This window comes from Oncorhynchus clarkii, chromosome 7 (assembly GCF_045791955.1).
Source record: "Oncorhynchus clarkii lewisi isolate Uvic-CL-2024 chromosome 7, UVic_Ocla_1.0, whole genome shotgun sequence".
Classification (NCBI taxonomy): domain Eukaryota; kingdom Metazoa; phylum Chordata; class Actinopteri; order Salmoniformes; family Salmonidae; genus Oncorhynchus; species Oncorhynchus clarkii.
This window is the reverse complement of record NC_092153.1, coordinates 60,374,227-60,446,315: the sequence shown is the minus strand read 5'-3', so window position 1 is coordinate 60,446,315 and position 72,089 is coordinate 60,374,227. Positions and strand designations below refer to the sequence as shown.

The 72,089-nt window shown below is 43.1% G+C and overlaps 1 protein-coding gene and 1 long non-coding RNA gene across 4 annotated transcripts; one reads left to right on the top strand and one right to left on the bottom strand.

The window, feature by feature from the left end:
* The first annotated feature begins 42,424 nt into the window (after positions 1-42,424).
* LOC139413577 (leucine-rich repeat neuronal protein 1-like) lies at positions 42,425-62,456 on the top strand. 3 transcript variants are annotated; one of them, XM_071161097.1, is made up of 2 exons: positions 42,425-42,882; positions 59,239-62,456. In XM_071161097.1, the coding sequence occupies exon 2, from the start codon at positions 59,516-59,518 to the stop codon at positions 61,661-61,663; it is 2,148 nt and encodes a 715-aa protein (XP_071017198.1). In that variant the 5' UTR covers positions 42,425-42,882; positions 59,239-59,515; the 3' UTR covers positions 61,664-62,456. The 3 variants fall into 3 exon arrangements, with proteins under 3 accessions (XP_071017198.1, XP_071017200.1, XP_071017199.1); XM_071161099.1 differs by having other exon boundaries at positions 42,452-42,882; positions 59,093-62,452; XM_071161098.1 differs by having other exon boundaries at positions 42,452-42,731; positions 59,239-62,402.
* On the bottom strand, positions 62,426-68,665 carry LOC139413578 (uncharacterized). The gene is made up of 3 exons (XR_011634814.1): positions 68,335-68,665; positions 65,251-65,328; positions 62,426-64,609 (listed from the first exon to the last, which is right to left on the bottom strand). It is a non-coding gene; the product is annotated as an uncharacterized lncRNA (long non-coding RNA).
* Positions 68,666-72,089: the final 3,424 nt, after the last annotated feature.

The following is a 72,089-nucleotide window of genomic DNA, read 5'->3' as shown; positions in this document are numbered from 1 at the left end:
AGACTCGAGGCTGTAATCACTGCCAAAGGTGCTTCACAAAAGTACTGAGTAAAGGGTCTAAATACATGTGTAAATGTGATATTTCTGTTGTTTGTTATATAAATTTGCTAATATTTCTAAAAACCTGTTTTTGCTTTGTCATTATGGGGTATTGTGTGTAGCTTGATGAGGGGGAAAACCTATTTAATCCATTTCTGAATAAGGCTGTAATGTAACAAAATGTGGAAAAAGTTAAGGGGTTTGAATAGTTTCCATATGCACTGTACGTATTTGAGGCATGAGAAAATTATATGCACTTTGACCTAGTTTCTGAATACATAAAAATAATTAATATAGCTAATCCATCTGGATCTGTATTTGTCCCCTGCAGGGTTCGGTAGGTTACTTTATATGTAATCTGTTAGTTACTGGTTACCTGTCCAAAATTGTAATCAGTAATGTAACTTTTGCATTACCCAAACTGAGTTACATAATTTGATTACTTTAAGTTACCTTTAGATTACTTTCCCTTAAGAGGCACAGGTTAGAAACTGGCACAGCCACAAAGTCATAAAATCTGTTTTTTAAACCTAACTTTAATCCTAACCTTAAATTCAGACCAAAAAGCACATTTGTGTTTTCCTAAACTGTTACAATACAGTCATTTTTGCCTTTGCAGCTGGCCCACCTGCAATACATAACCAAAAAGGGTTCTTCGGCTGTCCCCATAGAAGAACCTTTTTAAGAACTCTTTTTGGTTCCAGATAGAACCATTTTGGGTTCCATGTAAAAACCCTTTCCACATGGAACCCAAAAGGGTTCTGTCACGCCCTGACCTTAGTTCCTTTTTTTATGTCTCTATTTGGGTTTGGTTGCGTGAGTTGGGGTGGTCATTCTATGTTGCTTTTCTATGTTTTCTTTTCTATGCGTTTGGCCCGGTATGGTTCCCAATCAGGGGCAGCTGTCTATCGTTGTCTCTGATTGAGAACCATACTTAGGTAGCCTTTTCCCATCTGGTGTTTGTGGGTAGTTGTTTTCTGTTTTGTGTTCTGTCACCGTTCAGGACTGTTTCAATTGTCATTGTTTCACTTTGTTATTTTGTATATTGTTATTTTGTATATGTTATATTAAATTTAACATGGACTCTTACCACGCTGCGTTTTGGTCCGATCCTTCCTACTCCTCATCCAATGAGGACGAAGATCGTTACAGGTTTTACCTGGAACCAAAAAGGCTTCTCCTATGGGGACAGCCAAAGAACCCTTTTTTCTAAGAGTGTTGTAGAAAATGACTCTGTCTCAAGGACAAGACTCATCCCAATAAATGTCAACCTGCTTAAGAGGCATTAGAAGAAGACAAAACTGAATATTACCAATTGAATAACATCTATTGCAGGATAAATCTGTTAGTTTCCATAGCTGACCATAAATTGATTTACATTTTACTTTATGGGTTGGTTATGTAGGCTTCTTCTAATACATTGCTTTCTACTACAAATAATACTATTATTAGGTGATATCTTTACATAAACTGTCTGTCAGATTTCCAGTCATTGCAATTCATTGAATAGTATTTGATCTTCAAGAATAAGACTTGGAAATATAGATTAGCATTTGATTTACCTGAGCATAACCCTAAACTAATTAGCCTAATCTGATAAATGTTGCTCTTGGAATAAATGTTGCTCTTGGAATGGCATGCTTTGAGCACTACTGAAAAGTGCCATTTGCATGTGAAAAACAAAATTAAAAGCTCCACTCGTGGTCTTCTTAAATTAAACTTATATTTGACCATATGGAGCACAATACCACGAGGGAGTTTATTATATAGGCTGGGATCTGCACTATGCAGCTGTTGCAAGAGCACATTTTTTACTGGCTGTCCACTGGGGTGTATTCATTACTCCGATTCTGTTGCAAAACGTTTCTTAAACAGATACAGAACGGAAGGAAACGAGGCGGGACTTACCTGACTTTGTCTAATATAAACTCTAATTTTTCCCTGTTTGCTTCCGTTTGGTTCTCAAACGGTTAACTGTTTCTGTAATGAATACACTTCTGGTCGCAAAAACAATGACTGATGGGCAGCATAAACTTCTTCAATTCAATCATTATTGGTTTAAAATACACATATACACTACTGTTCAAAAGTTTGGGGTCACTTAGAAATGTTCTTGTTTTTGAAAGAAAAGCACATTTTTTGCGAATTAAAATAACATCAAATTGATCAGTAATACAGTGTAGACATTGTTAATGTTGTAAATGACTATTGTAGCTGGAAACGGAAGATTTTTTAATGGATTATCTACATAGGCGTACAGAGGCCCATTCTCAGCAACCATCACTCCTGTGTTCCAATGGCACGTTGTGTTAGCCAATCCAAGTTTATCATTTTAAAAGGCTAATTGATCATTAGAAAACCCTTTTGCAATTATGTTAGCACAGCCGAAAACTATTGTTCTGATTAAAGAAGCAATAAAACTGGCCTTCTTTAGACTAGTTGAGTATCTGGAGCATCAGCATTTGTGAGTTTGATTACAGGCTCAAAATGGCCAGAAACAAAGAATTTTCTTCTGAAACTCGTCAGTCAATTCTTGTTCTGAGAAACTAAGGCTATTCCATGCGAGAAATTGCAGACGAAACTGAAGATCTCGTACAACGCTGTGTACTACTCCCTTCACAGAACAGTGCAAACTGTCTCTAACCAGAATAGAAAGAGGAGTGGGAGGCCCCGGTGCACAATTGAGCAAGAGGACAAGTACATTAGAGTGTCTAGTTTGAGAAACAGACACCTCACAAGTCCTCAACTGGCAGCTTCATTAAATAGTACCCGCAAAACACCAGTCTCAACGTCAACAGTGAAGAGGCAACTCCGGGATGCTGGCCTTGTAGGCAGAGTTGCAAAAGAAAAAGCCATATCTCAGACTGGCTAATAAAAATAAAAGATTAAGATGGGCAAAAGAACACAGACACTGGACAGAGGAACTCTGCCTAGAAGGCCAGAATCCCAGACTTGCCTTTTCACTGTTGACGTTGAGACTGGTGTTTTGTTTTTTATAAGTCATCCTAGAAGTAATCATCTAGTTTTTCAAAAGTATCTGTAAAAAGATTACAATATTTTTCTGGTAATATAATGTATTACAGTTACAGTTTTCTTTTGTAATCTGTTACATGTAACGTTACGCGGATATGAACACGGCCGGCCGCTGTTAAGGACTAGTGGTGGAATACACCCCAGATACCATCAGTAATAAAGAGTCCATCCACCCAGGTTTCTGCTGCTGCTGCTTAAGTACAAACAGACATTACTGCCATCCAATACAATAGTCCTTACTGTAGTCATACCATTTATATACCATGTAGTCTAGTAACCACACTATGTAGTATAGCCACAGGGGCTCACGAGTGGCACAGCGGTCTAAGGCACTGCATCTCAGTGCTAGAGGCGTCTCTACAGACCCTGATTTTTTAAAACGTATATCCCCAATGACAGTTTAATGCCTATTCATAATGCTCTGTGGCCTAATCAGTCTGTACCACTCAGAAACCCTAAGATGAAGTTTTTGTGGCTCCCTTGTTCAGGCAGATGGCCCTGTGTCCACTCAATCTCAAATCAAATCAAATCAAATCAAATTTTATTTGTCACATACACATGGTTAGCAGATGTTAATGCGAGTGTAGCGAAATGCTTGTGCTTCTAGTTCCGACAATGCAGTAATAACCAACAAGTAATCTAACTAACAATTCCAAAACTACTGTCTTATACACAGTGTAAGGGGATAAAGAATATGTACATAAGGATATATGAATGAGTGATGGTACAGAGGCAAGATACAGTAGATGGTATCGAGTACAGTATATACATATGAGATGAGTATGTAAACAAAGTGGCATAGTTAAAGTGGCTAGTGATACATGTATTACATAAGGATGCAGTCGATGATATAGAGTACAGTATATACGTATGCATATGAGATTAATAATGTAGGGTAAGTAACATTATATAAGGTAGCATTGTTTAAAGTGGCTAGTGATATATTTACATCATTTCCCATCAATTCCCATTATTAAAGTGGCTGGAGTTGAGTCAGTGTCAGTGTCAGTGTGTTGGCAGCACACACAATCTCTTCACTCTGATAGCGCGTGGCTCTTATGTTGGATGATTTCTGGGATCTTTTATTTCTGCTCATGAAACATGGGACCAACACTTTACATATTGCGTTTATATTTTTGTTCAGTGTAGTTCCACAACCCTAACCCTAGCTTTATGTCAACATCCCGGTTCAACCCTAACCCACAACCACAACCCTAACCCTACCTTCATGTCCACATCCCGATTCAACCCTAACCAGGTGTTTTAGGGGCTTCCGAGTGGCACAGCGGTCTAAGGCACTGCAGTGCTAGAGGCGTCTCTACAGACCCTGATTAGATTCCAGGCTGTGTCACAACCGGCCGTGATTGGGAGTCCCATAGGGAGGTGCATAATTGGCCCAGGGTCGCCTGGGTTAGGGTTTGGTAGGCCTACATTTCATTGTCAATAAGAATTTGTTCTTAACTGACTTGGCTCGTTAAATAAAGGTTAAATAAAAAAATGTCATAAAAAAATACAAAATGCCTGCCCCCTTTCATTGAAGTCACGGAAGTTCAAGGCCGACAGCGGTACTGTAGGCATTGTTAGCAGAAAGCAGGATCCCCATTATAGTGAATGGAAGAATGGCAATCTTCGTGGTCAATCTTTCTTTGAATTTGAAGACAATCATGGTACCAATAATTGCTTCTAATAAACCAGATAGATGTATGTCCTTGAGGGATAATTTAGTTGCTAATGGCAGCCTGCAGTACCCCGGCCGGCCTTCAAATTGAGTTAGTCAATGAGAGGGGGCAGCACTGAGCTAGCCTGCAATGTCTCTTCCTGGAATAGCTCAAACTGAACATGTTATGTCTCCATGAGACACCATCTTAAACTACTTAATTTGGCTTCAATGCACTTTTAAGTCTTCACATAGGAATGAATAGTGTCATGTGTCCATTCCTATCATTTCCAGTCATTAACCTTAGCCTCAACCCATACCCATACCCTAACGCAAGCTTCATGTCCACATCCCAGCTTCACCCTTAGGTTATGTAAGGGTTAAGTTTCAGTTATATTTTGAAGCAAATAATGGCCCAAACCTACAGAACAGTAAAACGTTCCATATACTTTTAATATTTTTTTTCCACAAAGGTGGGTAAACTGTCGTGCAAAAAAAAGGTGCTCCGCTACACCGCTGAATGTGTGGTGGTACTGCGTAGGCATAGGGGCTGGTTGGAGGCCATTGTTTTAGCAGAAAAAGCGAAAAAGCTCTCCTAGAACATTCCCATCAGCTTTGTTTGCTCACCTAAACATCCTACACAGAGTTCACAGTTCATGTCACACTCTGCTGCAGTGTTGTCATGGTCTGACATCATTAGTCTGTTCCCTTGCATTTGTCTTTGTACCCTGCAACCCATCTACCCCCTCCCCCCTTTCCCTCTGTCTAAGTCCTCTATAGAACCTCTCTGGTTAGGGCAGATGTTCACCTCCAGAGGCCCCACAGCCGAGCCTGGGAACCCCAGTAAAGGCATGCCGAGGCGGGGCTTACCCAGTCGTTCACACAGCCTCTCAGATGCCTTCAGTCTGGAGAGGTCAAGCAGTCTGTCGTGGGATTCGAGGGTGGGGGTCGTTGCACTACCACAGACCCAACCCATATCTATTGACACCCTAAAGAGCCCAGGGTCAGAGGTGACCCCTTCAGAGATCATGGGGTCAAACCCTGCTTCATGAATAGGGCCAAGGTTAGCTCTCAAGGGACCATCCGGTCTGCTCTGTCCCAGAGACCGAACAAATAAGCACTTGCACACACACTATAGTGAAACACAAACACTGAGGAGGTGTTGTGTTGGTATGGTTGGTGTTACTGAGATTTCCTATAGATACAAGCTTAGACTTCGGGGCTGTCCATTCACTGTGAAGGTTCCTCTATTAACTAGCAGCCCCAATTCTTCCGGGGACAAAGCCAATGTGTCCTTTGTGGGAATTCTGACTATAGTTGTGTTCTCATGAATAGAGGCCTTGGACCAGGCTACTATATTGTCTGCCATGTGTAGCTGTTGCCATTGCCTCATGTTTCAGGCTTCTAGACAAGGATGGTGACTAAGACAGTTGCCATATAAGAACTAGACAGGCCATTTAGCTTGGTGAGTGGAAGGATTGAACTGTCTTTGGAATGGGGTGAGTGTGTATCAGGGTTAATATCAGACCCGTTATATTAACCTATATAGTTATTGATACAGTAGTGAGCATGCATTAATACATCACACCACTGTCACTCACTGTACAAACAAGCCCATATATTCCAAAATACTGTCAATATCTACTGCGAGCGCACACTGGTGGCTTATCTGGGCATCTCACACGGTGAGTTTGGAGTTGAGAGCCAAAGGGTGGAGGGTGTCTTTCTTCCGTTGTTTTGTTGGTGACATTTTAAAAATAAAGAAAATGTATGCTCACCACGCTGCCCTTTGGTCTCCTTCCAACAACGGCCGTGACAGGTATGGATATAAATAGAAGTGATAATGGTTAGCTGTTGTTGGAATGATACAATGGTGCTCTATACAGAGGTTGGGAAAATCACAGTGTAGAGCCATAACTACATGGAATTCTATGCCGCCCCAGGTAACTCAAGCAAGCAATAAAAACCTGTTTAAAAAAAGAGATTAAAGAACACCTTACTGCACAAAGGGGACTGTGAAGAGACACCGCCATTTTATATATATTATTGTAATTTGCACTGTACTATGTATTAGACCTAGATATTGTGTGTATGTACTGATATGTAGGCTGTGTGTGATGTTTGAAATGTATGTATTTCAGTCCTTGACTAATAATGTTCTGTACTATGTATGATGTCATGTTTCATGTGGACCTCAGGAAGAGTAGCTGATGCTTTTGCAGCGGCTTACGGGGATCCTAATAAATACTAAATACCAAAAATATACAAAAAGAAAGTCCTTTTATCTGTCTTCAGCTGAGACGTACTAGACAGTCTGAGGTGCTTGTGAGAAAATATCAGCATCAGACGTGATACAGAAAGCAATGAGAATGCAGAGCTATGATTGTACAGTGTGAAGGTGTGAGAGAAGGTGTGAGAGAAGCAATGTCTGTATGGTGACCTTGATAAGGATCTCTAGCTGTTTGTCGCATTGGGGGGTGGGTATTTTATTTTTGTGTGTGTTGGCTTTTGCCGGAGGCGAATCGCGGGTAAACCTCTGTGAAATCGTGCCCTCCATCTCTCCCCACATCAGCAGTTCTCTCAGGGGAGCTAAATGAACACACTGCACCCCTCCCCTCTGAAAAGAAGAGAGAGAATCAAAGCAGCCACCTGAAACTCTAAAACAAAAGATCAGAGAGAGGTAGAATTGTCTGTATATCTCTTTCAGAGTAGTGTGTGTGCCTGTGTGTACCTGTGTGTGTGTGCCTGTGTGTGTGCCTGTATGTTCCTGTGTGTGAGTGCCTGTATGTTCCTGTGTGTGTGTGTGCCTGTGTGTGTGCCTTTGTGTGTGCCTGTATGTTCCTGTGTGTGAGTGCCTGTATGTTCCTGTGTGTGTGTGCCTGTGTGTGATCTTTTGGAACCTTTCGGTAGAATTTGAATGCACAAAACAAAGGCTCTATTCTCCCCCATTGTTCATTAATGCAGGTGACTCTGAGTTTGCTCACTGTAATCTACTGTGCTGGAGAGATGGATGATTTCAAAGGGAGAGAGGAGGCTGCATGCTGCACCAACTCGAGAGTCGACTCTTGTACCTGAGAGTGCTGTCTGAAAGCATGTGAGGTGAGCAGCACCAGTGACTGAACACAAGAGGCTGGCGTTTAGAAATAAATACATACAGGTATTATATGGTATTCAACTAGCAACAGGAGAATATGATCACAGTGGTCATATAAGATTGTCTTCAGGGGGCAATGTAAATATTATATAGATTAGTAGATGGAGTGAATCAATATTCAAGGGTAGTAGCTTTTTCCATTTGCAGCTAAATCCAAACCGGTTGGGAGTCTAGGTTGGATGTTCCTTTTGAGACACTGAGCTCCCTCTTCCATCCTTCTGGTTGTGAGGGGTTAGCCCTGGAAAGAGTTAGAGTCATCCGTAATTTGTAGGGCCAGGAGTTGTTCCTCGTCACGTAACATGGTCAGGAAAAAGTCTGGGACCTAGTTTATATACACAGCATATTATCCAGTGTTAAACCAACACTGACAGTGTTAAATTTAACACTGGTCCAGTGTCTTTACGAGTCCAGTGTCTTTACGACTTTTTAGGGTTAAATTAACACACTGCTTAGTGTAAAGCCTTGTTTGCATACTTCCCAGTGTCTTGCCTTTCAAGTGAACTGTAGAGTCACCACCTATTATTTTATTTGTTAGTGACAGAGACATCCATTCATCCATTTTTAGCACTGTGGCCTTCCCCAAGTGAGATTCTAAGAAAATATGTTATCATACATTTTATATTATAGAACACAATACAAAAACTAGTTAACAAGGCCCTATTTTGAGGGCCTAGTTTTACCCTAATACAATGGCCTGAAACTCATTGTCACGCCCTGACCTTAGAGACGTTTTTCTATTTGGTTAGGTCAGGGTGTGATTTCGGGTGGGCATTCTATGTTGTCTATTTCGTTGTTTTTGGCAGAGTATGGTTCCCAATCAGAGGCAGCTGTCTATCGTTGTCTCTGATTGGGGATCATACTTAGGCAGCCCTTTTCCTCACTTTCTGTTGTGGTGATCTTGTTTTGTTAGTTGCTGGTTTAGCGCTACTATACTTTTCGTGTAGTTTATCTTTCTTGTTTTTTTTGGTGTTAATTTAATAAATTCAAAATGTACGCCTACCACGCTGCACCTTGGTCTCATTCAGTCGACAACCGTAACACTCATGGTTTTCAGGCCTGCAAGTCACATTATGAAGGCTTGCAAAGTGATATGTAATTCCTACTGGAATCCAGACGGATTGGGGATATCCAACATTTGGAATTTTTGTTCACCTGAAACCTGCAATAAGAATGACTTTCCAGGTTGGGAAGACTAAGATATGAGACTGATAGATATGAGCATTTCAGTATTGGATACAATAAGTCCAAGTAACATGTTGGATTAGTTTAGAAAAATGTACATTATTTATATTTATTTATTAATCAATGTAAAAAACTATTCTAAAAATCAACCTGCAATAGAGCATACTGGGATAAATATGATAATGATGGGCATGGTTTTTCTTTAACACTGGTTATTAACACCAAAACTGGGGTTATTTTACACCAGTGAGTGTTCATTTAACACCTGAATCAACACTAGAAATGTTACACTGAAAAATCAACACGAGGTAACACTGGCCAGTTTGCTATGTAGCATATGCTAAACTCGAGACTGTTTTCTCTACATCAGCTACATATATAAACTTCCTTCTTCTAATGTCTCAACTCTAAAGCTGATGTCTCCAGATCTGCGGCTTGGCTAGACTCAAGACAGCTGGATTATTTTATCAAGTTGCTTTCAGTGGGGAGATAGACTTGAGCTTGTCTGATGGGCTCTTGTTTTGTGGCCCACATTTTTGTGAATAAGGAGGAGGGGTCAAATGAATGGTTTGAGACAGAAAAGCAAAAGAGTGAATGACAAAGAGAAAGAGCAAATGAGTGAGAAAGCAAGAGAGAGACAGAAAAGTATAGTGAATGAGTGAGAGAGAGAGGGAGCGAAAGAGAAGTGAGGGAGAGGAGGGAGGGATCTGTAATAGCTCTAGCGTGCAGTACAGATGAGAAGTAGGACTGTTGACAGGAGTGCCACTCCACATTAGAGCTCAGTGGAGATCTGTTTATGGGGCACGATGCCTCCTTCCTCCCTCTCTTTGAGGAGACCGATATTTAGTGTATGTGGGCATTTGTGTGTGTGTTTGTGTGCTTACAGTATAATGTTCATGTGAATGCGCTTGTGTGTCTTGTTGACTGTGGGTGGGTGGGATGGGGGACTATAATACAATTTACAATTTATTTAAATGCACTTGCATGTACTTGTTTGTCTCTAACACTGTCCATAGTGCTGAATCACCTGGAGGGTCCCATCTTGGTACAGCACTTAGAGTCATGTCTCATGTTGTATGATAGTGTATTCTGCTATACCCATATCACATTTTATTTGTCACATTCGCCAAATACAACAGGTGTAGACCTTACAGTGATTCTTACTTACAAGTCCTTAACCAACAATACAGATATAAGAAAAATAAGTTAAGATTTAATAAATAAACTAAAGTAAAGTAAAAAATAAAAGAACAACAAAATAACAAGAACTAGGCTATAATACAAGGGGAACTGGTACCGAGTCAATATGCGGGGTACAGGTTAGTCGAGGTAATTGAGGTAAATGTACATGTAGGTAGGTTGTACACTATGGATAGATAATAGATAAAAAACAGCGAGTAGCAGCAGTGTAAAAAAGGGGGGGCAGGGTCAATGCAAATAGTCTGGGTAGCCATTTGATTAGCTCTTGGCTTGGGGTTAAGGAGCCTTTTGGACCTAGACTTGGCGCTCTGGTACCGCTTGCGTGAGGTAGCAGAGAGAACAGTCTGACTAGGATGGCAGGAGTCTTTGACAATGTTTAGGGCCTTCCTCTGACACCAACTGGTATAGAGGTTCTGGATGGCAGGAAGCTTGGACCCAGTGATGTACTGGGCCGTTCGCATTATCCTCTGTAGCACCTTGCAGTCCGAGGCCGAGCAGTTGCCAAACCAGGAGGTGATGCAACCAGTTAGGATGCTCTCGATGGTGCAGCTGTACAACTCTTTGAGGATTTGAGGACCCATGCCAGATATTTTCAGTCCCCTGAGTGGGAGTAGGCGTTATCGTGCCCTCTTTGGACCATTATGGTTTGTTGTGGACACCAAGGAACTTGAAGCTCTCAACCTTCTCCACTATAACCCCATCGATGAAAATGGAGGCGTGCTCGGCCCTCCTTTTCATGCAGTCCATGATCATCTCCTTAGTCTTGATCAGATTCAGGGAGAGGTTGTTGTCCTGGCACCACACTTCCAGGTCTCTGACCTCCTTCCTAAAGGCTGTCTCATCGTTGTCGTTGATCAGGTCTACAACCGCTGTGTCGTCTGCAAACTTAATGATGGTGTTGGAGTCATGCTTGGTCATGCAGTCATGGGTGAACAGGGAGTACAGGAGGGGTCTAAGCACACACCCCTGAGTGGCCCCTGTGTTGAGGATCAACGTGGCAGATGTATTGTTGCCTACCCTTATCACCTGGGGGCAGCCCGTCAGGAAGTCCAGGATCCAGTTTCAGAGGGAGGAGTTTAGTCCCATGGTCCTTAGCTTACTGATGAACTTTGAGGGCACTATGGTGTTGAACGCTGAGCTGTAGTCAATGAACAGCTTTCTCACATAGGTGTTCCTTTTGTCCAGGTGGGAAAGGGCAGTATGGAGTGCGATTGCATCATCAGTGGATCAGTTAGGGCGGGATGCAAATTGGAGTGGGTCTAGGGTTGCTGGGAGGATGGTGTTGATGTGAGCCATGACCAGCCTTTCAAAGCACTTCATGGGTAGATACGTGAGTGCTATGGGTTGGTAGTCCTTTAGGTAGGTTACATTGGTGTTCTTGGGCTCAGGGACTATGGTCGTCTACTTGAAACATGTAGGTATTACAGACTCAGTCAGGGACAGGTTGAAAATGTCAGTGAAGACACTTGCCAGTTGTTCAGTGCATGCTCGGAGTACACGTCTTGGTAATCCGTCTGGCCCTGTGGCCTTGTGAATGTTGACCTGTTTAAAGGTCTTACTCACATTGGTTACGGCGAGCGTGATTACACAGCTGGTGCTCTCATGCATGCTTCAGTGTTGCTTGCCTCGAAGTGTGCATAGAAGTCATTTAGCTCATCTGGTAGACTTGTGTCACTGGGCAGCTCGCAACTGGGCTTCTCTTTGTAGTTCGTAATATTTTGCAAGCCCTGCCACATCCGCCAAGTGTCGGAGCCGTTGTAGTAGGTGTCAGCGTATGTGCTACTGGTGTTGAAGTCAGGTGCAGGAGAGCAGAGAGTTGTGATCAGGCGCACTCTTTATTAGGGCAGAAGCACAACAAACGGACGCAACTGCGTCAAACCTCCAGCCGAAATGCAAAAGAAGAAATGCGCAATATATAGTCACAAAACTAACGTTAATAATCCAACCTCCTATGGGTTAAACAAGAATACCCAGGGGGGAAATAACCAGCCTGGCGCGTCACACTGAACATGAAACATAACAATTCCACACAAGGACATGGGGGGAACAGAGGAATATATATATATATATATATATATATATATATATATATATATATACAGTATATACAATGTGATTAGGGAATGTAAACCAGGTGTGCTGGGAACAAGACAAAACAAATGGAACAATGAAAAATGGAGTTGCGATGGCTAGAAGGCCGGCGACGTCGACAGCCGAACGCCGCCCGAACAAGGAGAGGCGCCAACTTTGGGGGATGTCGTGACAATAGGATTCAATCTTAGTCCTGCATTTACACTTTGCCTGTTTGATGGTTCGTCTGATGTGCATAGCGGGATTTCTTATACGTGTCCGGGTTAGAGTCCCACTCCTTGAATAGAGCAGCAATAAGTCAGTGCAGATGTGCCTGTAATCCATGGCTTCTGGTTGCGGTATGTACGTACGGTCACTGTGGGGACAACGTCATCGATGCACTTATTGATGAAGCCAGTGACTGATGTGATGTACTTCTCAATGCCATCAGATGAGTCCCGGAACATTTTCCAGTCTGTGCTATCAAAACAGTCCTGTAGCTTAGCATCTGCGTCATATGACCACTTGCGTATTGAGCGAGTCACTGGTACTTCCTGCTTTAGTTTTTGCATGGATGCAGGAATCAGGAGGAAAGAATTATGGTCATTATGGTATGAGTTTTTTTCCCCTCTGGTTGCACGGTTAACATGCTGATAGAAATTTGGTCAAACGGATTTATGTTTCCCTGCATTAAAGTCCCCGGCTACTAGGAGCGCTGCCTATGGTGAGCTTTTTCTTGTTTGCTTATGGCTTTATACAGCTCATTGAGTGTGGCCTTAATGCCAGCATTGGTTTGTGTTGGTAAATAGACAGCTATGAAAAATATAAATGACAACTCTCTTGGTGAAAAGTGTGGTCTACAGCTTATCATGAGATACTCTACCTCAGGCGAGCAAAACCTTGAGACTTCCTTAATATTTGATTCTGTGCACCAGCTGTTATTGACAAATAGACACAGACCGCCACCTCTTGTCTTACCGGAGGTAGCTGTTCTGTCCTGCCGATGCATGTAAAAACCATCCAACTGTATATTATCCATGTCGTCTCGGTGAAACATAAGACTCAATGAAACATAAGATATTACAGTTTTTAATGTCCCGTTGGTAGGACAGTCTTGAACGGAGCTCATGCAGTTTATTCTCCAATGACTGCACAGTGGCCAATAGGACAGATGATAGAAGTGGGTTACACACTCACTGATGAATTCTCACAAGGCACCCGGACATACGTCCCCTCTATCTGAGTCTTCCCTTCACACAAATGACAGGGATTTGGTCCTTGCCGGGTATCTGGAGTAAATCCTTCGCGTCTGACTCGTTAAAGAAGAAATCTTCGTCCAGTACGAGGTGAGTAATCACTGTTCTGATTTCCATAAGTTATTTTTCAATCATAAGAGACAGTGGGAAAAACATTATGTATAAAATAATTACAAATATAGCACAAGTGGTTAGGAGCCAGTAAAACGGCAGCCATCTCCTCCAGTGCAATTATTCTGGCCATAAAGTGCACACTAAGGTAACAACATAAATCTTCAGATTCCCTTCAGTGGCTGTGGAGTTGGTATGATGGAGTGGGACAGTAAGGGGGAGGGTGGGAGAGTTTATTTGGTAAGGGGGAGGAGGACAGAAAAGCAGACAGCCGTCCTGAGTGGCACTAAATACATAGACCATGAATAAATCACCACAGTTTGACCCATTTAAATACCAAATGGAACCACATCCCATCTGCTGGGAAGGAGACTCACACTGCACAACGCACAAGCTAATTTCCATGATATAATCACGGAGCTAAAGCTGAGAGGCTTTATAGTGGGACCCCAGGCTAGCCACGGTACCACCAGGCAGACAGAGACACTCTGTGAGGAGGAAGAGTATAAGGTGACAGTGTTTACAAAGCGCTGCCTGTTGCCAGGCGGGATTTGTGACTGCATTACCTTTGGCTCTGGATTAAATGAATTGAGACGCATGTCTCCTTGGGCTGGGTCCCTGTTATGTAATAAAGTGTTGTGTGTACAAGGTTGAAGGTTGTTCCAACTGGCCTATGAATAGACTGGGAAGTATGGTCACCAAAACAACCTTTTTTTGAACCCAAACATTTGTCTTTCACTCTAATGTCTGTCTGTCTCTCTCTCTCCTGCTCTCTCTCAATTCAACTCAATTTGAGGGGCTTTGTTGGCATGGGAAACATATGTTTACATTTCCAAAGCAAGTGAAATGGATAAACAAAAGTGAAATAAACAATAAAAAGTGAACAGTAAATATTACAGTCACACAAGTTCCAAAATAATAAAGACATTTTAAATGTGTGTGTGTCTCTCTCTCTCTCTCTCTCCCTGTCCTCTCTCTCTCTCTCTCTCTCTCTCTCTCTCTTTGTCTCCTTTTGTGGTTTCATTTAGCTCTGCGGGTACCCCTGCTCTTTGCTGTGTACTGATCCTGTCAGCAGTAGCAGACCGATGCCCACTGCTGATATCAGGGACAGCTTCATGCTGGCTCACTGGTCCACACTCCGCTTGTCTCCTAGCTCCTCTCCTTTCCTCCCCCCTCTGCTCCCCTCCTTTTTTCTCTCCTCCTCTCCTCAGAGGGTAGTCATTGCTAGCAGGCTTGCTCAGCCACAGCTTTATCCATTGACACAACAGTGTTCACTGACTTTAAAACCCCCCTTGTGTTTTAAAAATCCATCCAAGCCTTCACTCCAACTGCCTGCAGAGTGTGTGGGAGAATGAGATAGAAAGTAAAACAAAAGACTAAATTGTGTCTCCCATGTGTGATGGAGGAGGAGAGAGGAGACGTTGCCTGGAGCACTGGTCTAAGATCAGCTGCAGCTGTGCTGCTGTCCTGGAGTGTATGCCGTTTCCAGGCAGAAAGATGGTTAATATTTAAACTTCATGTTCTTCTGGATGTGCTTAGTGATGGAAACCACTGTACTCTCAGTCAAGGGTAAAGGGAGGGGGAGGGAGGAAAAATGGGGAAGAGGGAGCACTGAGTGATTCTTGGGGGGGGGGGGGGGGGGGGGGGGATTTGTGGGGGTGGTTAAATCTGTGTTCTTCAATACCCCCTCTGAGACAGAAGTGTGCCACTGCAAAGTAAGGCACCGTCGTATTCCAAAACATCAAGAATAAATTGCAGTACATGAAACAGTTGCCTCGTTCAGAGTCAATAGCACATGCTGTACTGTATAGTACTATCATTATAGGGCTTTGGTTGTGTAATTTTAGCTTGAAACATCTATGGCTAGGTAGAGCACATAAATGCACATCAGTATTCAGCATGTGTGCCTTTGTGGTCAGAGTAGGCCCCATGTCAGCTGTTTATGGAAAATAATATTAAATAATTATGCAAATGGTGCCCAGCTCAGAGGAGTTCCGACACTGGCATCAGTGGGGAGTTTCTCTTTGAAGACCGGTTATTATTGATTTACCCTGATAAAGCTACAAAATAATGCATTCCAATCACTAAACTGTACTCTGGATCCACTATTAGGCTCAAGGCTCAGGGACTGGTTGTGTCCTAAATGGCCCCCTATTCCCTATATAGTGCACTACTTTTGATCAGGGACCACACTGGTCAAAAGTAGTGCATGAAACCCGGAACTGTTTGTGTCAGAATACAATATGAAGTTGCACTGTAAGCTTGGATCAAGCTATAGAAGTGTTATTCAGCAGTGATGATCCCATAGGGAGAGCACATACAGTGCATTTTAAAAGTATTCAGACCCCTTGACTTTTTACACATTTTGTTATGTTACTGCCTTATTCTAAAATGGATAAAACATCAATCAACACACAATACCCCAAAATGAGAAATTGAAAACAGGTTTTTAGAAATGTTTGCATATTTATTACAAATAAAAAAACAGACCCTTTGCTATGAGACTCAAAATTGAGCTTTTGCCAGTTCACATCACAAGCCATAGACCAGTGCACCGCGGCTCAGGTTATTAGAACTCCTTCACTGGTATCCTATAACTATAAAGAGGCACACCATTCTCACAGAATGAGCTGCAGACTAGAGCTAAATGCAAATCCTAGACATAATTGATGCAAATGTGGAGGACCATGGCACAATGCTGTAATATTTGAAATGGTAGGAGGAGGCCAATAACATTACACACTACACACTCCTATAAATACTGTACATACAGTATACTTGAATACAGCAGTGTATAAAACCCATCTCCCATAGGAGATTTCATAATCAATCTACACACAATAACCCATAATGACAACGCTAAAACAGTTTTTTATACATTTTTGCAAATGTATTAATAAGACTCGAAATCGAGCTCAGGTGCATCCTGTTTCCATTGATCAACCTTGAGATGTTTCTACAACTTGACTGGAGTACACTTGTGGTAAATTGAATTTTATTGGACAGGCACACACCTGTCCCACAGTTGTCAGTGCATGTCAAAGCAAAAACCAAGCCGAGCTCCGAGACATGATTGTGTCAAAGCACAAATCTGTGGAAGGGTACCAAAAAATGTATGAAGTATTGGAGGTCCCGAAGAATACATTGGCCTCCATCATTCTTAAATGGAAGAAGTTTGGAACCACCAAGAATCTTCCTAGAGCTGGCCCCCCTGCAAAACTGAGCAATCGGTGGAGAAGGGTCTTGATCAGGGAGGTGACCAAAAACTTGATGGTCACTCTGACAGAGCTCCAGAGTTCTTCCGTGGAGATGGGAGAACCTTCCAGAAGGACAACCATCTCAGCAGCACTCCACCAATCAGGCCTTAATAATAGAGTGGCCAGACGGAAGCCACTCCTCAGTAAAAGGCACATGATAGCCCGCTTGGAGTTTGCCAAAAGGCACCAAACGGACTCTCAAACCTTGAGAAACAAAATTCTCTGGTCTGATGAAACCCAAGCATCACATCTGGAGGAAACCTGGCACCATCCCTACGCTGAAACATGGTGGTGGCAGCATCATGTTGTGGGGATGTTTTTCAGCAGGATGGACTGGGAGACTAGTCAGGATCGAGGGAAAGATGAACAGAGCAAAGTACAGGAAGATCCTTGATGAAAACCTGTTCCCGAGCGCTAGTACCTGACTGGGGCGAAGGTTCACCTAACAGGACAACGACCATAAGCACACAGCCAAGACAACACAGGAGTGTCTTCGGGACAAGTCTCTGAATGTCCTTGAGTGGCCCAGTCAGAGCCCTGACCTGAACCTGATTGAATATCTCTGGAGAGACCTGAAAATATCCGTGCAGCGACGCTCCCCATCCAACCTGACAGAGCTTGATAGAATCTGCAGAGAAGAATGGGAGAAACTCCCCAAATATTGCTGTGCCAAGCCTGTAGAGACATACCCAAGAAGACGCAAGGCTGTAGTCATTGCCAAAGGTGCTTCAAGTACTGACTAAATGGTTTGAATACTTATGTAAATGTGATGTCAGTTGTTTTTAAATATATATTTGCAAACATTTCTAAAAAGCTGATTTTGCTTTGTCATTAAGGGGTATTTTGTGTAGATTAAATAGGGGAAAAAACAATTGAATCCATTTTAGAATAATGCTGTAACGTAACAAAATGTGGAAAAAGTCAAGGGGTCCGAATACATTCCAAAAGTCCTGTAAGGCTCATAGTTATGGTTGAGAACAGACAAAATTTGCTTCATTAGCAACAACAGCTCACCCTGGCGTCCAGGCTATGACAGGGCTGAATATAGATTTGGTTAGATCTACCAGCAGATCTACCACCCGGTATGATCTAATCAATTCTAACCTAACTCAGTCTTCAACTGGATGCCACTCGTCTGTTTCTGCAGACAGCTTGGATGTTGAGAGAGAGAGCGAAAGAGAGAGAGAGAGAGAGGGAGATGGAAAAGGAGAGAGAGAGAGAGAGAGAGAGAGAGAGAGAGAGAGAGAGAGCGAGAGAGAGAGAGAGAGAGAGAGAGACGATCATTTTGACAGATGGAACTGTTTCAGATAAGGTTGCAGGAGAGTGTCTATGTCTTTCCCTTTCTGTCTAACTTGCTCTCTATCTCTTTATCTCTATATCTTTCTCTCTCTCCCACTCCCTCCATCGCTCTGGAATCAGTGTGTTTCATAATGGCGAATGGCAGCCCACACTCTTTACACTCTAACCCTCCATCACGCTCTATTGATATTGGCCAGCCAGGAAATGGAGCTAAATTATCTCATTCACCGGCTGACTTTAAAGACTCCGTAAAATGTATCCTCTGAAGGAGACTGCTCCAAGGTATACACACACACACACACAAAGACATGCACAAAAATCAGATGTGATCATAATGCATAATACATGCATAATGATGCATAGATATAATGCATAGACATGCATAATACATGTTTTCTCCAGTATGTTGCCATGTTCCTTTTCATTGTTCAACATGAACAATATATCTGTTTTAGCTTAATAAAGAAAGATTGCCATACATTTTCCATGAGGTGAGGAAGAGAGAAAGGTAGGTCATTTTGTCACCAAAACGGAGATAGGCAAAGCAGCCCCCCCCCCCCCCCTCACCCCTCAAATACCCCCAGAGAATAGACTAACTAAACCAAAACACCAATCCCCCATTCTAAATCAAATATGCCCAGCAACGTATACGAAGGGAGACCGAGAGAGAATTCACTTGCTTTGGCTACCACCCGGTTACTCAACCCTGCAGCTTAGAGGCTGCTGCTTTATGTACGGTGCATTCGGAAAGTATTCAGACCCCTTCCCTTTTTCCACATTTTCTTACGTTACATCCTTATTTTAAAATGTATTGAATAAATGTTTTTACTCATCAATCTACACACAATACCCTGTAATGACAAAGTGAAAACAGGTTTTAAGATTTTTTGCAAATGCATTAAAAATTAAAAATAGAAATACCTATTATTCAGACCCTTACCTTTTAGCTATGAGACTCGAAATTGAGCTCAGGTGCGTCCTGTTTCCAATGATCATCCTTGAGATGTTTCTACAACATGATTGGAGTCCACCCGTGGTAAATTAAATTGATTGAACATTATTTGGAAGGCACACACCTGTCTATCTATATAAGGTCCCACAGTTGACAGTGCATGTCAAAGCAAAATCCAAGCCATGAGGTCAAAGGAATTGTCCGTAGAGCTCCAAGACATGATTGTGTCAAGGCATAGATCTGGGGAAGGTCCCCAAGCATTGAAAGTCTCCAAGAACACAGTGGCCTCCATCATTCTTCAGTGGAATATGTTTGGAACCACCAAAGCGCTTGGTAGAGCTGGCCACCTGTCAAACTGAGCAATCGGGGACAATGGCCTTGGTCAGGGAGCTGACCAAGAACCCAATGGTCACTCTGACAGAGATACTCTGTGGAGATGGGAGAACCTTCCATCTCTGCAACACTCCACCAATCAGGCATTTATGGTAGAGTGACCAGATGGAAGCCACTCCTCAGTAAAAGGCACATGACAGCCAGCTTGGAGTTTGCCAAAAAGCACCTAAAGGACTCTCAGACCATGAAAAATAAGATTCTCTGGTCTGATGAAACCAAGATTGAACTCTTTGGCCTGAATGCCAAGTGCTACATCTCGAGGAAATCTGGCACCATCCCTACGGTGAAACATGGTGGTGGCAGCATCATGCTGTGGGAATGGTTTTCAGCGGGATGGACTGGGAGACTAGTCAGGATCAAGGGGAAGATGAACAGAGAAAAGTACAGAGAGATCCTTGATGAAAACCTGCTCCATAGCACTCAGGACCTGACTAGGGGCGACGTTTCACCTTCTATCAGGACAACGACCCTAAGCTCACAGCCAAGACAACGCAGGAGTGGCTTCGGGACAAGTCTCTGAAATTCCTTGAGTGGCCCAGCCAGAGACCGGACTTGAACCAGATCGAACAACAAATACAGGTGTGTCAAGCTTGTAGCGTCATACCCAAGAAGGCTCGAGGCTGTAATCACTGTCAAAGGTGCTTCAACAAAGCACTGAGTAATCTGTCTGAATACCTTTTAAAGTTTATTTTTTTGTTGCAAAAAAATTAAAACCTCTTTTTGCTTTGACATTATGTGGTATTATGTGTACATTGAAAAAAACAACAATTTAATCAATTTTAAAAGAAGGCTTTAATGTAACAACATTTATAAAAAGTCAAGGGGTCTGAATACTTTCCAAATGCACTGTATATAGACGTGGAATCACTGGCCACTTTAATAATGTTTACATACTGTTTTACTCATTTCATATCCATATACTGTATTCTAGTCAATGCCATCTTATTCAACTACAGCCTTCGCTGTGTTTTTGCTGGTGACCAGGCTTTGCTGGCTTGCACAGTGATGTTTAGTTCCTATTGGAATCCTCCCAGAGTGGATCTGCATTCAGAATGACTGCCAGGGTTAGAAAGAGTGTTCATCAAATGGTGCTGCTGTGGCAAGAATTTATACAAAAAAAAGCATTTTGGGGAAATTATGACATCACCCAAAAGGGCACTTTGGAGACTAGAGTGTCAAAGCAGCATGTGCTCTGCACAGGCAAAGAGCTGTGCACATGCCTGCTGCTATGGAATGAAAGTCCTGCTTCAGTACTACTCCGTATTGAACTACAGCCAGAAGATGGGGACAATACAGCGTATTGTTGTTCTGCTGTTCTCAATTGTTGTTCATATTCGTAAGTACGTACAGTTTAAGTCGGAAGTTTACATACACTAAGGTTGGAGTCATTAAATCTCGTTTTTCATCCACTCCACAAATTTCTTGTTAACAAACTATAGTTTTAGCAAGTCGGTTAGGACATCTACTTTGTGCATGACACAATACATTTTTCCAACAATTGTTTACAGACAGATTATTTCACTTATAATTCACTGTGTCACAATACTAGTGGGTCAGAAGTTTACATACACTAAATTGACTGTGCCTTTAAACAGCATGGAAAATTCTAGAAAATTATGGCATGGCTTTAGAAGCTTCTGATAGGCTAATTGACATCATTTGAGTCAATTGGAGATGTACCTGTGGATGTATTTCAAGGCCTACTTTCAAACTCAGTGCCTCTTTGCTTGACATCATGGGAAAATCAAAAGAAATCAGCCAAGACCTCAGAAAAATATTGTAGACCTCCACAAGTCTGGTTCATCCTTGGGAGCAATTTCCAAAAGCCTGAAGGTACCACGTTCATCTGTACAAACAATAGTACGCAAGTATAAACACCATGGGACCACGCAGCCGTCATACCGCTCAGGAAGGAGACGCGTTCTGTCTCCTAGAGATGAACGGATTTTGGTGCGATAAGTACAAATCAATCCCAGAACAACAGCAAAGGACCTTGTGAAGATGCTGGAGGAAACAGGTACAAAAGTATCTAAATCCACAGTTAAACAAGTCCTATATCGACATAACCTGAAAGGCCGCTCAACAAGGAAGAAGCCACTGATCCAAAACCGCCATAAAAAAGCCAAACTACGGTTTGCAACTGCAAATGGGTACAAAGATCGACATAACCTGAAAGGCCGCTCAACAAGGAAGAAGCCACTGATCCAAAACCGCCATAAAAAAGTCAAACTATGGTTTGCAACTGCAAATGGTACAAAGATCGTATTTTTTGGAGAAATGTCCTCTGGTTTGATGAAACAAAAATAGAACTGTTTGGCCATAATGATCATTGTTATGTTTGGAGGGATAAGGGGGAGGCTTGCAAGCCGAAGAACACCATCCCAACTGTGAAGTACGGGGGTGGCAGCATCATGTTGCTTTGCTGCAGGAGGGACTGGTGCACTTCACAAAATAGATGGCATCATGAGGATGGAAAATTATGTGGATATATTGAAGCAACATCTCAAGACATCAGTCAGGAAGTTAAAGCTTGGTCGCAAATGGGTCTTCCAAATGGACAATGACCCCAAGCATACTTCCAAAGGTGACAAAACGGCTTAAGGACAACAAAGTCAAAGTATTGGAGTGGCCATCACAAAGCCCTGACCTCAATCCTATAGAGAATTTGTGGGCAGAACTGAAAAAGCTTGTGCGAGCATGGAGGCCTACAAACCTGACTCAGTTACATCAATTCACCCAACTTATTGTGGGAAGTTTGTGGAAGGCTACCCGAAACGTTTGACCCAAGTAAAACAATTTAAAGGCGATGCTACCAAATATTAATTGAGTGTATGGAAACTTCTGACCCACTGGAAATGTGACGAAAGAAATTAAAGCTGAAATTAATAATTCTCTACTATTATTCTGACATTTCACATTCTTAAAATAAAGTGGTGATCCTAACTGACCTAAGACAGGGAATTTTCTACCAGGATTAAATGTCAGGAATTGTGAAAAACTGAGTTGAAATGTATTTGGCTAAGGTGTATGTAAATTTTCCGACTTCAACCGCATTTGTTGTATGAGAAATGTAAGGAAAGCTATTACTGCTGCCAGTACAGACATTGTGGAAAACACAAGGCTCGTTGTGAATGAATTGCGTGGTATCTGTTGGCAGTTTCTGATGTGCGCAAATCTAGTGATCTATTTCCTAGGCTTTATTTATCTCTCCCCACCACTAGTTGCTCCGTTTGAGTCCCACTCCCCCACCGAGGGACAAATCAGGGGACGGGCTAAAGGGGGTATAAGCTTTGAGCCTAGAAGTATTTCAAGTTCAGTCCTTGAAGATCACGATCTGTAATCCTCAAGATCTCTCTATCTGAGACTACAAACCAGTCAACACAAACAAGGACAAATAAACTCAATTTTCTTTATCATTCAACATCTACAACAAGGGCATTTTAGGTTCAATATGTTTACCACCTGCCTTCAGTAGACCGCTAGGCCAAGGGCAGACAGAGCTGGATCAGACCTGCTCAGCATTACAGAGTACTGTAGTGCTGTTTTATGATTAACATGGCCCCTTTTCTGCATGGCTAAAAGTTCTCTGGAGAAAATAGTACAACATGTCTCTACTATAACGACACAGGGCGAGACTCAGATGCAGACACAGGAGGCAGATGGTTAGAGTCTCTGATATTTATTCAACAACAAGGGGCAGACAAAAGGCAGGTTGAGGACAGGCAAAAGTTCATTAACCAGGTTAGAGTTACAAATGGTACAGGGAGGCAGGCTGAATGGTCAGGCAGGCGGGCTCAGTGTCAGGGCAGGCAAAAAGGTCCAAACCAGGTGGACTAGAATAACAGAGACAAGGAAAAAGCAGGAGCATGGAAATGTCAGTTTGCACACTCAAGAAAACTGTTTTAAAAAAGGGGTTAATGGATGTAATTCTAGTAATTATGCAGTCACAGACAGTTTGTTTCCCCTCCTTCGCAAATATTCAGCATTCAAGAAAGCTTCTGTTCCCACTCAATTGAATATTTATGCTCTGTTTATTGAGGATACATTTTTACAAATATTTTCCCTGTTTGTTTGAAAAAAGTTTGTCTGTTTGTCTGAAAGACATCCACTTAGCTTGGATAAATATTGGGAATGGGGTAATTTGCAAATGCCTGCTATTAACCAGATTCCTTAACTCCCACTTTTAAGGTCATTTAATCAATTTATTGTGCATCAAGCAAACAGCCACAGACAGCCAATTCGGCTTAATACACTTGTACATGTGACTTTTAGAAAACAGTTTAAATTTGTTTTTGGACCAAAACAAATTAACCGAGGCACATGTTTGACAAACGCAAATGAAAATCAAACCCCAAGAGTCCTTGGTAAATAGCTTTCCTCAGGAGCAATTATAAAGGGATCTGTTGATTTTCTTGTTAAGTGGCTTTGATTGGTTGGAGACGGGAAAGGTCTAATGTGAAGACTAATGAGTAGTGACTGGTGAAACGGCAAAGGAAACCTCATCACCGAAACAGTTATTAACCAATACCACTGGGACAGCTCACATTGATGCTCAGCCTGAGACTGTGGCATACAACACAGGATCGACACAAACACACACACAGGCAGGCATACACACACATCAATACCAATAAAATATCTCCTTATGACACAGTTCTCACACAGTGGTGATACACAGGGACAGCTTACACTGACAACATTCAGACAGAGACTATGCACTGTCACACTAAGACCTCAGCAGGAGGAAGAGGAACTCCAATTGCCTGTTGTTGTTTATCCCTGTAACCTTTTCAGAGAGAGACTCTCATCTCCTCTCCTGGCTATAGGTGTCAGGTGAGATCTCACCTCCCTGTGTCACAACATGCCCATCACCCAGAGACAGCACCTTGCCCAATCACGCCAGGGGCGGGTATAACTAAGGCAAATCCCCAGCTCATCCTTAGACCTCGGAGACCACTTTGTCTAGGTGATTTCTGATCGTCAGTGGTGTAAAGTACATAAGTAAAAATACTTTAAAGTACTACTTAAGTAGTTTTTTGGAGTATCTGTACTTCGCTTTACTATTTATATTTTTTGACAACTTTTACTTTTACTTCACTACATTCCTAAAGAAAATATTGTACTTTTTACTCCATACATTTTCCCTGACAACCCAAAGTACTCCTTACATTTTGAATGCTTAGCAGAACAGGAAAATTGTAAAATTCATGCACTTATCAAGAGAACACGTGGTCATCCCTACTGCCTATGTTCTGGCGGACTCACTAAACACAAATGCATCTTTTGTAAATAATGTCTGAGTGTTGGAGTGTGCCCCTGGCTATCCGTACATTTTAAAAACAAGAACATGGTGCCGTCCGCTTTGCTTAATATAAGGAATTTTAAATGATTTACTTTTACTTTGACACTTAAGTATATTTTAGCAATTAAATGTACTTTTGATACTTAAGTATATTTAAAACCAAATACTTTTAGACTTTTAGACTTTTGGAAATGGCACGTGGGTATCTGCTTCTATAAACCAATGATTTTGCTCCTTTGCACCCCATTATTTTTATTTCTACTTTGCACATTCTTCCATTGCAAAACTACCATTCCAGTGTTTTACTTGCTATATTGTATTTACCTTGCCACCATGGCCTTTTTTGCCTTTACCTCCCTTCTCACCTCATTTGCTCACATTGTATATAGACTTGTTTATACTGTATTATTGACTGTATGTTTGTTTTACTCCATGTGTAACTCTGTGTCGTTGTATCTGTCGAACTGCTTTGCTTTATCTTGGCCAGGTCGCAATTGTAAATGAGAACTTGTTCTCAACTTGCCTACCTGGTTAAATAAAGGTGAAATGAAATAAATAAATAAAAGGAGATGGGAGAGGCAGTGTGAGTACAATAATTGAATAACATGTATGTTTACATTTATTTTGCGACGCGAGCGGTGTGGTCAGCATGTTAAGGTATCTATACTTTTACTCAAGTATGACAATTGGGTACCTTTTCCACCACTGCTGATCGTCTAGCCGGATCTGAGACAAAGCCAGGACAGGATATACTTGTACAGTACTTACAGTATCTTGTAGGTTTCCTTACCACATTCAACAACAGGTAAAAATGATCTGTGAGCTGATCTCACTGCATCTTACGCTGATGACAGACACAAACACATCTCTCACAGTGTTTGGCAGAGGTGTGTGTGTGTGTGTGTGTGTGTGTGTGTGTGTGTGTGTGTGTGTGTGTGTGTGTGTGTGTGTGTGTGTGTGTGTGTGTGTGTGTGTGTGTGTGTGTGTGTGTGTGTGTGTGTGTGTGTGAGTTTGCAGTGACATCTGTCACTTGTCGTCAGCTGTTTTAGCTGGCGTCTGGATGTGGCGTGGGTGATTGACAGTGTGGCATGGGTATGTGACAGTGTGGCGTGGGTGTGTGATAGTGTGTCGTGGGTATGTGACAGTGTGGCATGGTGTGTGACAGTGTGGTGTGGGTGTGTGACAGTGTGGCATGGGTATGTGACAGTGTGGCGTGGGTATGTGACAGTGTGGCGTGGGTGTGTGACAGTGTGGCGTGGGTGTGTGACAGTGTGGCGTGGGTATGTGACAGTGTGGCGTGGGTGTGTGACAGTGTGGCGTGGGTGTGTGACAGTGTGGCGTGGTGTGTGACAGTGTGGCGTGGGTATGTGACAGTGTGGCGTGGGTGTGTGACAGTGTGGCGTGGGTGTGTGACAGTGTGGCGTGGTGTGTGACAGTGTGGCGTGGGTGTGTGACAGTGTGGCGTGGGTGTGTGACAGCTTGGCGTGGGTATGTGACAGCTTGGCGTGGGTATGTGACAGTGTGGCGTGGGTGTGTGACAGTGTGGCGTGGGTGTGTGACAGTGTGGCGTGGGTGTGTGACAGTGTGGTGTGGGTATGTGACAGTGTGGCGTGGGTGTGTGACAGTGTGGCGTGGGTATGTGACAGCTTGGCGTGGATATGTGACAGTGTGTCACAACAAGGTGGCAATGTGCTAAACATATGGGTGGGAGGAGGCAACTGCAACAGTTGCCACTGACAACACCACCAAGCTGTTTCACATTAGCAGCTAATTAGATCAGATAACATAAGGAGCACAATCAAAAAACTTAAGTTAAACAATTGAAATTTAAATAATTGAAACAATAACAAAGCGGTCACTCCACCTCTGTTTTGGTAAAAAGCTGAGGGATGGGCCTGGAGAAATGTAACCACTCCCAAATGTTTAGACAGAGCTATGGATGCAAGGCCTGATCAGCCATGATATCAAAACTGTAGTTTTTAAACATGTTTTGAGGCTATACAGTGTTTATTTACACTTACATTGGTTACAAACATTAGAGTAAAACAAGCTTCTATTTTGGGTTCTGATGGGGTACGACATTTGAACTTAGCTCATGAGGCATTTATAAGTTATATTCCTCAAGAATCAATGGGTATATATCACTAAGCTAAAAGTCCAAACATGGATGTAGTAATTATGGATTCCAGCTTTAAAGCCAAAAACCATGCATTGTGTGTATGCAGGTTACGACACTGATTTATGTTTCTCAGAATCACATTTCCAAATCTCCATTAGAGGTGGAGTAATGCTGTTGCATTTTATGATGAGAAATTAGAATATTTTCAGATCTTACAATTCCAAATTATTGTACCTGAAGATAAAACTAATGATAAACCTAACCACACTGAACTTTACAAGCAGACTGTGCTTGGTAGGTTGGGCATACCCTATTATAGTGTTCAAACACATGTGTTTGTGTCTGTAGCACAGGAGGTTGGTGGCACCATAATTGGGGTCTCGTGGTAATGGCTGGAGCGGAATCAGTGGAATGGCATCAAATACATCAAACACATGGTTTCCATGTATTTGATGCCATTCCATTTTCTCTGTTCCATCCATTATTATGAGCTGTCCTCCCCTCAGCAGCCTCTACTGGTCTGTAGCCTTATCTGACTTGATGGCATGACCCAATAAGACTGATTAAATGAATGATCTTATCCAGGGCCATCTAAGTACCCTCTGCCCGCAGTGTCCCTATAGCACCCGCTCCATATCGGCTGCATACAGGCTCTTATTGAATCATCCACTTATAATAGCCTTAATATACATCCGTAATATACACTGCTCAAAAAAATAAAGGGAACACTTAAATAACACAATGTAACTCCAAGTCAATCACACTTCTGTGTAATCAAACTGTCCACTTAGAAAGCAACACTGATTGACAATAAATTTAACATGCTGTTGTGCAAATGGAATAGACAACAGGTGGAAATTATAGGCAATTAGCAAGACACCCCCAATAAAGGAGTGGTTCTGCAGGTGGTGACCACAGACCACTTCTCAGTTCCTATGCTTCCTGGCTGATGTTTTGGTCACTTTTGAATGCTGGCGGTGCTTTCACTCTAGTGGTAGCATGAGACAGAGTCTACAACCCACACAAGTGGCTCAGGTAGTGCAGCTTATCCAGGATGGCACATCAATGCGAGCTGTGGCAAGAAGGTTTGCTGTGTCTGTCAGCGTAGTGTCCAGAGCATGGAGGCGCTACCAGGAGACAGGCCAGTACATCAGGAGACGTGGAGGAGGCCGTAGGAGGGCAACAACCCAGCAGCAGGACCGCTACCTCCGCCTTTGTGCAAGGAGGAGCAGGAAGAGCACTGCCAGAGCCCTGCAAAATGACCTCCAGCAGGCCACAAATGTGCATGTGTCTTCTAAAAAAAAAACAGACTCCATGAGGGTGGTATGAGGGCCCGACGTCCACAGGTGGGGGTTGTGCTTACAGCCCAACACCGTGCAGGACGTTTGGCATTTGCCAGAGAACACCAAGATTTGCAAATTTGCCACTGGCGCCCTGTGCTCTTCACAGATGAAAGCAGGTTCACACTGAGCACATGTGACAGACGTGACAGAGTCTGGAGACGCCGTGGAGAACGTTCTGCTGCCTGCAACATCCTCCAGCATGACCGGTTTGGCGGTGGGTCAGTCATGGTGTGGGGTGGCATTTCTTTGGGGAGCCGCACAGCCCTCCATGTGCTCGCCAGAGGTAGCCTGACTGCCATTAGGTACCGAGATGAGATCCTCAGACCCCTTGTGAAACCATATGCTGGTGCGGTTGGTCCTGGGTTCCTCCTAATGCAAGACAATGCTAGACCTCATGTGGCTGGAGTGTGTCAGCAGTTCCTGCAAGATGAAGGCATTGATGCTATGGACTGGCCCGCTCTTTCCCCAGACCTGAATCCAATTGAGCACATCTGGGACATCATGTCTCGCTCCATCCACCAACGCCACATTGCACCACAGACTGTCCAGGAGTTGGCGGATGCTTTAGTCCAGGTCTGGGAGGAGATCCCTCAGGAGACCATCCGCCACCTCATCAGGTGCATGCCCAGGCATTGTAGGGAGGTCATACAGGCACGTGGAGGCCACACACACTACTGAGCCTCATTTTGACTTGTTTTAAGGACATGACATCAAAGTTGGATCAGCCTGTAGTGTGGTTTTCCACTTTAATTTTGAGTGTGACTCCAAATCCAGACCTCCATGGGTTGATACATTTGTTTTCCATTGATAATTTTTGTGTGATTTTGTTGTCAGCACATTCAACTATGTAAAGAAAAAAGTGTTTAATAAGAATATTTCATTCATTCAGATCTAGGATGTTATTTTAGTGTTCCCTTTATTTTTTTGAGCAGTGTATAATTTATACATTTAAACTAGGAAAATAGACCCTTAATCTTAGACTTGGGACCACACAGCCACTCCACTGAAAATCATGCTAATGATTGCTTTGCAATGCTTGCAGTTAGCCACTGATTGTTGAATTTGCGATTTCCAACTTGTTGTGTAATGTTTATGTCCAATGGCCGATGAGCACCGATACGTTTTATCAATAATTTCGCTTCATTATTTCTCTTAACCTTTTCATACGTGAGTTCCAAATATCTCTAATGGTCGCCATAGCGCGAGTTTATTTATGCACGTGATGTTAGAACGTTCTCTCCATTCCAGAATGTGATTGTTACGCAACAGTACATTTAATCCGCGCTGCCCTCAAACCAAGGCACTTAGCCAGTTTTTATTTTTAGGCTGTTTTCAATTTGTCAATTTCAAATGATTTTGGAACAAATGTGTATTTTTTAAGAACAGTTTGAATTGAGGTGTGTTCCGCCTCCTCATTCATTCACATAAAAGTAGTCATTTTACTTATGTGGACAATACAATTTTTTTACATTTCTGACCTGGACAAAATTCCTCAAGCACTTCCCAATTATTTGTGCAGACATTTGCGCATCTCCCGGCAGAACAGCATCTGCACACGGTGTTCACATTTTCCGTCTGTTGCCAGCATCGCAGTCATTGTTGTTTTAATTACTAATAATAACTTGGCAAAGGTGTGCGTTTCTATCAAAGTACGTGCCTTATTACGTTAGAATACTGTTGTATAGAAGTTTACAGCCGGATTTGGATACAAAAAGATTTCCCAAGCTTTAAACATCCCAAGGAGCACTGTGCAAGCGATAATATTGAAATGGAAGGAGTATCAGACCACTGCAAATCTACCAAGACCTGGCCGTCCCTCTAAACTTTCAGCTCATACAAGGAGAAGACTGATCAGAGATGCAGCCAAGAGGCCCATGATCACTCTGGATGAACTGCAGAGATCTACAGCTGAGGTGGGAGACTCTGTCCATAGGACAACAATCAGTCGTATATTGCACAAATCTGGCCTTTATGGAAGAGTGGCAAGAAGAAAGCCATTTCTTAAAGATATCCATAAAAAGTGTTGTTTAAAGTTTGCCACAAGCCACCTGGGAGACACACCAAACATGTGGAAGAAGGTGCTCTGGTCAGATGAAACCAAAATTGAACTTTTTGGCAACAATGCAAAACGTTATGTTTGGCGTAAAAGCAACACACCATCCCCACTGTCAAACATGGTGGTGGCAGCATCATGGTTTGGGCCTGCTTTTCTTCAGCAGGGACAGGGAAGATGGTTAAAATTGATGGGAAGATGGATGGAGCCAAATACAGGACCATTCTGGAAGAAAACCTGATGGAGTCTGCAAACATATCCAGGTGTTAGAATGGCCAAGTCAAAGTCCGGACCTGAATCCAATCGAGAATCTGTGGAAAGAACTGAAAACTGCTGTTCACAAATGCTCTCCATCCAACCTCACTGAGCTCGAGCTGTTTTGCAAGGAGGAATGGGAAAAAATGTCAGTCTCTCGATGTGCAAAACTGATAGAGACATACCCCAAGCGACTTACAGCTGTAATCGCAACAAAAGGTGGCGCTACAAAGTATTAACTTAAGGGGGCTGAATAATTTTGCAAGCCCAATTTTTCTGTTTTTGATTTGTTAAAAAAGTTTGAAATATCCAATAAATGTCGTTCCACTTCATGATTGTGTCCCACTTGTTGTTGATTTTTCACAAAAAAATAAAGTTTTATTTTTTTATGTGTGAAGCCTGAAATGTGGCAAAAGGTCGCAAAGTTCAAGGGGGCCGAATACTTTCGCAAGGCACTGTAAGTATTAGCTTCTGTTGTATTTTGAAGCTACCCTGGCTTTATGACTCCCAAGTGGCGCAACGGTCTAAGGCACAGCATTTCAGAGCTAGAGGTGTCACTACAGACACCCTGGTTCAAAACCAAGTTGCGTTTCTATCAAAATAAGTACCTTATTACGTTATAATAGTTTCTGTATGTGAACTGTATGTCCAATTACAAAAAAATACTTTGTTCAGTAATCACCCCACCTGTTAGTTGGTGGTGACCATTGATGGCAGCAGTGTTGATCAGATGGAAAAAATCTTCTAATACCACTGGGTTGTTTTCCGAATGCATTCCACAAAGCTGTTTATCATGTCATGCCCCCATTTTGAGGTTATAGTCAAGCACACAGTCTGGTTTGATGTTTCTCTGTCTGTTTGTTTCTCTCTCCCGTCAGGTGGTCCACCTTCCCTGTGGCCGACATGGTTGCTGTATGGACAGTGGAGAGGACATGTACGTCTTGTTTGTCATGCCACTTTACTGCCAGCTGTTGACCGTTCTCCTTGAACTCCACCTCCCCTCTCTGCATCTTGCTGCATCTGAAGGCCGGCATTCCCTTCCTGTTCGAACTGTGCCACAGGCCCCTGTGCTGTTGAAGAGCAGATGCTGGAAGAGTGTGGGACTGCTGTAACAATTGGCCACATACAAAGTGTGTCCCTTGCCGAGATGAGGAGCCAGCATGGACATCACCACAGACCTGGACACCCCAAGCCACTCATAATGTTGGATGTCAGTGGTGGACCCTGTGTAAACTATTATGTCCTGGACAAATCCTGTCTATATGTTGCACATGACAAAGAACTTTACCCCAAACCTGTGCCTATGGGTCCTTGTATGGCACAAATGCTGATGTCAGGCTGGTAAGAACATTTCTTACTTTGTGTCATTTAGGATGGCTGTAGCATTGTTGACGAAATACAGGCATCGCAGCAGAACTAGGAAGCAGTCTTGGGAAAAGAGGGTGCCAAAGAAGGGAGTTGCAAACATAGGATCTGTGCTCCAGTATTATCTTAGGGAGTTATTCTTTACTATCCCCATAAGAAGGACTGTCACCAGGAAGGTATACATTTCACTAATTGTGGTTGTCACCCATTTAGTGAGTTTCCCCCTCACTCCTGGCGATTGGTCTCCTCTACCATGTCTCCCAACAGCTCCTCTGTCAGAAACAACTTGAAGCACTCTGCCTCAGATGGAAATGGCAAGGGGCGTTGCACTCCAGACTGGGACTCATCAAAGCAAACAGCAGGGCCAGGAGGGGTGAAATGACTGGCGCCTTCCAGCTACCACAGAACTCCTGTACTTCATCCACTGTCGGTCTGCCTCCATCACCACCAGCATCTTCAAAGGGAACTGGGACTTCGTCAGTGGACAAGGATTTGATTTGAGGATTCAGGGTTCTCAATGGCTACAAGGTTGGGGGCCAGCTCCTCACTGTCACTGTCAGAATCTTATTCCTGACTTTCAGACTCATTGTCAGAATTTAAAAAAATCTCCAGAATTTATACATTTGTGAGATGTCTCCTTTTGAAAGACATTGCTAATGCTACAGCGTAGCTCACTAGCTACATACATAAACAACAACACTGAATGGCTTGGAGTGGGAGTGAGAGGTTACGTGATTGACTGCCGGCACGTGCCACTTGTATCAATAAATCACTTCCAGAAAATGTTTTGTGTGGTAATTATTTATATATTTACTGTTTTATTCACATGTTTTCAAGTACTATTGACAAATTATGCATTCTTGCATAGATTGTAATGGGCACATATTATGTGTGTAAAATACTTTTTTGAAGATTGTACTGATTATATATGAGCTAAGCTAATTCCAGCTATGTGTGGAGCCATGTTTGTTCACATACAATGCATTCTGGGTGTCACGTAATCGTCTGTCGAACCAAAGATGTTATAAAAAATGACGTGAGTAAGGGTTCACTCATTTTTTGAGAACTCCCGGAAGTGAATGGTGGGATGTGAACAATGGTAGACGACACACCCCCTTCAACATGCATACTATAAACAGACCAAACTCATCTTGTCTTCTCTTTTTATCTTTGGTTTCTGTGAGAAACAAAAGCGTGGCAGCTTGCAGAAACTACCCATCGTCTGATTATTTCTATCAATGGTGAGTTCCCCGTGATGTGATTAATTATAATAGTAATTGCTATTAGCTAATTCATATTGTAGTTTATGTCAGCCGAGAGTTATAAAAATATGACCGCTTGCGTTACGTCAATCTTTCCTCAGTTAGCTCTAGGACAAATGTAGTCTACATTTTTGGGGGGTTTGGATGATTGCATTATGCCGTAGATACTTCTGTGAATGTCTGAACATTGCATCCAAAAATAAAGTACTCACATTCTGGACATAACTTTGTAAGGCCTGTGTTTGTGCAAAAGGTTTTTGAAAAAACTGTGGCAAGCTCAAATGCTGATTGTTGCGTCATTCGAAATTGTCCGTTCTAGATAAGTGTTCAAAAAAAGTGTTTGAAATAAGCGTTCTAATCACACCGGTTTGATCGTAGCTACAGGGACCACTGTAGAATAATCACACGCGTGTGTTGGTACGTGTGAAAAGGTTAATATCACAAGGATTAAAAAGGATTTACCAGTAGATTGTTGACTGATTCATGATGATGACTGCTAGCTAAGATTTTGAAAGTATGACGTTGACATGATCAGTCCAATCAAAGCTCCTGTAGATATGTGATTTGACAACATTTTATCAGTGGCCAATGACCATGAGCCTTCTTGGATGGTCATTTCTAATGTAACTCTGGCAGCACCCAAGGGGCTTGAATTTTCTAGCTCTACCCTTAGACTTGGTGGTGACGTAGTGTCCGCATGAGTGACAGAACACTGAGGCAATCACGGCACAACTCTCCATATTTTCTGCTGGCTTGTCCCACCACCACAGAAAGCACTGAGCTAGGCTGAAACACCTGCATTTTGGATCTACCTTACTCAAGAAAACGAAAAAGAGACCATGTTTGTATGCAGCTTGATTAACTCAGTGATTTATATTTTAACATTGTTTGCAAACTGATATGTAACATTTATTATTGCAAAAATATAATGCATTTAAAAAAAAAATCTAAACATGTGGGGCTCAAAATAGGTCGGACTCTTGCTACTGAATGTGCTGTATAAATAAAGCTTGATTTGATTTGGCAGTCTGCTTCCTGGCGTCTTTCTGGACCTTCTTCATTCATTTAAACAGTCATCTAATTATCCCTTTTTCATCTTTTGTTCATCCTCCACTGAAAACAGGCGCCACTGACTCTGCTAATTACATGCTGTCTCTCCCTTCAACAGAATTAATTGAGATGGAGAAATGGTTAAAGAGGGAAAAGAGGAGAATGAGGGGCACATGTTTATCTGTGCATGGTGTTCCCAGATGGACATGTTTATCTGTGCATGGTGTTCCCAGATGGACATGTTTATCTGTGCATGGTGTTCCCAGATAGACATGTTTATCTGTGCATGGTGTTCCCAGATGGACATGTTTATCTGTGCAAGGTGATCCTAGAGGGACATGTTTATCTGTGCATGGTGATCCTAGAGGGACATGTTTATCTGTGCATGGTGTTCCCAGATGGACATGTGTATCTGTGCATGGTGTTCCCAGATGGACATGTTTATCTGTGCATGGTGTTCCCAGATGGACATGTTTATCTGTGCATGGTGTTCCTAGAGGGACATGTTTATCTGTGCATGGTGTTCCCAGATGGACATGTTTATCTGTGCATGGTTATCCTAGAGGGACATGTTTATCTGTGCATGGTGTTCCCAGAGGGACATGTTTATCTGTGCATGGTGTTCCCAGAGGGACATGTTTATCTGTGCATGGTGTTCCCAGAGGGACATGTTTATCTGTGCATGGTGTTCCCAGAGGGACATGTTTATCTGTGCATGGTGTTCCCAGAGGGACATGTTTATCTGTGCATGGTGTTCCCAGGTGGACATGTTTATCTGTGCATGGTGTTCCCAGGTGGACATGTTTATCTGTGCATGGTGTTCCCAGGTGGACATGTTTATCTGTGCATGGTGTTCCTAGAGGGACATGTTTATCTGTGCATGGTGTTCCCAGGTGGACATGTTTATCTGTGCATGGTGTTCCCAGATGGACATGTTTATCTGTGCATGGTGTTCCCAGGTGGATATGTTTATCTGTGCATGGTGTTCCCAGGTGGACATGTTTATCTGTGCATGGTGTTCCCAGGTGGACATGTTTATCTGTGCATGGTGTTCCTAGAGGGACATGTTTATCTGTGCATGGTGTTCCCAGGTGGACATGTTTATCTGTGCATGGTGTTCCCAGAGGGACATGTTTATCTGTGCATGGTGTTCCCAGGTGGACATGTTTATCTGTGCATGGTGTTCCCAGGTGGACATGTTTATCTGTGCATGATGTTCCCAGGTGGACATGTTTATCTGTGCATGGTGTTCCTAGGTGGACATGTTTATCTGTGCATGGTGTTCCCAGAGGGACATGTTTATCTGTGCATGGTGTTCCCAGACATGTTTATCTGTGCATGGTGTTCCCAGAGGGACATGTTTATCTGTGCATGGTGTTCCCAGAGGGACATGTTTATCTGTGCATGGTGTTCCCAGGTGGACATGTTTATCTGTGCATGGTGTTCCCAGGTGGACATGTTTATCTGTGCATGGTGTTCCCAGGTGGACATGTTTATCTGTGCATGGTGTTCCCAGGTGGACATGTTTATCTGTGCATGGTGTTCCCAGGTAGACATGTTTATCTGTGCATGGTGTTCCTAGGTGGACATGTTTATCTGTGCATGGTGTTCCTAGAGGGACATGCGGAGCCTGCAGCTCTGAGATCTAATAACCACAGGAAACGCCACAAAGCCTTTCTCTCGGAGAGTGCTGTTGCCATGGCTACCATAACACACACACACACACACACACACACACACATACACACATACACACACAGCGCAGGTTAATGGGTGGAGAGGTCAGCAATCACAGAATGACCATTGAATCCACTCAGAACACTCTTGATTTTTACCAAACTAAGAGAAATAGATTTAATCTGCCAAATGGAAAGACTGGGAGTGAATGGTATGTTTAGATTTCAGTCAATATGTCCTTCATCGGGCGTGCATTAGTCAACTAGGGCCAGCACAATATGTGGTCAATTCTACTGACTCCATCATAACAACAACATTGCTATAATAAATTCAAGAAAGACATCAGAGTTATTTGAATTGGTTAGTAAAAAAACGATTTAACACTTTGCATCTTAGAAATTGTACCCACAAAATGTACAGTGGCAAGAAAATGTATGTGAACCCTTTGGAATTACCTGGATTTCTGCATAAATTGGTCATCAAATTTGATCAGATCTTCATCTAAGTCACAACATTAGACAAACACAGTGTGCTTAAACTAATAACACACAAACTATTGTATTTTTCTTGTCTATATTGAATACATCATTTAAACATTCACAGTGTAGGTTCGAAAAAGTATGTGAACCCCTAGGCTAATGACTTCTCCAAAAGCTAATTGGTGTCAGGAGTCAACTAACCTGGAGTCCAATCAATGAGATCAGATTGGAGATGTTGGTTAGAGCTGCCTTGCCCTATAAAAAACACACATTTTGAGTTTGCTATTCACAAGAAGCATTACCTGATGTGAACCATGCCTCGAACAAAAGAGATCTCAGAAGACCTAAGATTAAGATTTGTTGACATGCATAAAGCTGGAAAGGCTTACAAAAGTATCTCTAAAATCCCTGATGTTCATCAGTCCACGGTAAGACAAATTGTCTATAAATGGAGAAAGTTCAGCACTGTTGTTACTCTCCCTAGAAGTGGCCATCTTGCAAATATGACTGCAAGAACACAGTGCAGAGTGCTCAATGCGCAGAATGCTCAATAAGAATCCTAGAGTGTCAGCTAAAGACTTACAGAAATCTCTGGAATATGCCAACATCTCTGACGAGTCTAGAATACATAACACACTAAACAAGAAGGGTGTTCGTGGGAGGACACCATGGAAGAAGCCACTGCTGAAGTTTGCAAAAGTGCACCTGGATGTTCCACAGCGCTACTGGCAAAATATTTTGTGTATAGAGGAAACTACAGTTGAGTTGTTTGGAAGGAACACACAACACTGTGTGGAGAGAAAAAAAGGCACAGCACACCAACATCAAAACCTCATCCTAACTGTAAAGTATGGTGGAGAGAGCATCATGGTTTGGGGATGCTTTGCTGCCCCAGGGCCTGGACAGCTTGCTATCATCAACGGAAAAATGAATTCCCAAGTTTATCAAGACATTTTGCAGGAGAATGTTAGGCTGTCTGCCAATTGAAGCTAAACAGAAGTTGGGTGATGCAATAGGACAGCGACCCAAAACACAGGCGTAAATCAACAACAGAAGAAAATACGCCTTCTGGAGTGTCCCAGTCAGAGTTGACCTCAACCCGATTGAGACGCTGTGGCATGACCTCGAGAGCAGTTCACACCAGACAGCCCAAGAATATTCCTGAACTGAAACAGTTTTGTAAAGAGGAATGATCCAAAATTCCTCCTGACCGTTGTGCAGGTCTGATCCGCAACTACAGAAAACGTTTGGTTGAGGTTGTTTTTGCGAAAGGAGAATCAACCAGTTTTTAAATCCAAGGGTTGACATACTTTTTCCACCCTGCATTGTGAATGTTTACACTGTGTGTTCAATAAAGATATAAAAATAACATATCATTGTTTGTGTTATTAGTCTTAACAGACTGTTTGCCTATTGTTGTGACCTAGATGAAGATCAGCTCACATTTTATGACCAATTTGTGCAGCAATCCAGATATTTACAAAGGGTTCACATACTTTTTCTAACCACTGTATTGTAAATAATTTACACATTGGACTCCAGTGGGTATCAGGTGACAGCTTTAAATTGGGATGTGAAAACCACTGCTGTTGCTCTTCCTTTCTAAGGTTTCGTATGGATCTGTTTGTCACTCATAAATTGATCTAAGATGACGTTCAATGTGAATAAAAGATAGTAAAAGGGCTCAAGGAATTTGGATCAATGACCGCTGCGCCACCTTCCTGTTCAAGTGAGCACAGCACAAGGTGAGCACAAAAATGTATTGTATGCTGCTGTATAAATGATGTAATTTGCCAGGGAGAAATGTATACTGTAGCTAAGAAAGTAATACTAAGTGTGGTGTGTTAGTAGGCTTCCTGTTAGTAGGCCATGTGCATATTTAACCTATAGCCTGTTTTAGAGAAATGTAATCATTGAATACTGTAAGAGCTTTCATTGTCTGCTTATATTCCCCCCCAGTTCTGACTTGGTGTACAGGGAGAATACTGTAGCTGTACATTTCAAATGTGCTGAACAAATAGTTATATTGCCTATGTCCGTCCTAGCTCGCTCATGAATATCTTAATCAAAATTATGGATTGTCCCCTTATGCCATAGTTTGTACATCTCAATTGTCAGTAGAAACCACATTTGTTTAACCAAGTCAGCCATATCAGCTATGTTTTTTAAAAATGCAGAAATGAGGCTGAATGAACTGTTTCACTGCAAGTCAAGGCTCCGCTGATAGCCAAGTGGTCAGTGGTAAGGATTCACTCCATGGTGCTGAAAAGAAAGCTCTAACAGTTATTTAACAGTTTGTGGGCAACGTGTTTCACCGTTATAGTAAAATTAATGTATTGTTTATTGTTGTATTGTGTACTGGCTTTGCTGGCATGCATCAAAAAATATTCTGCTAGATGAGCCAGCTGCAAAGTCAAACAAAAGTGCTTTTTGGTCTTAATTTAAGGTTCAGGTTAGGCATTAGGGTTAACAGTGTGGTTAGGGTTCAAATCTGATTTTATGACGGTCTGTGCCAGTGCCTCTTAAGGGGAAAGTAATCAGATTATGTTACATAGTTTGGCTAATCCAAAAGATACATTACTGATTACAATTTTGGACAGGTAACTACTAGCTAACGGATTACATTTAGAAAGGAAATCCCCAACCCTGGCCCCCTGGTACTCAACCCAGCACCCAGTCTGCTGCCTTATGTACAGAGTCTGTCACATCCTGATCTGGTTCACCTGTCCTTGTGATTGTCTCCACCCCCTCCAGGTGTCGCTTATTATCCCTGGTGTATTTATTCATGTTTTCTGCCTCGCTCTGCCAATTTGTCTTGTTTGCCAAGTCAATCAGCTGTTTCCTTGCTCCTATTTTTCCCAGTCTCTGTTTGTTCCTAATCCTCCTGGTTTTGACCCTTGCCTGTTTTAACTCTGAACTAGCCTGCCTATCCCCTTGTACTGTTTTGGACTTGGATCTGGTTTCTGACCCCTGCCTGGCCTGACCTCGAGATTGCCTGGTACTGTTTGGACTCTGACCTGGTTTATGAACTCTCGCCTGTCCCCGGCCTACTCCCTTTGTTTTAATAAATATCGCCGCTCAACCATCTGCCTCCTGTGTCTGTATTTTGGGTCTCGCCTTGTGCTCTTATATAGTCATTGAAGACTGGTCACTTTAATAATGTTTACATATGGTTTTACCCACTTCATATGTGTTTTTTATATACTCCATTCTAGTCAAGGCTAAATTTACATAGCAGCTGCTGTACACACATTTTCTATTAATGTAGCCTACTGCCCATACTGTCTTAATATCCTACCATATACAGTACCAGTCAAAAGTTTGGGCACCTGCACGTTCAAGGGTTTTTCTTTATTTTTACTATTTTCTGCATTGTAGAATAATAGTGAAGACATCAAAACTATGAAATGACACATGGAATCATTTAGTAACCAAAAAAGTGAAAAATAAAAATATATTTTAGATTCTTCAAAGTAGCCTCCCTTTGCCTTGATGACAGCTTTGCACAGCTTCACCTGGAATGCTTTTATAACAGTCTTGAAGGAGTTCCCACATATGCTGAGCACTTGTTGGCTGCTTTTCTTTCACTTTGCAGTCCAACTCATCCAAAACCATTGTGATTGTGGAGGCCAGGTCATCTGATGCAGCACTCCATCACTCTACTTCTTGAGGTGTGTTGGGTCATTGTCCTGTTGAAAAACAAGTGATAGTCTCACTAAGTGCCAAACAGATGGGATGGCGTCTCACTGCAGAATGCTGTGATAGCCATGCTGTTTAAGTGTGCCTTGAATTCTAAATAAATCACTGACAGTGTCACTAGCAAAGCATTCCACGCCATCACACCACCACCTCCATGCTTCACGGTGGGAACTACACACGCAGAGATCATCCGTTCAACAACCACCCGAGCCACTGCCTGTTCACCCCGCTATCATCCAGAAGGCGAGGTCAGTACAGGTGCATCAAAGCTGGGACCGAGAGACTGAAAAACAGCTTCTATCTCAAGGCCATCAGACTGTTAAACAGCCACCACTAACATTGAGTGGCTGCTGCCAACACACTGACTCAATTCCAGCCACTTTAATAATGGGAATTGATGGGAAATTATGTAAAATATATCACTAGCCACTTCAAACAATGCTACCTAATATAATGTTTACATACCCTACATTATTCATCTCATATGTATACGTATATACTGTACTCTATATCATCTACTGCATCTTTATGTAATACATGTATCACTAGCCACTTTAACTATGCCACTGTTTACATACTCATCTCATATGTATATACTGTACTCAATACCATCTACTGTATCTTGCCTATGCCGCTCTGTACCATCACTCATTCATATATCTTTATGTACATATTCTTTATCCCCTTACACTTGTGTCTTATAAGGTAGTAGTTTTGGAATTGTTAGCTAGATTACTTGTTGGTTATTACTGCATTGTCGGAACTAGAAGCACAAGCATTTCGCTACACTCGCATTAACATCTGCTAACCATGTGTATGTGACTCATTTCACCTACTCTGCTTCTTACAAAGAGACGGCGGTTGGAACCAACAATCTCAAATTTGGACTCATTAGACCAAAGGACAGATGTCCACCAGTCTAATGTCCATTGCTTGTATTTCTTGTCCCAAGCAAGTCTCTTCTTGTTGGTGTCATTTAGTAGTGGTTTCTTTGCAGCAATTCGACCATAAAGGCCTGATTCACGCAGTCTTCTCTGAACAGCTGATGTTGAGATATGTCTGTTACTTGAACTCTGTGAAGCATTTTGGGCTGCAATCTGAGGTGCAGTTTGGATAATGAACTTATCCTCTACAGCAGAGGTAACTCTGGGTCTTCCTTTCCTGTGGCGGTCCTCATGAGAGCCAGTTTCATCATAGCGCTTGATGGTTTTTGTGATTGCACTTGAAGAAATGTAAAAAGTTCTTGATATTTTCTGGTTTGACTGACCTTCATGTTTTAAAGTAATGATGGACTGTCGTTTCTCTTTGCTTATTTATAAATCTTCTGTATACCACCCCTACCTTGTCACAACACAACTGATTGTCTCAAACGCATTAAGAAGGAAATACATTTTTAACAAGGCCTGTTAATTGAAACGCATTCTAGGTGACTACCTCATGAAGCTGGTTGAGAGAATGCCAAGAGTGTGCAAAGCTGTCATCAAGGCAAAGGGTGGCTACTTTAAAGAATCTGAAATATAAAATATACTTTGATTTGTTTAACACTTTTCTGGTTACTATATCATTCCATAGGTGTTATTTCATAGTTTTGATGTCTTAACTATTATTATACAATGTAGAAAAAAGTCACAAATAAATAAAAACCTTGGTCCTGTACATATTTATATTCCGGACTCTGACATTGCTCTTTCTGATATTTCTTAATTTATTTATATTTTGGGGATTTGTGTGTATTATTTTGCATTGTTAGGTATTACTGCATTGTTTGAGTTAGAAACATAAGCATTTCGTTGCACCTGTGATAACATCTGCAAAATATATGTAAGCAACCACTAAAATTTGAAATTGTTATTCGATTGTGTGTGTGTGTGAAATACAAATACTGCCACATCCTAGATTTTCACCCCTGTCAAATCCAAAAACCTAGTACTATGCCACCAAACCTTTCACACGGTCATTATGTAAATGGAGAGTGTGTAGGGTGTTTTTGGATTCGATTAGTTGACTTGAGGGGTCATGGACATGGACCCACGTCGCCTAACATTGGAAACTTTAAGACAAAGACCACTCTGGAACGTCCAAACAATGACACGAGGGGAGCGTTGAACATTTCCATTGGACACTCAGGAAACCCTTTTATTCATTGGCCTGCCAACCTCATCCACGCTTCGTTTTTCCCACGGCGAGCTTCTGGCCGACGCGGCTTTTGTTGGCATCACAGCAGAACTCGAGCAGATGGTGAGGTGGACCAGTTCAGCACCAGTGACAAGGACTGCCACACGCACAATCGCGCGTTTGAAATCAGCTGACTAGCCCTGCTGCGCTGGTCAGCGCCAGGTGATCCCTGCATGTTGAGTTGGAGGAGGGCAAGAGAATCGCGAGCTCAAGGCAGGCTCTTTGTGCGGGTTACCAGTGGCGAGGTTCTTAGTGTTTTACAGTCAGCAGCGGCAGAAGCACAGAGGACAGAAAAAAACGGCTCCTGGAGAGAATAAAACGTGTCCTCTCTGAATATAGACGTCGCTTTGTAAGTTAAATGTTATATTATTTATTTTCCATAGATATAGTAGGCTTAATATTATATTTCAAGACATAGCGCTCAAATTTCCTATTTTTTTCCTGGAGCATCGCAGTCTGTGTGTGTGGAGAGGCATTCCGCTGGATGCTAAAACGCTAAGGTGAGACCAATAACGTTAACTCATTTTCATTTATAATATGCTCCAATTTAAATATTCAGAAACAAGTCAATTATTGAGAATTGCGTTCTTAGCTTTTGAATATAAACAGATATAAACTTAATTGGCTGAGATAGACAATTTGGGGTGGTGGCAGCACAATTGGTATATATTTTAAATAAAATGTGTAGTCTAAGCTATTTATTTAGCTGTTTATTTAACTCAACAGAACCGTGGCCGTACATATTTCTATTTTTGAAGCTGGATGAATTTCATGTCGTTGCTCCAAGGGTAGGGTAGCTACAGCATCAGTGCAACCATTGGATTTGCAAGGGCACTGTGATCCGCATTCAGTAGCCCACATGTGGCCAATAATACGGAGCATGTAGTCTGATATACAGTATGTATGCCTATAATTAATTTCTATCGATTGAGAATGCGAATTCATATGGATTTTGTCTGAGAGGGATGACACACTGACAAACGTGCACTCACACAGTAGGCTGCAATATACCAATAAAATCGCTTTATAAACAACAGCAGAAAAACATTTAAAAAAAAACATTTGCCATGATATCACCCATATTCCTGACACACTGTACTTTGGACCAAAGAGTGTCATTCTAGAATTAGTGTGTTATTTCTAAATGATTCAAAGTAAGCTGCACCTGTCCTGAAATGATCTCACTGTTCTGAAGTGAAAGGAGCACTGAATTCCTTTGTGTATCCCAGATGTGTTTTTATTCCCTCATTCTGTCATCCTCGTGTGCTTGAGGATGAGTCTACAATGTAACAATCCCAAACTGCAACATCACACATGACATGTGCACAGGGAGAGCAGCTAAAACAGCTGACTGACAGCTAAGGTCTCTAGTGCCCCATCATATTCATTTGTCTTGGTAAGGGAATGATGTTGGCAGATGTCTCGACTGCTCTGTGGAGGAATTCGACAAGAAGTCTTAGGAGGAAAACAAAAAGACAATGGGTTGTTCAGGATAAGTTGGGTGTGAGAGCTGGTAGGGGCGGTGACTCTACATTGTTTTGGGTCACCTTTGTAAAAGTTGGCTCCTCATCCTTGTCGGCTTTGTTGTTGCAGCTGTTGCGCGACAGTGGCACCTGTTACTGCGCTCTCGGAAGCTGAAGCCACAGATCCAAGGTGCTTTGAGTGTCTCATTCAATCAAACCTACACAAGTCAAGTCTTGGTAATGTGGAGGATTTGTTTGAGCACTGGCTCATACTTGGTTTGAACTTGAGAGTCATAATGTTTGTGTAGTGTTTTCATGATGAATAGTCCTACAGAGGCAATCAACATAAAAGTTGAGCAGGGTTTTGTGTTTCAGTTGTTAAGGCTTTTTGTTTTCAAGGAATTGCATTTTCTGTAATTTGATAACTTTTGCCTGATATGGAAATGTGCAAAGTTCACTGGCCGAGACACAGTTGATTTAAATAATCCTGTTATTCACTACTGTGCTCTTTGGGCTTGCCAACTAAACCGGAGCCTTGTCTTGGGAAAACTCTACAAACGCGGACATATATGGATGTACTCTAGCCAGAGTAGTGAGGGAGGAGGGGGGAAGAGGTTAGGTACAGTGGGGCAAAAAAGTATTTAGTCAGCCACCAATTGTGCAAGTTCTCCCACTTAAAAAGATGAGAGAGGCCTGTAATTGTCATCATAGGTACACTTCAACTATGACAGACAAAATGAGAAAAAAAATCCAGAAAATCACATTGTAGGATTTTTAATGAATTTATTTGCAAATTATGGTGGAAAATAAGTATTTGGTCACCTACAAACAAGCAAGATTTCTGGCTCTCACAGACCTGTAACTTCTTTTTTAAGAGGCTCCTCTGTTCTCCACTGGTTACCTGTATTAATGGCACCTGTTTGAACTTGTTATCAGTACAAAAGACACCTGTCCACAACCTCAAACAGTCACACTCCAAACTCCACTATGGCCAAGACCAAAGAGCTGTCAAAGGACACCAGAAACACAATTGTAGACCTGCACCAGGCTGGGAAGACTGAATCTGCAATAGGTAAGCAGCTTGGTTTGAAGAAATCAACTGTGGGAGCAATTATTAGGAAATGGAAGACATACAAGACCACTGATAATCTCCCTCGATCTGGGGCTCCACGCAAGATCTCACCCCGTGGGGTCAGAATGATCACAAGAATGGTGAGCAAAAATCCCAGAACAACACGGGGGAACCTAGTGAATGACCTGCAGAGAGCTGGGACCAAAGTAACAAAGCATACCATCAGTAACACGCTACGCCGCCAGGGACGCAAATCCTGCAGTGCCAGACGTGTCCCCCTGCTTAAGCCAGTGCATGTCCAGGCCCGTCTGAAGTTTGCTAGAGATTATTTGGATGATCCAGAAGAAGATTGGGAGAATGTCATATGGTCAGATATAACCAAAATAGAACTTTTTGGTAAAAACTCAACTCGTCGTGTTTGGAGGACAAAGAATGCTGAGTTGCATCCAAAGAACACCATACCTACTGTGAAGCATGGGGGTGGAAACATCATGCTTTGGGGCTGTTTTTCTGCAAAGAGACCAGGACGACTGATCCGTGTAAAGGGAAGAATGAATGGGGCCATGTATCGTGAGATTTTGAGTGAAAACCTCCTTCCATCAGCAAGGGCATTGAAGATGAAACGTGGCTGGGTCTTTCAGCATGACAATGATCCCAAACACACTGCCCGGGCAATGAAGGAGTGGCTTCGTAAGAAGCATTTCAAGGTCCTGGAGTGGCCTAGCCAGTCTCTAGATCTCAACCCCATAGAAAATCATTGGAGGGAGTTGAAAGTCCGTGTTGCCCAGCAACAGCCCCAAAACATCACTGCTCTAGAGGAGATCTGCATGGAGGAATGGGCCAAAATACCAGCAACAGTGTGTGAAAACCTTGTGAAGACTTGAAGACTTACAGAAAACGTTTGACCTCTGTCATTGCCAACAAAGGGTATATAACAAAGTATTGAGATAAACCTTTGTTATTGACCACTTATTTTCCACCATAATTTGCCAACAAATTCATTAAAAATCCTACAATGTGATTTTCTGGATTTTTTTCTCATTTTGTCTGAAGTGAAGTGTCCCTATGATGAAAATTACAGGCCTCTCTCATCTTTTTAAGTGGGAGAACTTGCACAATTGGTGGCTGACTAAATACTTTTTTTCCCCACTGTATAACCCGCTTTAGGAAGGCATGGCACAGGCAGTGAGTTCCCCCATCCCAACCCCCACACACAAAGCAGTGTCCTCCGCCAGCAGTTCAGGAGTCATGAGAAACAGCCAACACAAAGATGTGTTTAACACGGTGTGTGTGTGTGTGTGCGTGCACGCGCATGTGTGTGTTCACAAGTCACCAAGATCCATTAAGAGAGCCTGGGACTGACTGCACTGTGCACTCTAGTTTTGGAGGTCAGTGGGGTGTTTGAGGGGGGACGGCTGTCGGGGACTTGTGTGCTCCAGCTCGACCCTCTCTCATTGTGACTGCGAGCTGAGGGGTGAGGGAAACACATCCCCCATTGTGAGGTTTTTGTAAAGACGTTTCTGATTGAGGTAGCTGTGTGTCTAACTCTACCCATCTAATTTCTGGGTAGGGAATGAATTAATGGGCATTATTCTGAGAGATGTTTATGCTTTGTCCCACGTGGGGAATCCCTTGAGTTATTGGACTTGAGTCTCTATATTGCTGCAGTGTTAAAGGACTTTGCCAAAGTGTGTGTGTGCATGTGCGTGAGAGAGAGAAATAGTTCATGTCAGCACCATCTCTGTTACGTTAGGAATTGGCTTCAGCTACTGAAACATACAAGATTGTCCTCTCCCGCTTCTTCTTCTCTGGCTGAACAGAGACATTCCCCCCTCCTCTGCTCAGCTCCACGCCTCTGTTCTGCCTCTAGCACCAAAGCCCTGTGTGATGTGGAGCGAGACGCCTGCATACTAATGGAGCCCGAACATGTTGCCTCTTAAGCAGGTTAAAGTAGCCTAAACAGAGTGCCTCTCAAACAGGCCAAAGCTGCCAAAACAGGGTGCCCCTCAAACAGGCCAATGCAGCAGGAACAGAGTGCCTCTCAGGCAGGCCAATGCAGCAGGAACAGAGTGCCTCTCAAACAGGCCAATGCAGCAGGAACAGAGTGCCTCTCAAACAGGCCAATGCAGCAGGAACAGAGTGCCTCTCAAACAGGCCAATGCAGCAGGAACAGAGTGCCTCTCAGGCAGGCCAATGCAGCAGGAACAGAGTGCCTCTCAGGCAGGCCAATGCAACAGGAACAGAGTGCCTCTCAGGCAGGCCAATGCAGCAGGAACAGAGTGCCTCTCAAACAGGCCAATGCAGCAGGAACAGAGTGCCTCTCAAACAGGCCAATGCAGCCAAAACAGGGTGCCTCAAGCAGGTCAAAGCAGCAGGAACAGAGTGCCTCTCAAACAGGCCAATGCAGCAGGAACAGAGTGCCTCTCAAACAGGCCAATGCAGCAGGAACAGAGTGCCTCTCAAACAGGCCAATGCAGCAGGAACAGAGTGCCTCTCAAACAGGCCAAAGCAGCCAAAACAGGGTGCCTCAAGCAGGTCAAAGCAGCAGGAACAGAGTGCCTCTCAAAAAGGCCAAAGCAGCCAAAACAGGGTGCCTCAAGCAGGTCAAAGCAGCAGGAACAGAGTGCCTCTCAAACAGGCCAAAGCAGCCAAAACAGGGTGCCTCTCAGGCAGGCCAGGGCAGCAAGGACATGGCGTGCCCATCAGGTACACACATGACTGGGAGGCTGGTGGTCAGCAGCACATGGCGGGCTAGGGGCTCCAGTATGGAACTGTAATTTAGAAGCATTGCGTCTAGACTAATAATAGTGATGGAATGTTATATTTGGCTGTGGTTGCTGTATTGTGATATACTGTGATGCAGCGGTAATAGATGTTGTTTGGGAAAGATACATGCTGTTGTGCATTCGTAGCTCTAGTCAGTAGACTCTACTAGGCAACAGCAGTCTCTTTTTTGCTTGTTTTGGCAGCTGTAGACTGATCACAGCTGCGCTACAGTGGAGCCATTGTCTGCTGGTATAGCGATTATCAGCCTTTTCGTTTGACGGTGTCAGTTGTTTAATCTGGTCATATGGATGTTTGTGGTTGTGGTCTCGTGCTAGCGGTGGTTCTTGTCGCTCTTCACTCTACGGTGGCCTAATGGCACACACAGCTGTCTCCTCATTTGGGTATGAAACAGACATGCCGGTGGCATACCCGGTCACCATGGTGACGGCAAGATAATGAGGGAGTCTGTAGTGGTAGTGCGGCTGCTGTTTGAGAAACACTGCTCACATTTTACGCCCAAAGAAAAGGGACAAATGAATGTGGAGACACATTATTCTTCCCTGTAAAAGGTGCTATCATGTTGTCTTTAGACCCAGTTTCCTCTTGGCAGAAGCATCCAGTGGCACTTGGTTAGAGCATCTGGAAAGCGAGGGTTAAGTCACTGAGCAAAATGGATACTGAAGACAGACACTCATTCATACTCCAATGGAAAACAGCTATTTGGCCATTTGTTTTTTATTCATGTGGTTGCCTTTGTGTACTTTGGTGTCCCGATTTGAAAATTGAGAAGGTTTTAGCTATTGAAGTCTTTGTAGAACAGTGAGTGCTTACGTTGGCAGAGTGGACTCAGCCCAAGGAAACCTAATGCTGTTAGGAAAAGCTCAGCAGGACAGGAAACAGAGCATTCATGAAGGGTCTAAGACTTCCAGACCTCCGTTCAGACATCCAAACAGGGTGTCTCTCAGTCTCCTCTCCAAAATCAGTGCGCTCTATGTGGCCACAGACAGAGAGCCCTACTGCTTCATTAGTCCCTGTGCTATCTGGGAACATAGAGTAATGCATGTATTTATGAGGCTTTGGCATTAAAAGACAGGGCTGATGATATATCTAAATGACATCTTGCTCTACTTGCATGTGTTATCCTTTGAACCCCAGGGCTGTTTTTATCAAAGGGCAGGCACTAAGCTGGGTGAACATTCACCACTCTGTGTGTGTGTGTTTTTTGTGTGTGTGTGTGTTTTTTGGTGTGCATGAGTGTCTGGGTGCCGGAGTGTTTGTGTATGTTTTTCTATACTGTGCGTGTGCATGCATGCTTGTGTGTTTTAAGAAACTCAAGCACATAAAGGATGTGACAGAATGAAGAAGTAGGTAGCCCAGCGTTTCATAGGGTTGGGCCAGGAACCAAAAGTTCTCTGGTTCAATCCCTGAGCCAACTAGGTGAAGACATCTGTTGATGTGCCCTTGAGCAAATCACTTAACCCTAATTGCTCCTGTAAGTCACATTGGATAATGACAAAAATGTAAATCGCCTTTGTCAGGGAGCGAATGAAACTCCGATCCACCAAAACCTCTCATGCTATCACACAAAGGGCCAGGGCCCACCGAACACACTCACTATAAAACTAGGCTTCATGCAGGGCTTTGGGTCTCCTTCTGTAACACAGGCATTCGTCTGTGTGGTGAGATATGATAGTTGAGTGTAAAAGCCGACATGTCTCTACACTCTCTCCTTTATCCCTCTTCTCTACCTATGTTTCTCTTTGTTGTAGTTCTGGGTTAAGTGCAAACAATGTGTGAACACTGAATCTCTGTGTATCTGAGTTAAGCAGTTTGGCCTCTTCAGACAAGTGTTGCACCTGACTAGGGGTCACAAGCCAGGAAGCCCAAAACAATGCTTATTATGTCTGCTCCTGAGGCATTGTTATGTACATCCTGTAGATGAGTATAAACAGGATATACTGTATATAGTATAGGATGTTATTGCAGACTATAGCCTTAATCCCCCATAACTGTTCTACTTTTTAAGCAGTATGGTCATTTTCACAGGAATAGAAACATCAGTCTATTGGTTACTTGAGTTTCACTCAAACCAGGGGGAGTAGAAAATATATATTTTTCCCCATTCACTTTTTTTTAAGGCTACGACAGACCACGCTTTTGGAATGACTGAAGGATTACCATCAGGATATGGATAGTTTGTAGGATTTGGAGCAATAATGTTTTTTCCATTCAGGATAAACAGCTTTTAGCCACCGCATCTATCAACAGCAGTGCTAATAGGAAGGGGCCCTGTGTAAGTCAACAGTGCCTGGTGCTGCTGTGTCAGTGAGAGGATGAAATAGCAACATCTGTTTCCCTTCATTCAGACCACTCTGTGGGCTGAGGGAAACGTCATTTTGTGTAGTGTGACAACTTTCATTACACTCATCACTGACAGTCAGAGTGTTCTGTTTTCAGGCCTTCAGGCCACGATGGACAGCCTGGTAGTCTCTCTGGGCTTTGATGCTGAGGGAGGGCACCTCTGGCCTTGTTTGTTCACAATTTCCATTGGAAGTGTCCCCTGTCATAATCGTTTTCCCCCATCACACACACACATGCAAGCACATGCGTGCGCATGCACACACACACACGTGCGCACGCACACACACACACGCTGAGGTAGCGGTTGGTCAAACCGGATACGAGCCCCCACAGAGCTGTCAGCACTCCAGGAGCCTGGTGCCAGGTGTGATTTTTATAGCCTCAGTGTGAAAACAGCGATTACCTCGCCTGTCTCCTCCGATTTTAGAGAAGAGAAGGAAAGGGGGAGGGGGGGGGGGGGGGGAAGAGAGAGAGAGAGAGATCATATATGACCTGATAGATGGCTGGATATAAAGATACAGTGTATAGCCAGACAGACCAACAGATTGATAGATAGGCAGGTTGATGGATAGAGAGGGAGAGATGACAGTCAGATCTCTTATTGTCCATTCCCAGGCCCTGAGAAGAGGAATAGGAGGAAATATAAAGCCTTGATGTTACAGTTCAGTCACAGTGTACAAATCACTGAGATGGCGCTCTGATTGGCCGGGGCATTGCAGAGAGGATGCCATTAGTCTTGGATACTATATATATCATCATGGCTATTAGAACAGTATCTTAGAGGTAGGGGATTTTCTTACAGTAACAGACATACCAACCGGATACTCACCGGATACTCACATTATATTGTATCCAGTACCTAGTCAGTATGGGAGCAACTAAGTTAACTAATTGAGAAGTTGTAATGGCAGATAGGCTTTTGATCATACATTGGTTCATGATTAAAATATGCAGACATGAAACACAGTGACTGACATGCTGTTTTTTTTCTGCATAACTAAGTCTTTTTAGAGACACTATAAATACCACACCTGCAATATGAATCAAAGCCGAGTTTGTGTCAGTCACACATCCCCGTGTTCGGTGTTTCTGCCAGGCTTGCACTGAATGTCGATGAGAAATCACACATGAAGAAAAGGAGAAAAATCTAACTAAACCTGTTCTATGTTACTATTGTCTCTAAAGTAGAAACCCAGAGACATGGTTGTCAGGTTTTGATGTGAAACAAAACACATCCCCACGCACACGTCTCTGTCTTCAGGCTGCACTGAGTGTGTTTATGGGGATAAATGTGTTATTAGTATCTGACTGGAGGCGCAGGAATGGTGGTGTTTATTGTCAGTGTGAGAGCGGCAGGGCCTGCCGTACACACTCACTGGGACAGTTATGGAAGGCTGATTCCATTCCTCCAGGTTGAAGAGAAATTGCCGTCCTCAGCTGTAGTGTGTGTATATATATATACACACACACCCACCCACTGGAATCCTGCCTGAACAGATACAAAGTGTTTCACTTTGCCTAAAATGCTGAGATTTAATCATCCTTTTCTCTAGTATTGAAAACGAATTGGCCTGGATGGAGATACATTTTCTCGCAAAAAAAAACAAATCTTTGATTTGCTGAAACGGATTGGAGTCACTGGGCCCTGTGCTCATCACTGTCCTCATCACTGTCCTATCTGTTTATGATAATGCAATGTTATTTTCTCCTGTCACTGATTTGAATATCTCCAGGCAGGGCAGAGGAAAGGCATAGTCATTGATTATGTGCAGATCATAGATGGTAGTTCACCATCATACATCATACATCATACCTGTTTAGAGAACACTACACTCTTGGCACAGAGGATATCACCGCTACAGTGGAAATACCCTTATCACTGACAGCACCAAGATATAGAAAAAACATATTTCCCCCTGACAGGCCTTATAGATCCAGTATTGGCAGTTTAAACGGAGAGGAAGAATAAACTGCTGTGTTGGATTTCCATAATTGGGCCTCATAAATGTGTTGGGGAAAGGGGAGGATGCTGCGCTGCCAGGGACCCATCAGAAATCGATGAATGTTACCTGTCCTCTGGAGCTAGACCCACCAGCCCTGTCCATTCTCCCACATCCACATCCAACCCCACCCTGGCCCCAGCCTTGCCATTCCCATTCCCCACATCCACCCCCCCACCCTGGCCCCAGCCCTACCCTGCCTATTCCCCCACATCCACCCACTACCCTGACCCCATCCCTACCCTGCCTATTCCCCCACATCCACCCACTACCCTGACCCCAGCCCTACCCTGCCTATACCCCCACATCCACCCACTACCCTGACCCCATCCCTACCCTGCCTATTCCCCCACATCCACCCACTACCCTGACCCCAGCCCTACCCTGCCTATTCCCCCACATCCACCCACTACCCTGACCCCAGCCCTACCCTGCCTATTCCCCCACATCCACCCACTACCCTGACCCCAGCCCTACCCTGCCTATTCCCCCACATCCACCCACTACCCTGACCCCATCCCTACCCTGCCTATTCCCCCACATCCACCCACTACCCTGACCCCATCCCTACCCTGCCTATTCCCCCACATCCACCCACTACCCTGACCCCATCCCTACCCTGCCTATTCCCCCACATCCACCCACTACCCTGACCCCATCCCTACCCTGCCTATTCCCCCACATCCACCCACTACCCTGACCCCAGCCCTACCCTGCCTATTCCCCCACATCCACCCACTACCTTGACCCCAGCCCTACCCTGCCTATTCCCCCACATCCACCCACTACCCTGACCCCATCCCTACCCTGCCTATTCCCCCACATCCACCCACTACCCTGACCCCAGCCCTACCCTGCCTATTCCTCCATGTCCACCCTGGCCCCTGCCCTGCCCCCACCCTGGCCCCAGCCCTACCCTGCCTATTCCCCCATATCCACCCTGGCCCCTGCCCTGCCCCCACCCTGGCCCCAGCCCTACCCTGCCTATTCCCCCATGTCCACCCTGGCCCCTGCCCTGCCCCACCCTGGCCCCCTCCCTACCCTGCCTATTCCCCCATATCCACCCTGGCCCCTGCCCTGCCACCACCCTGGCCCCAGCCCTACCCTGCCTATTCCCCCATATCCACCCTGGCCCCTGCCCTGCCCCCACCCTGGCCCCAGCCCTACCCTGCCTATTCCCCCGTGTCCACCCTGGCCCCTGCCCTGCCCCACCCTGGCCCCCTCCCTACCCTGCCTATTCCCCCATATCCACCCTGGCCCCTGCCCTGCCCATTCCCCCACATCCAACCCAACGCCCGGAGCTGACACCGTCCCAGCACAGAGGCTACAGGCCTCTAATTGATTTCTTCAGGCTCATTAAAAGACTCATTTCTACCCGCCTGTGTTGCCACTGCTTTCCAGAGACGTGTCTCATAATCAAGAGCTACCATTAACGATAATGCACAGAGTCGAGCTGAGCGCTTTTCTTTTTCTGCCCGCCCTGGTAGATTAGGTGTGTTGTGTAATGTGCTCATAGTCAAAGCAGAGAACTCTGGCTGGCTGCTACCACACCAAAAGTATCTCTCTGTCACTGTGCCAGTAGCATACGCAGATAATCCCCTGGGAGAGAGAAACGTGGGTAATCTCTGAAAAGACAGAACACAGAATACATTAGAGTAGCTGAGTTCATATCCACAATAGACCTCAGATAGGGACAAATATACATATCAAATATGCATCAAACATTTAGCCTACCAATCTCTACTAATATACATTGTCATATACGGGCATTCCATGGTAACAGAGTGACACTGAGACTCAGATGTTTAAACAAACCATACAACTACATGCACAAGGGCTACTTTTTAACAATTTCCACTGAAACTTTTACAGAAACACATTTACTTGATGATCAATACAGATGCAAAGTTTGGTAACAGAATGACAGTTTGTGCTATTGGTGCCGTCATTCTGTTACCAAAATTTGCATCTGCACTTCAAGTACATTTTCAGTGGAAATTGTTAAAAGTAGTCCTTGTGTATATATAGTTGTACCGTTTCACTTTACAATCATTTGTTTTTGCAACATACATTTTAAAGTGAAAAATCAGTCTGTGTCACTCCGTTACCGTGGAATTGCCCATACCTTAAAATTCTGGACCATAATCTTATATATTATCTGAACAAAGGACAGCACTTCTGCATACACAAATATAGTGAGCCATATGCAAACAATGTGTACACAGATGTTATAGGCTTGTTGTTGGATGCAATACATTGGGAGTACATTATGGTTTACAACCTACTCGTGTGTTTACCCTTCACTCACCCAGCTGTTAAAACAGCAGGAATAGATGTTAAAACAGCAGGAATAGATGTTAAAACAGCAGCAATAGATGTTAAAACAGCAGCAATAGATGTTAAAACAGCAGGAATAGATGTTAAAACAGCAGGAATAGATGTTAAAACAGCAGCAATAATGTTAAAACATGTTAAAACAGCAGGAATAGATGTTAAAACATGTTAAAACAGCAGGAATAGATGTTAAAACAGCAGGAATAGATGTTAAAACAGCAGGAATAGATGTTAAAACAGCAGCAATAGATGTTAAAAACATGTTAAAACAGCAGGAATAGATGTTAAAACAGCAAGAATAGATGTTAAAACAGCAGGAATAGATGTTAAAACATGTTAAAATAGCAGCAATAGATGTTAAAACATGTTAAAACAGCAGGAATAGATGTTAAAACAGCAGGAATAGATGTTAAAACAGCAGGAATAGATGTTAAAACATGTTAAAACAGCAGCAATAGATGTTAAAATAGCAGGAATAGATGTTAAAACAGCAGGAATAGATGTTAAAACATGTTAAAACAGCAGCAATAGATGTTAAAACATGTTAAAACAGCAGGAATAGATGTTAAAACAGCAGGAATAGATGTTAAAACATGTTAAAACAGCAGCAATAGATGTTAAAACATGTTAAAACAGCAGGAATAGATGTTAAAACAGCAGGAATAGATGTTAAAACAGCAGGAATAGATGTTAAAACATGTTAAAACAGCAGCAATAGATGTTAAAACAGCAGGAATAGATGTTAAAACATGTTAAAACAGCAGCAATAGATGTTAAAACATGTTAAAACAGCAGGAATAGATGTTAAAACAGCAGGAATAGATGTTAAAACAGCAGGAATAGATGTTAAAACAGCAGCAATAGATGTTAAAACATGTTAAAACAGCAGGAATAGATGTTAAAACAGCAGGAATAGATGTTAAAACATGTTAAAACAGCAGCAATAGATGTTAAAACAGCAGGAATAGATGTTAAAACAGCAGGAATGGATGTTAAAACATGTTAAAACAGCAGGAATAGATGTTAAAACAGCAGGAATAGATGTTAAAACAGCAGCAATAGATGTTAAAACATGTTAAAACAGCAGGAATAGATGTTAAAACAGCAGGAATAGATGTTAAAACATGTTAAAACAGCAGCAATAGATGTTAAAACAGCAGGAATAGATGTTAAAACAGCAGGAATGGATGTTAAAACATGTTAAAACAGCAGGAATAGATGTTAAAACAGCAGGAATAGATGTTAAAACAGCAGCAATAGATGTTAAAACAGCAGGAATAGATGTTAAAACATGTTAAAACAGCAGCAATAGATGTTAAAACAGCAGCAATAGATGTTAAAACAGCAGGAATAGATGTTAAAACATGTTAAAACAGCAGGAATAGATGTTAAAACATGTTAAAACAGCAGGAATAGATGTTAAAACAGCAGGAATAGATGTTAAAACAGCAGGAATAGATGTTAAAACAGCAGCAATAGATGTTAAAACATGTTAAAACAGCAGGAATAGATGTTAAAACAGCAGGAATAGATGTTAAAACATGTTAAAACAGCAGCAATAGATGTTAAAACAGCAGGAATAGATGTTAAAACAGCAGGAATGGATGTTAAAACATGTTAAAACAGCAGGAATAGATGTTAAAACAGCAGGAATAGATGTTAAAACAGCAGCAATAGATGTTAAAACAGCAGGAATAGATGTTAAAACATGTTAAAACAGCAGCAATAGATGTTAAAACAGCAGCAATAGATGTTAAAACAGCAGGAATAGATGTTAAAACATGTTAAAACAGCAGGAATAGATGTTAAAACATGTTAAAACAGCAGGAATAGATGTTAAAACAGCAGGAATAGATGTTAAAACAGCAGCAATAGATGTTAAAACAGCAGGAATAGATGTTAAAACAGCAGCAATAGATGTTAAAACAGCAGGAATAGATGTTAAAACAGCAGCAATAGATGTTAAAACAGCAGGAATAGATGTTAAAACAGCAGGAATAGATGTTAAAACATGTTAAAACAGCAGGAATAGATGTTAAAACATGTTAAAACAGCAGGAATAGATGTTAAAACAGCAGGAATAGATGTTAAAACAGCAGCAATAGATGTTAAAACAGCAGGAATAGATGTTAAAACAGCAGCAATAGATGTTAAAACAGCAGGAATAGATGTTAAAACATGTTAAAACAGCAGCAATAGATGTTAAAACAGCAGGAATAGATGTTAAAACAGCTGGAATAGATGTTAAAACATGTTAAAACAGCAGCAATAGATGTTAAAACATGTTAAAACAGCAGGAATAGATGTTAAAACAGCAGGAATAGATGTTAAAACATGTTAAAACAGCAGCAATAGATGTTAAAACATGTTAAAACAGCAGGAATAGATGTTAAAACATGTTAAAACAGCAGCAATAGATGTTAAAACATGTTAAAACAGCAGCAATAGATGTTAAAACATGTTAAAACAGCAGCAATAGATGTTAAAACATGTTAAAACAGCAGGAATAGATGTTAAAACAGCAGGAATAGATGTTAAAACAGCAGGAATAGATGTTAAAACAGCAGCAATAGATGTTAAAACATGTTAAAACAGCAGGAATAGATGTTAAAACAGCAGGAATAGATTTTAAAACAGCAGGAATAGATGTTAAAACATGTTAAAACAGCAGCAATAGATGTTAAAACAGCAGGAATAGATGTTAAAACAGCAGGAATGGATGTTAAAACATGTTAAAACAGCAGGAATAGATGTTAAAACAGCAGGAATAGATGTTAAAACAGCAGGAATAGATGTTAAAACATGTTAAAACAGCAGCAATAGATGTTAAAACAGCAGCAATAGATGTTAAAACAGCAGTAATAGATGTTAAAACATGTTAAAACAGCAGGAATAGATGTTAAAACATGTTAAAACAGCAGGAATAGATGTTAAAACAGCAGGAATAGATGTTAAAGCAGCAGCAATAGATGTTAAAACAGCAGGAATAGATGTTAAAACAGCAGCAATAGATGTTAAAACAGCAGTAATAGATGTTAAAACATGTTAAAACAGCAGGAATAGATGTTAAAACATGTTAAAACAGCAGGAATAGATGTTAAAACAGCAGGAATAGATGTTAAAACAGCAGGAATAGATGTTAAAACAGCAGGAATAGATGTTAAAACAGCAGCAATAATGTTAAAACAGCAGCAATAGATGTTAAAACAGCAGGAATAGATGTTAAAACAGCAGGAATAGATGTTAAAACATGTTAAAACAGCAGCAATAGATGTTAAAACAGCAGGAATAGATGTTAAAACAGCAGGAATAGATGTTAAAACATGTTAAAACAGCAGCAATAGATGTTAAAACATGTTAAAACAGCAGGAATAGATGTTAAAACAGCAGGAATAGATGTTAAAACATGTTAAAACAGCAGCAATAGATGTTAAAACATGTTAAAACAGCAGGAATAGATGTTAAAACAGCAGGAATAGATGTTAAAACATGTTAAAACAGCAGCAATAGATGTTAAAACAGCAGGAATAGATGTTAAAACATGTTAAAACAGCAGCAATAGATGTTAAAACATGTTAAAACAGCAGGAATAGATGTTAAAACAGCAGGAATAGATGTTAAAACAGCAGCAATAGATGTTAAAACATGTTAAAACAGCAGGAATAGATGTTAAAACAGCAGGAATAGATGTTAAAACAGCAGCAATAATGTTAAAACATGTTAAAACAGCAGGAATAGATGTTAAAACATGTTAAAACAGCAGGAATAGATGTTAAAACAACAGGAATAGATGTTAAAACAGCAGGACTGTCTGTCTCAGTTAATGTACAGCACTTTGAGATATCAGCTGATGTACGAAGGGCTATATAAATAAATTTGATTTGATTTGAATGTATATAAACATTTAGTATGATCCATATTTTATTTAAAAAGGAGAATTAGGACACCAATATGATAAATTATTTCACTAAAACCTTTAATTTTTCCAGGGGCGACCTGCTACTAACAGGCCAGAGCAGTCTGACTGCTGGCATTGGGGTTGAGTGGTTTTGCCTGTACTACCAAGACACTCTGACTGATTCAATTAAACTTGAATGCTCAGAGTTTGCTTTTTTTCACCTGTTTTTGAATAGTCTCTGGCTGAGTAACAGCTCATTAAAGACAGAAATTAACCTCTGTACAATAGCACAGCAAAAAAAAGAATTTCACAGATTTATTCTGCCCTGTTAGGCATGTCAAATGAGTCCCCAAGAAGTCTGCAGACTGGTGCTGTGTAGGCTGGGTGCTGTCTGCACTCTAACCCTCTGCTGTGAAACTATAAAGGATGTCAGATCTCTGTCCAAACACAGAACCAGACCTTTAGCCAGACTGGAGTGCCAGGGGGGCAGAGTTTGAGCTTTTGGGAATTTTTATTGGTTCCATTATAACAGGCAAGGTCAAACAAACAGTTAAAGTATTCTAAATGATTTCAAATTGTATTTGAAGCCAGGTCAGCAGCTAACTACTGTAAATGTATTACTCTCTGTTTCACACAAATGTTGTATTGTCGATATGTAGCAGATATGGACTTGTAATTCATGCCCATATTTAGGTTAAAAGTCTTGTCAATATCAGCTATTTTTTTATGAAATGCAATTCACTGTCTGACAGGTTTTATGGCTTTTATCTCTCACCGGGAACTCTCAATTCCTCTCACACACCTTTCTCTCTCTAGCCCCGTTCTCTCTCTCCTTCTTCCTGTTTATGTATCCCTCTCTATATCTCTTTCTTCTTTATCTAAATCACCATCTGTTTGTGGGATGATAATGGAACGATGTAATGCAGAGCTCTAATACCTGACCTGGTTTCTGTGTATTTCAGGCTTATTCTGCTGAATTCTGAAGTTAAGAGAGAGAAAAACACGTGAGTGGAGGAAGAGGATAACCCTGACCATCCCCTGGCCCCATTCTGAAACACACTCACACACATTCACCCGCACTGTGGACCGCAGCTCTACCAGCCACTACCAGCCTGTACAGAGAGGACACTGATGACCATTGGTTGTTGATGTCACATCCCACACCTACCCTCCAGGCCCTCCTCAGGAACCCGGCCTCTCCTCTAAGAGCAGTGTGACCAGACAGAGAGAGCAGACAGCATGACTCTAAGCCCCCTCCCTTGGCCCCCACTGGCATGGCTGTGTGTAGGGCTGCTGTTGCCCCTGCTGCCCCTGGTGCGGGGCGGGGAGTGCCCGCGGCTGTGCGTGTGTGAGGTGCGCCCCTGGTTCACCCCCCAGTCCACCTACAGGGAGGCGGCCACAGTGGACTGCAACGACCTGCGGCTGACACGCATCCCCTCCAACCTATCCTCTGACACCCAGGTGCTGCTGCTCCAGAGCAACTCCATCGCCCACACCAGCGGGGAGCTAGAAGCCCTGTTCAACCTGACGGAGCTGGACCTATCCCAGAATAACTTCAGCAGTGTGGAAGCCGTGGGCCTGGCCAACATGAACCAGCTCACCACCCTGCACCTGGAGGAGAACCAGATCAGCCAGCTGCCCGACCACTGCCTGCAGGACCTTAGCAACCTGCAGGAGCTCTACATCAACCACAACCAGATCAGCACCATTGCCCCAGGGGCCTTCTCTGGCCTGCGCAGCCTGCTGCGCCTCCACCTCAACTCCAACAGGCTCCGGGTCATCGACAGCCGCTGGTTTGAGGCCACGCCCAACCTGGAGATCCTGATGATTGGCGATAACCCCGTCATTGGTATCCTGGACATGAACTTCAAGCCCCTGGGGAGTCTGAGGAGCCTGGTTCTGGCCGGCATGGATCTCACCGACGTTCCCGGGAGTGCTCTGGTGGGTCTGGATAACCTGGAAAGCCTGTCCTTTTACGACAACAAGCTGGTCCGAGTTCCCCAGCTGGCCCTGCAGAAAGTGCAGAACCTGAAGTTCCTGGACCTGAACAAGAACCCGGTGCACAAGATCCAGGAGGGGGACTTCAGGAACATGCTGCATCTGAAGGAGCTTGGCATCAACAACATGGCTGAGCTGGTGTCCATCGACCGCTACGCCCTGGACAACCTGCCTGAGCTGACCAAGCTGGAGGGCACCAACAACCCAAAGCTGTCCTTTGTCCACCGGACGGCCTTCAGGGACGTGTCCTCATTGGAGAGCCTGATGCTCAACAACAACGCCCTCAATGCCATCTACCAGCGCACCGTGGAGGCGCTGCCCAATCTGCGCGAGATCAGCCTGCACAGCAATCCGCTGCGCTGTGACTGCGTCATCCAGTGGATGAGCTCAAACAGGACCAGTGTGCGATTCATGGAGCCGCGGGCCATGCTGTGTAGCTCACCGCCTGAGCTCCGGGGCCAGCAGGTCAGGGAGGTGAGGCTACAGGACTCCCCAGAGCAGTGCCTGCCCCTCATCTCCCACAACACCTTCCCCAGCCACCTGAGCCTAGAGCTGGGCATGAGTGTCAGCTTGGACTGCCGGGCCATGGCCGAGCCCGAGCCCGAAATCTACTGGGTGTCTCCTATGGGGAGCAAGATCACGGTAGACATGGTGTCAGAGCGGTACCACCTGAGCAGTGAGGGCACCCTGCGGCTGTCCCAAGTCCAGGTGGAGGACTCAGGCCGCTACACCTGCGTGGCTCAGAACACAGAGGGGGCCGACACACGCGTCACCACCATCCGGGTCAACGGCACCCTGCTGGACAGTGTCGAGGTGATGAAGATCTACGTCAAGCAGACCGAGTCCCACTCCATTCTGGTCTCCTGGAAGATTAACTCCAACGTCATGACCTCCAACCTTAAATGGGCCTCAGCCACCATGAAGATTGACAATCCCCACATCACCTACACTGCACGCGTGCCCGTCGACGTGCACGAGTACAACCTGACCCACCTGCAGCCGGGCACTGAGTATGAGGTGTGCCTCACCGTCTCCAACATCCACCTGCAGACCCACAAGTCGTGTGTCAATGTGACCACGCGCAGCAACACCTTCGCCCTGGACGTGTCGGACCAGAGGCCTAGTGCCGCCCTGCTAGTCGTCATGGCCACCATGCTGGCCTTCCTCAGCCTGGCTACGGTGGGGGTGTACGTGGCACGGCGCTGGAAGAGGAAGAACTACCACCACTCCCTGAAGAAGTACATGCAGAAGACCTCCTCCATCCCCCTCAATGAGCTCTACCCGCCCCTCATCAACCTGTGGGAGGTGGACAGTGAGAAGGACAAGGAGGGCGGGGCAGAGAGCAAGCCCTCCCCCGTGGACACCACACGCAGCTACTACATGTGTTGAGGGGGTCGCCCCTCCCCCAGCACACACAGACCCACTTGCAATGTTGGGGGCAAAAATCAGATAGTTGCAAATGTTTTTATTTTTAGCTTTGCTAATAAGTAGCAGAGTGATAAGGACAGGATTTGTATTAGTATAGCGTATCGCCTTTGTTTGACTCTATTTCTCTTTTATAGTTTGGACTATTCCAAGAAGGCAGCTGTGTCTAGCTTCTAGGTTGTCTCAGTTGAGCTGCTTTATGGTGCGTTTTTGATAGCACAGCCTTTTGGCTTGTTGCCATGGACCCACTTTCTTAGTGTCGATAACGCAGCAATAGGGACTACTAGTCTAGTTAAAGGTTCCTCTGGCAGTGTTGGTTGAGATCACATAGTTTTTTCTCTCTTTTTGTAAAACAGGTAATCTGTTGTGCACTGAAATGTAAAGGAGTTTGTATGGACTTCATTTAAAAGCTGACTACGGGGATTAGACTTGTTATACTGTCTACTGAATAACGTTAGCGATTGTACGGTAATGTTGTATCAACTATCATTTGAAACTCTTTTTCAATTTTAATTGGGAAAAAAGTAGAAATTAGTTTGCTGATAAATGTTCTGTAAAGCACGAGAAATGTGAATGTTTGATAACATGCAGTTACTAGGTACAGTAGTAGCTTTATTTACTCTGAATTATTTCTTATCTGTTAGAATCTGTCGCTGACCACTTACTTTTGTTGTGATTTCATCACACAAAATGTTGTATATGAGGAAGAAGTTGAAATAAATAACATTTTGATCTTTTTATATAAATATTGTCTCTCAATCAGTTGTTGTACATTTATTTCACCAGCTTGCTTAATTAATTATAGTCCTTCAATCGTTATGAATCATATTGTAATGAGGCACCATGATCTTTTACCTCTGTTTGACCTCTGATCTCTTGGCTCTGGTTATTTTTCCATGCGGACCTGGTTCCAGTTCACCTCCAATGTGCTGCAGCAGCCCATAAGCAGTATCTCAGCATGGAGCTCCACGGCTCAGACTCACACTGTGCGGCAGAGCCCACTCCTCGGAGTCTAATCAGCCATACAGAGAGCACAGATCCTGTCGGCTTAACCCCCCGCTGTCTGCTCTGTTCTGCATGTGTCTCTGTGTTTGTGTGTGCATGTGTGCACGTTATATCAGAGTGGGAGAGAATAATAACTTTATTCCACCATATTACCAGCTCATCAATCAGTGCTTCAGGAATCAGTGAAGGAACTGGGGTAATATCGTACAACATGCCACCTTCACGCCACATGACACAGGGAAATATGGTTAACATGAGACAATAGATGGTGTATATACTGTTCCCTCCTGATCCGACCAAATCATTCCTCTCACAACGCTCACATTACAAACATGCTGAGAGAAACTGCTATGAATCTGCCAGGGGAGAGCGGTGCAGAGGAACAGGATCTCTGAGAGAATAGTAATATACCTGGGGAGAGGGGGTGAGGGGTCTGAAGATGGATATGACCAGATGGAGGGTAGTAGGAGGTTGTGGATGTGGTGGGTTGCTGCTGAGTGCATGTCTTAAGCATTAGCGGAGTGCCATCAATCCCTTCTATCTGTTTAGAAAGGTGTCTTATTGCTCTGTGAACTGTATAAAGGCAGTAGATTAGGGGACTGTGTTAACCAAGAGGTTATGACTTTACTGTGTGAGAATAATAGTCAATACTGAGCTGTAAAAGATCGAAATGAGAAAGACCAGTGCAGCTCATTTTGGTAATATTTTTCATGTATCAAATGGATTTGTGAGTCTGTGCTGCCCTCTAGTGGGTATTACAATAAAGCCCTTGTGAGCACTAAGCACTGAATATGAGAAGTAATGTGCTTCTTTGTATGAAAAATACTGTACCTAAATATGAGAAAATATATGTAATATGTAAAAAATAAAAAAGTAGAAATAGCTGTTCATGGAAACAATGGATACTGAGTGTACAAAACATTAAGAACACCTTCCTAATATTGAGTTGTGCCCCCTTTTGCCCTCAGAACAGTCTCAATTCATTGGAGCATGGACTCCACAAGGTGTCAAGCATTTCACAGGGATGCTGGTCCATGTTCCCTCCAATGCTTCCCACAGTTGTGTCAAGTTGGCTGGATATTCTTTGTTCGGGTGGTGGACCATTCTTGTTACACGGGAAACTGTTGAGTGATAAAAACAGCAGCGTTGCAGTTCTTGACACAAACCGGTGCCCATGGCACCTAATACCATAACCCGTTTGAAGGAACTTGAATATTTTGCCTTGCCCATTCACTCTCTGAATGGCACACATACACAATCCATGTCTCTTGAGTTGGATCGAGGTCAGCACCTCAGGAGTAAATGTCAGTTGGCTTTTCATAGCCGATCATTCAGAGTTAGAGACAGCAGGTGCGGTAGAGAGAGTGTCCAAAACAGCAGGTCTGGGACAGGTAGCACATTCGGTGAACAGGTCAGGGTTCCATAGCCGCAAGGAGAACAGTTAAAACTGGAGCAGCAGCACGACCAGGTGGACTGGGGACAGAAAGGGGTCATCAGACTAGGTAGTCCCGAGGCATGGTCCTAGGGCTCAGGTCCTCCGAGAGAAAGAAAGAGAGAAAAAGAGAGAGAGAATTAGAGAGAGCATACTTAAATTCACACAAGACACTGGATAAGACAAGAGAAATACTCCAAATATAATAGACTGACCCTAGCCCCCCGACACATAAACTACTGCCGACGATACCCCCGGACAGGGCCAAACAGGCAGGATATAACCCCACCCACTTTGCCAAAGCACAGCCCCCAAACCACTAGAGGGATATCTTCAACCACCAACTTACCATCCTGAGACACGGCTGAGTATAGCCCACAAAGATCTCCCCCACGGCACAACCCAAGGAGGGTCGCCAACCCGGACAGGAAGATCACGTCAGTGACTCAACCCACTCAAGTGATGGACCGCTCCTAGGGACGGCATGGAAGAGCTTCAGTAAGCCAGTGACTCAGCCCCTGTAATAGGGTTAGAGGCAGAGAATCCCAGTGGAAAGAGGGGAATCGGACAGGCAAAGACAGCAAGGGCGGTGCGTTGCTCCAGTGCCTTTCCGTTCACCTTCACACTCCTGGGCCAGACTACACTCATAGGATCTACTGAAGAGATGAGTCTTCAATAAAGACTTAAAGGTCAAGACCGAGTCTGCATCTCTCACATAGGTAGGCAGACCATTCAATAAAAATTGAGCTATATAGGAGAAATCCCTGAATTCTAGGAACAGTTAGGAGGCCTGCGTCTTGTGACCGTAGCGTACGTGTAGGTATGTACGGCAGGACCAAATCAGAAAGATAGGTAGGAGCAAGCCCATGTAATGCTTTGTAGGTTAGCAGTAAAACCTTGCCTTAACAGGAAGCCAGTGTAGAGAGGCTAGTACTGGAGTAATATGATACCTTTTTTTGGTTCTAGTCAAGATTCTAGCAGTGTTTAGCACTGTTTATTTAGTGCTTTATATGTGGTTATTTCATGAAATGATGTACTGTAAGTATGTGTAATTAATTCAAATTGTTGTCTCATGAAATGCATTGTTTCTTTAACATAACCTACAATAACTTACTTTGTTTGGAGACTTGCTGCTTGATTGTAGAGTTTCAGATTGGCAGCCTTCAGTTGATGTCTCCCCACTGTATGGCAGCTGAAATGTCCCAATCGTATGTTTGTATCTATACATACTGACTCTGATCCTTAAGGCTGTGTTTAGACTGGCAGCCCGTTTCTGATCTTTTTTCCACTAGTTGGTCTTCTGACCAATAACGTCAGATCTTTTCACATCAGATCTTTTTCAGAGCTGATCTGATTGGTCAAAAATATCAGAATTAGGCTGTCTGTGTAAACAAAGCCTTTTGTAACTGAAGTCTTTAGCCACACCCTACGTAGGAAATCTAGTTTCATTTCTTGAGAACTGAATGACTATCAGGTTAATAAGTAGCCTGAACAGCCGCTAGTGGTTGCTGTTTGCCTGTGTTTTGAAGTTCCTCACTTGTTTGTCATGGTGAGTTGTCTCTTTGTAGATAGCACTTTACAATATGTAATTATCAGGTTCTTACTGAGACATTTCATAGTAAAATGGTAAATGGACCTTGTTTCTATTTTATCCAGGTAAGTTGACTGAGAACACATTCTCATTTACAGCAACAACCTGGGGAATAGTTATAGGGGAGTAGAGGGGGATGAATGAGCCAATTGTAAATTAGGTGACCATGATGGTTTGAGGGCCAGATTGGGAATTTAGACAGGACACCAGGGTTAACACCCCTACTCTTATGATAAGTGCCATGGGATCGTTAATGACCTCAGAGAGTCAGGACACCCATTTAACGTCCCATCGGAAAGACAGCACCCTACACAGGGCAGTGTCCCCAATCACTGGCATTGGGATATATATATATATATTATTTTTTAGACCAGAGGAAAGAGTGCCTCCTACTAGCCCTCAAACACCACTTCCAGCAGCATCTGGTCTCCCATCCAGGGACTGACCAGGACCAACCCTGCTTAGCTTCAGAAGCAAGCCAGCAGTGGTATGCAGGGTGGTATGCTGCTGGCCATTGGATCTATTGAAATAAGTAGCAGATGTTTACAAATTGGGTATGAATTCTTTGAAATAAGTACCAGAAAGTATCCACAGGTAACAGTGGAAACAGTACTGTAAAATAAGGTGCTACATTTATGTTTTTATTAAGGTGGAAAGATGGACCTGCACAAGAAGTTCAGTGAAACCAGATAATGTGAATGTAATAAGATGCTCCCTGGTAATGGATCAATAACAGAGGGGCACTCTTCTAGCCAATTTCAATGACTCCTTATGAAATGTAACCTATCTTAGTAAAAGCAAGAATACAAAATACTGTATGTGTTAACCAATAAACATTTATGTGGGGTATAAATAATGAGAGTGGGGAAAAAGAGCTCCACCCAATTGACAGTCTTTGTTTACTTTGACATATAGGCATAAATATTTTAATTTAATTGAAAAATATAATATATTAAATGGGTTCTAACCTCATGTCTATATATAACTACATCAAATATGAAAAAATACAAAATATCATTGAAAAACACAGTCTAGTGGTAATACATACTTAATTGCATCAATTATAAACACCTCACGTGACATGATTTAATCCTCATCATATGATGATGTTCTGAACGAATTCAGCTCTCTGTCACGAAATGAGAAAGGAAACCACACAAGAATGTGTTATAGTTGGTTTGGTTATTCTGGGTTCATAATTGAGTTATAAATATGCATAAATATTTCCTGTAGCTTCCAAAAGCTATGAGGTACTGTTGGTGCTGTCTGATTGCTTGTCTCTTCTTTTCTGCTTCACAATGTATTCAGCTTCAGAGCGGTTTAGACGACAACAATTACATGTACAGTTGTAGCTGTTGGAGACACACCTTACCCCAAGAAATGGATCAACAGCCTCACAAGCAGTGAGGTTTTCGATCAGTTCTTCTCTATCAACTTGTAGGGTCTGACCTTCTGGCAGGTGGAACGCCAGGGTCACATGGTCCCAAACATACCACTTGTCATATTCATACAAACAATCAAAAGGTTCCACTTCAACCACCTGTGGCCTATGAATTACCGGCTGAAACTCATGGGTTTCAGACACTGCTTGTGCATGCCAGACCATGGTCCCCTCTTGGTATATAAAAACATCTTCTCCACCATTATTAAGAGCTGGGTACTTCTCCAATTCCTGTACACCTGGACTGTGAACAAGCATTGTGTACATAATCTCTTGTTTGTAGACAGTAGTTCCATACACTCTCAGGACAGGCTCTTCTCCACCACAGATCTGCTGACTGTACATCATCAGGAGATCAGACAGACTGAAAGTGAACCTGAAGTTCCCATAACGTGATGCCTTCCTGAAGGCAGGTGAGGTGGTGAACTTGCTGAGGATGGGTTGCTGCATCTGTCTTTGTTCAGGTGTTCTGTCTGGGAAGATCTTCTCCAGGTAACGGTCTTCTGCTGCTCTGATATCATCATGGTCTATCGCTAGACCCCACCACAGGAGACTCTTCTCCCCACCCTTAAATCCACCTGAATCCAAGATTCCATCAAGACCAGACTTTGTGGTGACATGGGTCACACTGGATATGTGAAACTCAATATCAGTGAGCTGTGGGATGTCTTTCTGAACATTCTTGTAACAAGAGAGGCCTTCCATGTCTCTCAGTGTGTTTAGAGTCTTTTGTGTTCCCCCAAAATAGGTCTCCTCTATCCCTCTGGCATTTATACGCTTCATTCTCCTACCCTGAGAGGATGAATTGTACTGAATATTAGGCGTTTAAATTCAATTGACTTCAATTCAACTATTTGTATGATGTAATTAATCTCAAGATATGCTAAATGCACTTAGTAGTAGTAAATCAATTAATTGTAAATACAAGCACGTTCTTGGTTGGTGTTGTTATCGAATAATGATGTTTCACAATTTGATATACATTTCTATATTCCACCATGTTGCAACAGAACACCCTACACTAGTTTAAATTACCCAAAGTCAAAGGACTCTGCTCTCACTCCAGGAATGTAGTTTAAACAAACACATGTATTTATGAGTACGAGTAGACATTCTATTGATTACGAGGTTGTACTTGTAACTTTCCACAGAATGAGAATACTCACGTTATAGAGAACTAACTTGAAGAGCAAATGGGCGCACGAACAACCTTTGGATTGACAACGGCTCCTCTTATTTTACATCGGAGAAACTGGTACTGTATTAGCCAGTGTTATATGTAATTTGCGTTCCTCAAGAACCCGCCGACGATGGGTTCACATTCGTCTCTCTAGTCTAGATATACGGGTTGCCTCCCACAATGTTACCGATCTGGGATTCTGATACTAGAGTTTACATAAGTGTAAATAAATCAACAACAGTCCATCCACTATTTCCTTACCAGTCACTGACTGTCGTCATGGGAGTGGAAGAGAAAGGGCTAGATCATCTTTGGTGAAACTCTACGTTAATGCTTACATGCTGACCAGACCGGACACGTCGCGTGCGCGAGCGTCGCAAAATAAATGTAGAAATCCATGTTATTCAATTATTGCACCCACTGTTATGGGTGTAAGATGGCACAGTGATGCCATCTGTTGGTAAATGTTCATTACTGCAACTCTTGTGTTTTACCGGGGTGCTTGAGATACCCGGATGTGTTGTCATGTACTGAACAAGACTGGTTACTCGCATCAATGCCTCTTTCTCGTCATTTAACATTCAAACACCCACTGCTCGCGCGCGCAAACGAGCGTCTGCGACGCCAAGGGCTAAAGTAGACCTCATTCCTATTTCTGACGCAGATCCTGCTGCATGTCCTGCCTCTCCCATCTCCTCATTGGTTATACCCACATGGGTGATTGAAAGACAGAACTGTTTTGCAGTAGTCGTGGTAATACAATGAAAGTTTAGATGCGATCACCATATAAATTAAGCGATGAAAAAGCCTGGAAGGAGGAGAGATGACTAGAAACGATTCGGTTGGCCGTTTTATGTGTGTATTAATTGTCGGAGTAGAGGTCCTTGTGCATTTCAGGTAAAATAACAACTCAATGTTTATATCCCAGGACAAATTAGCTAGCAACAGCAAGCTAGCTAAATAGGACAAATTAACGTTAGCTAGCAAGTGCAAGCTAACTAGCTAAATTGCCATACATGTTTAATGCTTTTCGACCTGTCCCCAAATTAATGTCATTGGTTCAGAGTTTGTTTTTGATATTTTAACCTGCGTGTCGTGATCGCATTTGGTGTAGGGGGACAAAATAAATGTATGCACGATAGCGCACGCGGTTCCGTGTTATGTTCGTCAATTCTGCGTGTACATATCAAAGGAATTAAACATAAGTTATTAACCCCATTTCATTGTGAAATAAAAATAAACAATTAAAGTGGTGGTGGTTATTTTCCATTGATCAGGCAGCTGACAGTGCAGATCTAGAGGCCACTATCTTCTAGGATTGATGTACAATCCCGGTAACACACTCGTATCACTCGTGGTCCGGCTCACACATAAAGTATCCTCTATTCATGCAACAAAGGCATCATTTTACAAGATTTGTTATGAAGTTAAATCATTGCCATAATGATTTGAGCGTGTAGAATAGATTTGTAGTTGTAAACACAATTTGCAAGTGCGTAACCGTGAACATGAAAAAATCATCTGTAGTTGTAAACATTCTCAAACATGTAATTGATGAGTTGAAATCAGTTGTGAACATGAAAAAAAAACAGATTTGTAGTAGGAGCTCTGGTAGGTGGGACCTCTTTATTCTAACCATTCAGATCATGTTTTCATAGACCAGCATACAACTGGTTGGTTGGTTACAGCTCAAATGGGCTCAGATGGGCCGTGTTGTCTGGCGCAACCACCTGCCAATCATGACGTGCCTTACCTGGTTACCACTGACTGATTGCGGCAATGTCCACCAAAGAAGCCCATGCACAGACATAAGGGGAAAATATATTTGGCCCAGCTAACAGCTTAGTTTTGGTGGACATTGTGCAATCAGTCTCAGTGGTATCCCAACCAACGGACTGCATAACACATAACACACAGCTGTCTGTGCGGGCTGCTACACAGCCCCCCCCACCACAAAGTACCTTGTCCCCGAGGGAACAAACAAAGTCTCTTAAGTGACCCGGAGGTCTCCTTTGCCTGCGTGGTCGTGATTGTTGTATAGTGTCCAGATGTGAAACAGTGGGCTCAGGTGTTGCCCCTCTGGGGCCCAGAGGATGAGGGCAGGGACATGTGGGACAAGGATGAGGGAACAGGGAATAGGGTCCGTGGCGCTGGGGAACCACGCGGTGACAGGGGGAGGGGCCTGGTTGAGTGAGCTGTCTGGATCCTTGTCTGCTGCGTTTGGGGGTGGGTGCTTGGGGAATGTCATTGCCAGAGTGAGGAATTGTGGGGGTCCCTGGGGTTTGGGGAGAATAGGCCCTTCTGTATGGGGCTAACCTGGCCGGTGCAGTGCCAACTTTCTCCCCCGGGAGAAAGCTGCACGCAGGACACAACCTCCCGTACCCTCTCCAGGACACTGCAGGGCCCCACCCATCTGCTTTTCTTTCATCAGGGGGCTGTAGACGCAGACCAGCTCCCCAGCCACAAAGTGCCTTCCCCGGGTGTGCACGTCATAGTTCCTCTAAATGCACACCTGCATTTACCAGCTGCTCTCTGGCGTAGGTGTGGGCTGTTTCCAGGTGGTCCTGGAGTCTCTGGGCATACTCCGGCCCCGGGAGAACAGGGGGGCTATCCAGGGGCCGACCAATCTCCACGCCATCTCTGGGATCGGATCTCTCACCAGCATGAGGAGGGCAGGCGTGCAGGAGGTGGAGTCTTGGACAGCGGAGCGGCATGCCATGAAGACCATAGGCAGGTGCTTGTCCCAGTCACGCTGGTGTTTGGCAGAGACGATGGCCAGCTGCTGTCCAAGCGTTCTGTTGAAGCGCTCCACAAGGCCATCACTTTAAGGATGGAGAGGAGTAGTGCGGATATAGATATAGAGGAAGTCCAGGACTAAAAATAAACAAAATATGACTATTGTAAAAATAGATTGTGTCTGTAAAATGTGTATAGTATGTATAAGCTGAAGTAGAAGCCTAAGTGTTATAGTTTATTAGTTTACTCCAATTGGGGGAGCGGTGGTAGGGTTAGCAGGGAATAATAAAGGAAGGTATATTCTTAAAAAGTATGTGTATATACAGTGGGCAAAAAAGTATTAAGTCAGCCACCAATTGTGCAAGTTCTACCACTTAAAAAGATGAGAGAGGCCTGTCATTTTCATCATAGGTGCACTTCAACTATGACAGACAAAATGAGAAAAAAAATCCAGAAAATCACATTGTAGGATTTTTAATTAATTAATTTGCAAATTATGGTGGAAAATAAGTATTTGGTCAATAACAAAAGTTTATCTCAATACTTTGTTATATACCCTTTGTTGGCAATGACAGAGGTCAAATGTTTTCTGTAAGTCTTCACAAGGTTTTCACACACTGTTGCTGGTATTTTGGCCCATTCCTCCATGCAGATCTCCTCTGGAGCAGTGATGTTTTGGGGATGTTGCTGGGCAACACGGACTTTCAACTCCCTCCAAAGATTTCCAATGGGGTTGAGATCTGGAGACTGGCTAGGCCACTCCAGGACCTTGAAATGCTTCTTACGAAGCCACTCCTTCGTTGCCCGGGCGGTGTGTTTGGGATCATTGTCATGCTGAAAGACCCAGCCACGTTTCATATTCAATGCCCTTGCTGATGGAAGGAGGTTATCACTCAAAATCTCACGATACATGGCCCCATTCATTCTTTCTTTACACGGATCAGTCGTCCTGGTCCCTTTGCAGAAAAACAGGCCCAAAGCATGATGTTTCCACCCCCATGATTC

Excerpts from the sequence above, each read along its gene's own strand:
- LOC139413577 (XM_071161097.1), top strand. The coding sequence starts at position 59,516 with ATGACTCTAAGCCCCCTCCCTTGGCCCCCACTGGCATGGCTGTGTGTA.